This window comes from Hydra vulgaris, chromosome 10 (assembly GCF_038396675.1).
Source record: "Hydra vulgaris chromosome 10, alternate assembly HydraT2T_AEP".
Classification (NCBI taxonomy): domain Eukaryota; kingdom Metazoa; phylum Cnidaria; class Hydrozoa; order Anthoathecata; family Hydridae; genus Hydra; species Hydra vulgaris.
The window spans coordinates 14,022,320-14,094,408 of NC_088929.1; the positions used below are offsets into that span (position 1 = coordinate 14,022,320).

Genomic DNA, 72,089 nt, shown 5'->3' on the forward strand with positions numbered 1-72,089 from the left:
CCAGACCCTCAAGTAAGGAAGAGGAGGGGGGCAATTCTATAGTTTTTTTGATTCGGTGGATCCTGGCCGTCCAAGAAGGAAGAAAATTCCATAATATAGGAATGCGCCAAGAAAAATTCATTGCAAATTCCTATTCAAACTTTTGAGTTCTTTTGATTGACAAAGAAAATTTCACTATTCTGTCATCAATTTCACTATTCTGTATTATTGTCAATCAAAACAACTCGAAAACTTAAATAGGAATTTTCAATGAATTTTTCTTGGCGCATTCCTATATTATAGAATAGTATTATAGATTACTTTATTGATTTTATGTTAAATAGAAATGAGTTACTGCTCTTATTCGTTATACAGTTTTTCAAAATTTTCACCAATATAAAAAAACGTTTGTCTGCGACACAAATTTTAGCTATAAAACATTTATAATGTAAATGAGACAGGTCTCACAACTTTGCATAAACCAGAGAAATTATTTGCTGGTAAAAGAAACAAACATGGTGTAAGGATAACTTTGCCAGTAAGAGGAATTTTGGTAGCAGTTTTTTTTAGCAGTTAATGCAATAGGAAACTCAATCCTTGGTGTTCTACCTGGATGTGTTGGAGGTTGCAAATCCGTCAAGTTGGATGAATGTTGCAACGTTTTTAGAATGGATGAAATTTTGTTTTTCAAAATGCGAAATGTTCTGCAGCTAACATAGTACTTTTACTTTTTGACAACCACGAGAGCCATGTTTCAATTGTGTGTTTAGATTTAGCAAAAAAAATGCATAACTTATCTGTCCTTTACACCCCCTTGTAGTCACAAGCTGCAGCCAATGGACCGGTTAGTTTTGGAGCCATTAAAATGTTTATAAAATGCAATCTGTAATGATTAGTTTGTAACTGATTTAAGACCAATGACAATATATACAATATACCTGCAGTTGCAAGTAAAGCAAATAAAGTAATCTATTCAGCAAATTTCCTGTGGCAGGAATTAAGCCTTTTAATTCTTACATACTTGCTAATAATGTGTTTTTGACTCCATCTGCAAGAAACCATCCAGAACCAATCACTGCTAACTCAGATCCAGATTTCATTGATTCACTTGTATTATTGTACCTTTAATCATATATTGACAAACCTGTCGATAGGTTCAGTTTTTAGTGTATTGCATATTCAGCTTTTAAAAATAACTGACCCTGGGAGTCAACTATCCAGTGTTTTTACTAACATCTCTTACCAATAAAGTCAAGAAATAGTTGAGGCATTTTCCAAATACTGGATTAAAAAAATCTGTTGAAGGATTTAAGTGTAAACATATACGATTACTCACAGACTCCTATTTGTGATGTAAGTATCACAAGTTACTATGTAAGCTTCATGAAATAAAAAAAAAATTTCAACCAATTAAGAAAAAATTTTGGGAAACTTTATGTCAAAAACTTTATGTCAAAAAAAGAATTTTATGGCAAGAAAAAGAAAACTCCATGTTGAAAGTGATAAAAGTAAAAAAAAAATATTTTAAGCTGTAATAAATACATTATGTAGACAAAAGTTAAAATAGCAGCAACTTATTATTTTAATTTATGAAATTACTTAAGAAGTAATTTCATAAATTAAATTTCGTAAATAATATTTTTGTTTCGTTGGTTTTGCTTTTTTTGTTGCATTATTTTTTTTGTTTCATGGTAATGCATCTACACTAATGGAGTTTTAAAGATGCACTTTGTTAGATGATTGCCTACAAAATTTAATTTAATTATACTTGAACAGTATCTTTCATAAATCATTAGATGTTTTTAAATTATTGACATGAAAATAAAAGAACGGAGATGCAGAAGTAGATATTAAAAATATTGACAATGACAATGAAGAAAAATATTTATAAAACCTATACTTTTTGTTTTTCCGTGGCATGTGCTTTCATGACAATAAATAATTTTAGTTAATTTGGAGTAGATAAATTAATTTGAAATATTATCCAAGAACACTTATCTAAAATTAAATTAACTTAATTAACTCTTTTACTTATTTGAAAAAAAATCTGAACCTTTATCTTTAATCAATTTGATAGCCTTCTATCAATTTAATTGCATCTTATCAATTTGAATGATAGCTCTATATATTTGAATAAAGCTCTAAGTAGAAACATTATTTTACAGCGTTTCCATCGTACCTTCCGATACCCATGTTTTAAAGAAAAATAACAGAAAATTTAGAACTCTTGCAAATAATATTTAAACCAGGGATGCGGAGTCCCAAAAGGACTCCGGCTTTATACCTCTACTTTTTCCAAGTCTGTAGTGTCTAGAAGCTCTAAACATGTTTGTTGACTTATGATCTGCTATAAGAAAAAAATTCATGAGATTTAATGACTTGAAACTTATTGTTTTTAAGCTTAAAGTCCCGGAGTCCTTGCCGCCATTATACCTACGGACTCCGGGTTCAAAAAATGATTGTTCCTCTAACCTAAAAGTCTTAATTTTTTTCCTGTCAGCAGTCCATAAACTTATTTATATTTTTAGAGCTCCTGGATACCAAAAACTAGGATGAAGTAATCTTTCTGTAACTTTCAAATCCGGAGTCCTTTTTCGGACTCCGCATCCCTGTATTAAACCCCAATTACTGTTAATTAAGAGATTTTCAAATGTTATCAGAGCCGTTTATGACTTTTTGTTAATTTATTTTTTAATTTACAATTTAGTTTATAAATTTCCTTCCGTGATGAAACAGATTTTTTCAGCCGGGTCTGATATTTGAATATCAGACCCGGCTGAAAAAATCTGTTTCATTATATTGTACAATTTTTATTGTACAATTTTTAATATTCAAATAAATTTCTTTTCCTTAAACAACTTTCTTCAATTCAATATATATATATATATATATATATATATATATATATATATATATATATATATATATATATATATATATATATATATATATATATATATATATATATATATATATATATATATATATATATATATATATATATATATATATACATTTCTGCCGTCCTTACTATCTTCTTCTTTTCCTTATTTATCGTTTCGGCTACCTTCTCAATCATTTTCAGGTTCAGCAGGTATAGAGCATCTGCCATGAACTAATATAAATCCGGTTTACTCTGAAATTTTTACTATTAGTTTTAAGATACATATTATTTGTTGATAACAAATTAAAACTAATAAAAGAGAGTATCTTAAAAAGCTCGAAGTGGATAGAAATATCTTCCAAAAATTAAAAAATCTCCCATTTCGTGTATTAAGCACCTTAGAGTACAAGAAGGATTCAACCTGGAGCTCACTCTAATCAAACCTGATGATCAACTCCATGTTGTCCGCCTAAATGCTTGACCAGGCTTTCTGTAATTTTACATATATTGCTCTACTACGCCCTTTATTTTCTTACCAATAATAACCTCAATAAAATGAGTGATAAGAAGTGTAATTCCAGCATGTATCACCTGCAGAAAAACAAGAGCAAGGAAATGTTGATGGTATTTATAAGGATGGTATTAACTCTATAAATACACCAGAGTCTAACTAAATATTAGCCCTGAGGATCTAAATTTTTATATAAATAATAAACAGCTAGATATTTCTATTCTAAATGAATGCAATTTAATTTAGTTTACTCAAAAAAAATACTACTAACTTTAGATTTAATTTTGATTTTTTATTTACGTTGGCTTTTACGGTAAAATCAGAATATTAAAGTAATTCAATGAAAACTAAAGCTTATGACTCAAAACTAAGGTTTCCTTTAAATCTTATGCAAAAGAGCCAGCATCAGATTTAAAGCTAAAGTTCACTTAAAACTCTCTTTTCATTTGTCTTTTCTCTACTTTTTTAATTTTCATTCTTGGTAAATCTACCAATGCTGAAACCCCATGTAATAATTATTGCAGAGCTTCAAAATCTCATCCGTTTTAAAGAAATAGAACATTTAAAGTTTGTTAATTTCTTAGGTATTGGTTACTTTTTATTTATTTACGTTTAAATTTTATTATTTGTTTGTTTGTTGATTTATCTGCTCGTTTATTTACAATTGAAAGTTACATTATTTGTTACCTAACGGGAGCTGCAGAAATAATGACCTAAACCAGCCTTGTTCCACGCATCCATAACAATAGAATTAACACATCTATGGTTAAGATCTTTACAAGATTCGCTCAAAAACCTTTGCCTGGACACCTCTGAGAACTAGCTAAAACAAGTTTAGCAGCTTTAAACTTTAACAACGAGGGAAATTTTATTAACTATATATATCTGAGCACATTTCTAATGCTGGGGAGCTGGCTCGTAGGCAGCTGGTTAAATGGATACTTGAGAAGAAAAAGTAGTCTTATGGTATAGGTCAGTATCTTTCTCTTTTTTTCCTTTATTTGTGTCTTTCTTTTAAAGACAACTTATATTAGTTTCAATAAATTAAACGATATATATAAATTTATTTTTTTATTGTGAGTACAACCCATATTAGAAATATTATGAAATATTAAGTTATATAACTTACATTTATTTATTTAATCATTCAACAAATGACAACTATATGATGTAATTTTAAAAACGTAAAGTATGATTAAACTCTTCGTAATTAAATTTTCATTTTTACTTAAATAAAAACTTTTTTAATTGACCAAAGACAACTTTCTTTTTTTAATCGACCAAAAGACAGTTCGGATTTTATTTATAAACAAGTATATGATGAGCATATTGTTGAGCCTTATTGTAAACCACGTGTGTTCTTGAGCACAATTATATTAATATTGGAACTCTTGAAGGTGCTTAATGCATGAAAACTATTTAACTAAAGTATTGTGTTGCAAAAACAAAATTAATATGTATCAGAGAAGAAGAAAGTTTTTTTCTTCCTTACAAGGCTTACGAGAACTAACTCGTATTAAGCTTAAGCATTTTTTGAGCCTTTTAAAATTTTTTGCATAAGCATACCAAAGCTTGTTTCATAGTTTTCATATGCTTTTTCAAAAAATAAACACGTACCAAACTAACAATAATTGTATTCAACATTGGAATTATCATCATCATGTCAACATATCATCATAGGAATTATCAACATAGGAATTATCAATAAGTTGATTAAAAAACAAAATCATGAGAAAAACGTTACTTACAAATTAATCAAATGTAGACCTCATGGAGACATAAAAAAAAGGAAAATCTTAAGAGGTATTCTGAATTAAAAAATTATGTCTCTAGTACACTCTGTTGTATCACATTATAACTTATTTTACAATAGTTATACAATACACATCTTCAAAATATGTTTAATCATAGTAAACCTTGTAATATGAACATTGTTTGAACATATTGTATGTATGCACCATTTTGCTTATTCACATTATTCGCACCATTTTGCTTATTCACACCGAGTTGGATTTCAGACAAAAAAAGTATTTTAATCAAAATTTCTACTTCCGCCGGGTTTTTTTTCAGTTCTTAAAAAATAATTAATCAGCTACACATGAAAAATTACAATGCTCATCATTTTTATGCTTAGGATTAAATTAGTTTATAAATATTTTTAACAATTAAGCTATAACTAAATGAAAAAGTAGCAATAAAATGAGCACATTTAACATTTGTTTGTGCATCATCTTTAGTTGTTAATCTTGCAATAAACACCTATAAAGAACAAGTTATCTTCTTATCAACTATTTTCAGTTTAAACTTTACTTTATTTAGTAAAATATTGCAAATATTATATTTACATCTGTAAATAAATGAATAATATTAAAAAAAGGCACATAAAAACTGTATCCCGCTATCATATAGTAATTTAAGACATCAACGACATTTGACTCATTATTAAATCTTATTTACACGAAGACTTCTTATAAATCTTTTTTAATATAACTCTTCCCAATGGGTATGCGTTGTCCTGATGACGTCCGTAAGAAGCCTAACGGACGTCCCCTGAACGTACGCACTGGGTTATTTTTTGTAATCCGTATTTTCAAAACAGATTATAAGTTTCTTGGCATTCTTGTCTCTTTATCAAAGCAACCTATTTATATACATCTATATGATTTTCATCTATTCTTAAGGTCTAATTCTAAATCATTTTAAATAAAGCTTAATAAATATTGATTTTAAGTTTTAAATTCTTATCTTTTCTTGTACACATTTATCAGTGTTTTTAGAAAAAATAACAACAAGCTTTAAACAAGTTTTTAAACAGTTTATCTTTAAACAAGCGTTAAACAAGTTTTTAAACAGTTTATTTTCAGTGAATGCAAGAACATTTTTTATTCCAGTGAGAAACTGCATATTGGGGTACTTTCAACTTTTCCCTGATGTGCAATCCTTCTTTTATCTTTTTATTCCAAAATTCATTTTCTTTTTTTTTTTTGTTAAAGTTAAGGTGTTCATGAATGCAGGAGAGCAGTCACGAAAACGTTTCAAAAGAATGTATTAATAGTCTTAAAAGTAATAAAAGTGCAGGGATTGATAAAATTAGTGTAAATATTGTTAAGTCAGTTTTCGATATTATTGAATCGTCATTATTTCATATTATTGACCTTTCATTAAAACTAGGTGTTGTGCCAAAAAAACTTAAAGTTGCCATAATCACTCCAGTTTTTAAATCTGGTGACGAAACTAATATTTCCAACTACAGACCTATTTCCGTCTTACCTTGCTTCTCAAAATTATTGGAACTAATTTTGTACAACAGACTTAATCACTATTTGATGTTAAAAAGTTTGTTGTACAGTAAACAATTTGGGTTCAAAAAAGATAATTCAACTAACCATGCGGTAATCGAACAGATTAATCATGTATCAGATGCATTCAATAATGACTATTTTGCCTTAGGAGTTTTTATTAATCTGTCAAAAGTTTTTGACACTGTTAACCATAAAATACTTATTAAAAAACTGGAACTCTATGAAGTAAGAAATAAAAACTTACTTTGGTTTGAATGTTACCTGGCGAACAGGTCACAATGTATTATTTATAAAATAATTGAAAAAGAAAAACACATTACATGTGGTGTGCCCCAAGGTTCAATCTTAGGACCATTATTATTTTTATTGTATATAAATGATTTGTTATCAAATATTTTAAATGTTGTATTGTTTGCAGACGACTCCAATCTTTTTTATTCCAACAAAAACATTAAAGTTCTCTTGAATATATTTAATAAAGAGCTATTAAAAATAAACGAGTGGTTAACAAGTAATAGGCTTTCGTTAAATATAGAAAAAACTAAATTTATTTTATTCTCCAAACCTAGTAAAGGTGATGATGTTTCTCTAAAATTACCTAATCTTTTAATTAATAAAACATTTATTAAAAGGAAACCAATTGTTAATTTTTTTAGGAGTAATACTAGATGAAAATTTGTCATGAAAAGCACATATAAAATACATATAAAATCTCAATAAATATTTCCATATTATATAAAACTAATATGGTTTAGTTCAACTTACTTAACACCACTTCCTTGAAAAAAATATGCTTTTCATTTATTCATAATTTTATCTTTTATTGTAATATTGTATGAGGTAGTACTAATTATAGTAAATTAATTTTTATAGTAAACAAAAACACGCATGCAGGATTGTATTTGGTGCACACTGAACTTTTCATTGCGAACCTCTTTTAAGGAAGTTTGGTGCCCTAAGTATCTATAAACTTAATATACACCAAGTTCTATAATTCATGTTTAAAATAAAACATGGGCTTTCTCCTATTGTATTTCAGTCTTACTTTAGTGAAATCTCGCACAAGTATCCTACTAAATTTTCAATTAACAACTTTATTGTACCAAAAACCAATTTAAAACTAAGTTCTTACCAAATCTAACACCGCAGACCGTTTCTATGGAAACACTTTTCAAAATTTATTATAAAAAAAAATAATATTCAATACATCTCTTTGGAACAATTCAGGAAAGAATCTAAGAGTCTTTTATTACAAAATGACTTTGATTTAAAATATCTCTTTTAAAATAAATACATAAATAAAATAAATTATCTAAAAAAATAGTTATTGACACTACTTCTCTTTCGTTGCAGTTTTATTTTTATTTTATTTTTATTTTTTTTTGTTAAAATACTTTAATACTTTTATGTTGTTGTTAATCTTTGATATATTGCGTTATATTTCAACACTAATATTTATATTATATTAATATTTATATTGTAACTAACATGTGTAAAATTCTTATTATGTATATAGCGACTTTTCTTTTTTGTATACAAATTGACGATTTTTTCAATATAAATAGGGCTCGATGATAAGACTTCTGCTTGCTCCAGCTCTTATTTATTAACACCATTTATTTCATTGTAAATTTTAATATACGGCAAATAATAATAATAAAAAAAAAAAAAGCACAAAAAAAAAAATGACATATCTTGATATGTGGGAAAGCTCTTTACTAAAAAATTCTTGCTTGGTTGTCTATTATTTTTCTGTACTTTTACGTAGTTTAAATGGCTTTGCTGTTTTTATTTTTTCACTGCTATTATCGATTGATGATAATTTCTCACTCTATGGTTCTCTAGTCTCAGTTAAACAATAAAAAAACAAAAATGCAAGTCAAAGAAAAGTCTTGTTACTTTTTATGCTTTATTAAAAGTTAGATATATACAAATAAAAATAAAGATAAATAAACAAGTTTTAGAGGGTGAAAGAAAATTGCAGAAGACATTAAAAAACTTTCATTTTTTCGCAATGCTCCAGCTATGGAAGTTTTGGAAGATACTAGAAAACTCTTGAAGAGACTAAAATATTCTGGAGGGGTTAAGAACATCTCAAAAATATATATATAATGTAAATAAATATAAACTATAGCTGCGTTGAGATGAAAGTTAAGGTTGCCGAAGTAAAAAATGCTTCACACATATTACCTTTGGTAGCAATTGTTAAACTTTCATTTTATGTATGTAATGAAGACCCTTCCCCCTCCCCTCCTCCTCCTCCTACTGCAAGTACTTGTTTCAGTATTATGTCAACAATATACTTGTTTGAGGCAAAAATGAATGTTAAAAATCGGTTATAAACTTATACTTACGATAAGTAACTTCAAAATCTAAGTGCATATAGAATTTCGTTATTGATTTATTTCAGTGGAAACAAGGAATAACAACACAATAAAGCTAAAATTTTGTTCAGAAATCTAAAGTTATATTAAAAATTTGCGGAAAAAAATTTTAGTCATTTGGGTCCCAGCAAACTTTATAATTGGGCGCATTACGAGACACATTAAAAAAATTATTTGTTGCTTATTAATTATTGCTGCTTTTATAATTGTTATTATTTTTTTAGAGTAGTTTATTAATTTTAAATATTTGAAATAAAATTTATTAATTTATTAATAATAGTTTGAAAAAATTTATTAGTTTATTAATACTAGTTTGAAAAAATTTATTAATTAATAATAACAATTAAAAAAACAACAAAAACTTCAAATTTATAAAAACAACGACTACTTCAAAAAATAATTAGGGGTGATTTGCCTAAATTGGAACAGCGCCTTAATTAAAACACTTGCTTTTATCTTGGAAGTAAAACACCTCATGTCTTTATTTTTCATTTTTGTAGCAAAACATCTTATTTTCAACGTTTTGAAAGTTATTCCTAAAAAAAATGCACATTCTCCATCAATTTAAAGATTTCTTGCGTCGTTTTTTTCAGGTGATCTAATTTTATGTTCACACTAAATAATACTTTAAATAAAATGGTTGCAAATCCGGATAGATTTCAATTTTTTTTAAGTCGGCTTCAAAAATTGTGAAGGTCGACTTTTAATGGCTGGAATTGTTAAGATCTTTGTTTCCTCTATGGTTAAACTTCTCGGGGTTACAATTGATAAGGATTTGAAGTTTCATGATTATATTAAAAGTTTGTTTGGAAAAGCAAATAAGAAATCTTTCACGAATAAAAAGCTTTTTATCATGAACTACTTTCTCTCTTATTCAATGCTTTTACATTGTCAGTTTTTTCGTAATGTCTTTTGATTTGTTTTTCTCAAGATATAATAATAATCTAATTAATAAAATTCATTAAAAAAGACTTTTCATTTTTCATAAGGCTATATCTCTCATTAGATGAAACTCTAAATTAAAAAATAAACCAAGTTTTTAAATGGTACACATACACAAATATGTATATATATATATATATATATATATATATATATATATATATATATATATATATATATATATATATATATATATATATATATATATATATATATATATATATATATATATATATATATATATATATATATATATATATATATATATATATATGTATATATATATATATATATATATATATATATATATATATATATATATATATATATATATATATATATATATATATGTATGTATGTATATTTGTGTGTGCGCGTGTAAAATAAAAATAAAAATTGAATAAAAGAGAGAATTTAAAAAAAAAAATCTTTTTTTTTGTAGGCAGTAAAATAATTGTTAAGGCAGTTTAATTTCTTTTTTATTTTTATCAGATGTATTTTTCAGTTATTAACATGGCTTGATGATAAGACCTTGTCTTCTACCAGCTCCGGTCTAAATTTTTATGCGTTATATTTTGATGTTGTAAAAAACATTGTAAAAGCTTATTTTAAGTTACGAAATAAATAAATCTATAAATAATTATTATCAAAAATCCCTCCCGTATAGATTTCGCTGCAGTAAAAAATAATACTCCCACTTATAGTCTCTAAACATAAGTAAAAATAATAATAAACAATAAAAAATAACTTAAACAGAGCAACCTCGATATAGAACTCTCTAGAAAATGAAACTAAAAATGTCAATAAACAGTTTATAGATGTTCAAAAAAAAGAATTTTAGAATGGCATGGAAAATCTTGTATTTGTAAAGTTTGTCAAAAATTATTTTTTTTACTTTTATTTTTCATTTTTACGTCAAAAAAAATTAATTTTTTGTATTTATTGTCATTTATTTTATTTATTTTATTAATTTCCAAAATTGCAATATGCGTTTACATGCATACAAATTTACAATTATAATTTGAGTTAAACTTTTTATGTAACTTTTTATATATAAATCTCGATATGAATGTTTGTGTGCATTCTCTGATACAGTTTAATGTGTTGGTTTTAATTTGTTTATATGCTATATTATTAGTTTATATAATATAGGTTATATTAGTTTATATACTTTATAAAACTATTGTAAACATTCAACTGAAAATAAAGTTTTTAAATTTTAAATTATAAACACAATATAGATTGGTCCGAGGGTTAAACACAATATAGATTGCTCTGGGGGTTAAACTATACTGCTGATTTTATTATATGCAATAATTAACAATATAAACATATCTTAAAAATTGCTGCAAGCATGATTTTGTAGTGACATAACAAAATAGTCCAAAGTTTCCGTGATCGAGACATGGAGTTTTCCGTGATCGAGACATGGAGTTTTCCGTGATCGAGACATGGAATTTTCTTTACTTAATCAGCAATAAATTCAAAATATTAAAGAGTTATTTCAGGTGCAGTTTTAGAATAAATAGATACAATCATAAACATCAAAAATAATACTTACTTAGTGATTTTTAATTAAAAAAGTAAAGTTTAAAATAGTTTAAGCTTTTGTACAATTCATTATTTGTAGAATTTTATTTTGCACCGACAATTTTTAACCTATTTAAGTTTTGAATGAATTGTTTAAATTGTCGCTATACACAGCAAAATCGGGAATCCTTTGATCATTTTTTTCTTAAAACTAAAAATTTATTTCTTATTTTAAGATATTAATTGCGGAGTAGGAATTTTTTTTTCTTAAAACGAAAAATATATTTCTTGTTTTAAGAAAAAATCGCGGAGTAGGAAATTTTTGTACTGAAACAAGGAATATATTTCTTGTTTTAAGAAAAAAATTGCAGGGTAGGAAATTTTTTTTCTTGAAACAAGAAATATTTTTCTTGTTTTAAGAAATAAATTATGGGGTAGGAAACTTGTTTTTTAAAACAAGAAATATGTTTCTCTCCAAGCAACAATTGCAGATGAAAGAGCCAAAAATAATATAGGTGCTCAAAAAATAAACGAGATTATGGCTGTTGACATTAAATGTCTACAATTATAATCTCGTTTATTTTTTGAGCAGCTTTAGTATTTTTTGTTTCCGACAAATTTTTTTGAAAACGGAAATTAAGGTGGATAACAGTGTCTTATTAATCAGAAGACTGGGAAATTTAACCTAAAAATTTGTTTAGTCATTACACTTTTATGAATCACTGACAAAGTAAGGACTTTAAAAAACGCATGGGGTGGACTCCTACGAAAACCTGCCTTATACCTTAAGAAAAAAAACTTAAATGGAATTGATTCTTAAGAATACCTACATGATTGACTCATGAGAATAACTAATTATAGCTACATGGTTTTTTAACTCGAACACTACATTTAAGGAGCAATTAAGCGAGTGAAAGTCAGTATCAAATGAAGAACCCGCATTTTTTCAGAACCAAACATATATTGACTTTTGCTTTATGTTGCGCAACAATCACAGAATTATATTCCTTGTTAGTAGTGTGTTACTTAATGATACTACCCAGCGGGCATTTGGTTCTAAAAAGACGTCTTTTGAACATTCAAAAGACGCTCAAAACGACTTTTGAACGATAAGGAAATATATTTTCACAAGTGACCAGGCTTGTTATAGTAGTGAACTCTATATAAAGGTTATTACATAACTCTATAATTGACTTTGGGTTTTGGCTTGAGCAGATAGTCTAATTGATGCACTTTCGCGGTGCTCTGTGACAAGACCGTTAGGACTTCTTGGGGCACCTAAAAAATAAAAAAAAAATAAAAAAATGATTAAATTTTTTTTTTTTTATAAAAGTCATAAAAAAAACTCTTTTGAAAAAAAAAATTAATCAAATAGACTGTCTTTTTAAAGCCAAAACTCTTAGGCGATGTATGCATACTCCGCTACGTCTATCCTTACTTAATTCAGTCGAAGTTCTCCGCTGCGCGAATAGTTATTAAACATTTTTAAATATCTTTTTGTGAAAAATTTATTTTGTATAATTTCATATAGTATAAGTCTAAACATATTTTTGAAAGTTAGATCTGGTAACTAAGTGGTAACTAAGATCTAATGATTAGGTAGAATATAATTTATATTTTATGATATTTCCTCTGGGCATCAAATTTGCGTAATTTCAATAATATTACTTATACATTTCCTCTGGGCATCTGTCTAAATTTGCGTAGTTTCAATAATATTACTTATACTATTCTGCTTTTTTGCTTATGCTGTGTTTGTTTCAGTGTAGTTGTGCATTAAAGTTGTTGCATTTTTTTAAATAATAATTATATTTTTAAAGTGTTCAGGAAATAGTTCCAAGAATAGTTTTAATTACAGGTGCCAATTGTATAGGCAGTTAAAAACTATTTCTTTCAACAATTTATAAATTAATGAAAATATATCTAAAACATTTATTCTATTCGTGTGAGAAACCACTGACTTCTATCAAAAGTTTAGTTGGGACCAAGCAATTATATAATGATTTTGCAAATATAAGTGTATATAATATACTTATATAAAAGTTCATTATATACTATATTATATATACAAGCTCATTATATATATATATATATATATATATATATATATATATATATATATATATATATATATATATATATATGTATATATATATATATATATATATATATATATATATATATATATATATATATATATATATATATATATATATATATAAAGATATAGATATATTATTATTACTATAATGACATAGATGTTTGTATATAATATATTCAATTGCCATCTTGGAATAGCCGTTTTCTATATACTATATTATTGCTATTTAATATTTAATATTTTAGTTATTTAATTTTAAAAAATAAAATTTTTTTAAATAAATTGCACAAACCAATTTTTAATTGCTTATGCTTGTATTATTTTAATTATCTTTACTGGCATCATTCTAAAAAATTTTATTTTAAGACTAGTTTTACGTAATTTAAAATTATGTTTTTTTTTTTTGTTTTTTTTGTTTTTTTGTTTTACTAATGAGTCCTTTAATGACAAGAATAATTTGCTCCTATCGTAATGTACAAAATTATTTAGTTTTTGAAAGACATTATGAAATCTTTATAAATTGACAAAATATATTACTTGTATAACATATTTGTCAACGTATTAAAAATATATTTATATAAGATATACTTTAAATGTTAGTCAATAAACTCGCTAATCCAATTAACAAAAGATCAGCCAATCAGCCGATAAATTAGCAAATAAAACAATAAAGCATCCATTCAATTTATCAATAAATTAGCCAACCAGTATAAATCTAATCAGTTTATAAAAATCTATAAACTTAAAAGATTACCAACAAATGTTTTAAATAAAAAATTATACTTAAATCACTCTTAAACGATACAAATTTATTTTTAAATAATAAAAGCAACTTTAATTAAACTAACTTCGCTGTCTTTTTTTGCAAACTGTCAGGTCTCCATCCATTAACAACAAAGTTTAATAGTTTTTTTGATTCTAAACTAGATATTTTTATGGCATGATCGTTTTGCAAAGATAATAAAGTATCTTTGTCGAGAATGTTAAGTAACAGTTCACCGTTAACCTGATTCAAACGCAAAAAGTCACCGAGATCGGCAAGGTTTATTGTTTTTAAGTGAGTATAAACATCGTTTTCTGACCATATTTTTGGATTTAAGCTAATTCTTCGTGATATTTCACTGGGTTCTAAGTTTTCGCATTGCGGTCTCCATCCCTTAACGTAATTTATTAACTTTTTTGCTTGAAATAAAGAGAGTTTTAACTCGCTTACTAGTTCATCTTGGTCTAAACAGAGTAACAGTTCGCCATTAATTTGATTTTTACGAAATGTATCTTTAAATTCAGAAAGTTTTAAAGTATCTAAAACAAACATTACACCTTCTTCGCTTAGGCTTCGAATCTCTTCCATGCTGGCAACGCGTGTCGTAGTCAGAGGGGAACTTTCTATTGGGGCATTAATTTCATGTGTATTTTTCAGTATAAAATGTTTTTCAGAACTATGTTCAACTTCAGATACTTTGCTATTGTTATTTTGATCATCGCCATCTGATGACCAAAGGTATGCTGCAGTTGGAACATTTTTAGTCTGTGATTTAATGCTCCATTGAGAAATGTTGTCCGAGTCACATCTGTCCTGATTATTATAGTTAGATTTATTGTAAGAGTTTTGTTGTTTTCTGGCACGTACACAGATTCCAGAATCACTACTGCTTTTTCTAGAATGTCGATTTATTGACGGCGTTCTACTCATGTGGTGATTTGTAGAAAGTGCGTCCATGCATTCAATAATATGTTGAAATGAGCCATTAATGCTTCCGCTTCCTGTAGATGTAACGTCAACTGAATAATCTCCTGTACTGGAGCTACCATCTTCACTTGTCATTGATGAGGATCTGTTATCAAAATCTATACTGTTACTCCTTTGAGAAGCGGTTTGTTTAACAGGATTTTTATCGCGAAACCTTGACATTGAACGTCTTAACTTGTTAAATCCAAATTTAGCTTTGACTAGTTTTTCAAAATCTTTACTAAGTTCAGTTCCTTTGTTTCGTTTTCCAGATGTATCAGATACGGCTTTTTGAGTTTGCCCTGTTATTTGCGCAGGGCAACTTCTATAAGTCTTTATGCTGATTGTACTATTTTGCCTACGTGTTCTCGGTGTGTACTTGGCTTCATCACTAACTTGATTTTTTATAGTAAATAAAGAATATGGATCATTTTCATCGTAATCAAACTTTGTTAAATTAATTTTATTCTTGGATGCATAAGCACGCATTTCATTTACACCTGTTGACACCTGAACGGTAACAGGAAGTTCTGCAGAAAAAGTCATGGCATACCTAACACCATCAATAACTGATGTAGCGTAAACGGAGCTATATATATTTTTTTCATCAAGTTTTAATGGACCAAGATGAGGACCGTAGCTGCAATTTTTATCTGAAACAGGAGTGAACTGAATTTCAATAGGTAAACCGTATTCTTTGATAACTTCAGATAACAAAAAACTTTTTGAGGACGCATCTTTTGAAATACACTCTGTAAACAATCCTTTTAAAGAAGATGGCAATATAAAAGATTTTGCATCATCCTCCGCACTACATAAAAGACCAATCAAATCTTCAGAATCTGAAAAAACTTTATTTTTAGTTTCAATCAATGAATTAGAAGCAATATGCGTTCCGTCGGGTAGTGTTATATCTTGATGAGTTTTTAATAAAGGTGGAATTTTTTCTTTTTTACATATATCACCGATGCATGTGTATGGAGTACGTTCGCCAAGTGAAATTAGTTTTACTTCGTATGGGCAATTTAAAGGAATATTTACACACTTTCCGTTTTCGTCTTTTCCAAAAACTTTGACAATTTGTTTTTTACCGTGTAGTATTAAAATTTGTCCGCTAGCTAAAGCATCGTCTTCATCAACCATATAACCTTGAATTACGCGAACAACTTGGGGTAAAACAAAATTCGGATTATCTATTACAAACTTTAATTTATATTCTGTTTTTTTCCAAGTAAACTCATCCTCGTTATTTCCCATATTAGTTTACTAAAAATTGCTATGAAATACTAAAAATAAGAGGAAAAAACCTGATTAATAAATACAAATCAATAATCATAAGTTATTCAAAAACACTAAATATTTTTAACTTTACTGAAAATTTGATCTCTTTAACAATCTAAGTATCTATGTATACATTGCCAAAAAAAATAGCAACCTGAATAACCAATTTCAAATCCGCATTAAGACCCTTTGTTCAGGTTTTGATTTAGCAAAAACATAGTTAACAATTTAATGAGATATAGCCGGGGAAAAATTAATTATGCAACAAATAAATTTGTGTTTAAATATATAACTGATAATATATTGACAAATATTATATATTGAATTATTAATAATCTTTATAAATTAAATAGTTGAAACAAACAAACAAAAAATCGCAAACATTACAAATAAAATACAAATAAAAAATACAAATAATCTACAAATAAAAAATACAAACAGTTTGAAAACTCAGCTCTAAGAAATCTTTTAAAAAACTTTCTGTAACATTTTTTCCTTTTAAAAAAATTTTATCGTTCAAAATATTGTTTCCGATTCGGTTCGACATTTTGAGTCCATTATATTCTATGGTAAACATTAAAAGATGCGCTTTTTTGTCAACTTCTTACTTAATCAAACATTTAAAACACAGCTTATTTTGTTTGTGTGCTTTAGAGGTTTGCACTATTGTACCAAAGCCTAACATCTCCAGTCATATTATTTGACATTTGTGATTTAATATATTTTTACGATAAGGAGTTTTCATTCTATTATCACCACAGATAAAAACATCTTTCAAAAAAGTAATTAACCAATGACAACTAAGTACAGCTTTATTAATACCATTATAATTATTATTTCATCAACGCATGCAAATGAAAAATGTAATCTTAATACCAAATAATTAACCCTACTGTGCGTCTAATCTATTCTGACAATTTAAACGTACTCTTCGTGTACCATTGCTTTGTCGATTGTTTTAACTTAAACATGTTTGTACGTACGATTGTGTCGTCGATTTTGTCAAGTTTACCGTATTAGCAAACTTTGCATTGTTTATCTCGTAATAGTATTCGTATGTAGTGAGAAACATTTAAACTCGTTTTTAGTTTTTTGAAACGGGAACCAACTAGTATTTTTGGTCATTATACATTTAGTTCCATACGGTGCCATCTTTTGCTTTCAAACAAAATTAATAAAAAGAATTTACGGAAGATTTTTTCTTTATATAACAGAAACAACAGGCATTTTGTTCTATTACGCTTTTCAAATTAAAAACGATTTTCTTTTTAATCTTTTCAAAAGCAAACCATTCACCGAATATCCTTTACATTAAATATATTTTTTAAAAATTTTAAGGTGTTTAAATCACTAGTACTCTAAAATAAGAACTAACAATTTCAGTCATAAAAACATGAGCACTTTTATTAAGATGTATCAAACCCGCAGACTCATAAGTACAACAAACAGTTTAAGTTTTTTTAAAGTTCTATTTGATTAATTTTTAAAAGCTAAATAAAAAAATTACTGTATTTAGCAAATATTTGCAATTCCAGTACTTTATTAAAACTGCAAAAGACCGCATTTACTATGGTTACGTAATGCAGAAAAAAGTTGTTTTTATTTATTTAATGCTATAAGCAATAATTGGTCACCTCCTACTGTTCTTTCATATATTTAAATTAACGGTGATAAAAATTATATGGTTTAAACAGTAACTTGCCTTCAAAAAACTTATTTTAGCATGTTTAATTAATGTCATGTCATGCATATATTATTAATTATAACCTTTCTAATTATTAATATAGTATATATGTATATATATATATATATATATATATATATATATATATATATATATATATATATATACATATATATATATATATATATATATATATATATATATATATATATATATATATATATATATATATATATATATATATATATATATACATGTATATATATATATATATATATATATATATATATATATATATATATATATATATATATATATATTTGTTTGTGTATATATATATACTTTTTGTGTATGTATATATATATATATTTGTTTGTGTATATATATATATATATATATATATATATATATATATATATATATATATATATATATATATATATATATATATATATATATAAATTTAAAATGGTGCTTTGATGATAAGTATTTAAAATAGTTAATAAAATAATTAAATTTGTAGTTTGATTATGTTACAGTTTCGAATTTTAGCATTTATTTTAATTGAATTTATCTCAACTTTTTGTATTTTATATATAATACTTATTGATTTTTTTAAATTTTATTTACATAACCGAAATTCCTAACCAATCAAGTTCTCCGTTTTCACACGTTTCTTCAATGAAAACAATATCATGAAAAAAAATAGATTACTGAGCTGCTCGCACTTTTTAAAAAATGTTTCCACGAAAAAATATTTACCTTGAAGTAATCGCGATGACATTTAGTACAATGCAGATAATAAACTTGTCGTTAAACACATAAAATAGGAGATGTTATCATAATTAAAAAAATTCTATTTTAGATATCGATTATGTAAGATTATATACACATAGCGATGATTAAGCTTGACATCATACAATTATATTGGTGTTCGGATGATACATCGATTCCTTGCTCGGAAGATACATTGATTCCTAAATTGGTACACTTAAACTGTCATGTTACAAAATACGTTTTGCAATTTATAAAACAACAGTAAATAATAGCATATTTAAAACAAAAATTTAAATAATGGTAAATTTAATTTATTTAATTATGAAAGACATATGAAGAAACTTTTTCAAAAAATAACAGTTGAAGCAACAATAAAGTTACATTGCGTTATAACAATGCCATTATAAATAATAATGCTATTATCAATAACAATTATTAGGCGAAAAAAGAATCTCCTAATGACAATGACAATACCAAAATTGTCGGTAGAATTGTTTATATTGTGTTAAGGCATTCGACGCCGCTTTTTTATTCAAACTGCAAACATATATTATATTACTCAAATTTTCACATGTTAACACAAATTAAAATGAAGAATTTTTTTCCTTCTTTCTACGATAGTCTAAGCTTGAGATGGTTGTGTGATAATCCTTATTTTTTATTTAGATCTTTCGTTTAATCAGATCATACATAATCTTTTTCCATCTTACAGAGCAGCAAGCTGTGGAGATCTGCAGCAATGTTTTATGTCATTTACACTTTGACGCATTGCTGTTTATATTATATCATACTATATTGTATTGTATATTCATACTAATATATTTATATATATATATATATATATATATATATATATATATATATATATGCATATATATATGCATATATATATATGCATAAATATATATTTATATATATATATATATATATATATATATATATATATATATATATATATATATATATATATATATATATATATTTGTATATATATATATTTGTATATACATTAATTAGTATTATTAACTGAGCTGTATTGCAATATTTGTAGATTGTTTAATGTCTAATAACAAGATATTTGCATCTTTTCCTCATGTTTACATGATATTATTTGATCATAGTTTTATGAGTACAAAATTTAGAAAAATATTATAATTTAATTAAAAGTTTATTTAATTTCAAGAAGATCGACATAAATATTATCAGATTTGGATGCTTTTTGAGACTTGGTTTATTTTTTTAAGCTCAACAATAGTCTAGTAATATAAATAAATTTGTCGGTTTATAAAAAAAGGAATTCCCCTTCAATTGAACAAATTTCCCAAGGGAGTGGAAAGGGAAATTGAGCTTGAGTTAATTTTTTTTTTTACTTTTAAATTATCATGGATTAACTTTTCGTGATTTTTTGTTGCTTTCAATGAATAGAATAGATACAAACAATTAAGATATAAATAATCAAGATACAAGCAATCAAGATACAAACAATCAACATATAACTAATTGATCGTAACCTAATTAATTTCCTCAATTAAGCACGCTAAATACTTTTGCTGGTGAAATAACATCTTAGTGTAAATTTTTATAAAATTTTTAAAGCTATTTCAATAATAATAAAATAAATACGCACAAAAAAAGATTAACAAAACCCAATAAAATTATAACAACATGTATTATCGAGTTGGTATTCAATACAGAGAGCTAGAAAACGCATTTATTTGTTATATTGAAAACAATCTTTTTTTTTTTTTTTTAATTTGCCTGTAATTTTGGATAATGCATAATCGTATTGCTTTTGCTCTTGATTTCATAGAACGTTCTTCAATTTTTTGCATACAATGAATGATTTTTTTGAACCAACAAATGAAAGAAATCGATATTTATAAATTGTAAGAAAATTAATGAAAATACATTTTGCTGCATGTCAAGTTTATAATAATTTCCTATTTGCATACGGAAGCTAAAACCTACAGTCTGCGAGGTGGTTGGAAATCCGTTCACTCTAACGCACAGTTAGCTAGAAAAGGATAAAAAAAAATTAAAAAAGTGATCATGAGTAACTTACAAGAAAAGTTGCCAAATAATGATGTCAGTCCGCGTCATCTAACACGTCACCATGCTTTTTCGAATTTGTTGCTAGATGAGATTTTTTTTTTCTTTTACAAATAATTTTTAATCAACGTTAAATTAAACGCTAAATTATTTTCAAATCGTTTTTTATTGATGTTTTTCTAAAAGTGTTTATATTATTACGTAGTGTTAATTTGTTTACAATATTGTAAGTACATTAAATAAACTACTAGAGCGCCAACTGCATATATTTCAATCATAACCCATTATTGTAAAACAAGATTACACTTAAAAAAGTTTATCAAAAATCTTCAAATACAAACTTTTCCTTGAACTTTGAAAAAACCACCAAATTAACCAAAGTTAAACTAATTTACAAGAGTTAATTTTATTTAAAACTTTGTATCAACGAGGTTTGCAGAACATCGATGCCACTTAGCAAATTAGAACTGTCATTGCCCACAGTCAAGCCGAAGGTGTTTTCTTTTTCCTCGTCAAATTTTTTGCATCTGCTATAATTTCTTAATCTAAATGTTTGATGTTGTTGATTAATGTATAAAGATCAATGGAGCTTGTGTTTTGGCAAAAGAGTTTGTATTGAGATTATATTGAAGCTTGTTTCATAGTCAATGTAGCTTTTATCGTGCTTGTATCAAATTTGTTTTCAATAAATTTCAGGGTTACAATGTTTAAATCAATATTTTCATTACCATCACCTAATTGTTGATTAAGATTTACGGGTTTTTACTACCTTATTCGTTTTAGGTGTGTCATTGTTTTAAAAGACAAACAAAGTTATGGGTTGATTCATGAGTAAGGTAATCAAAACTGTATTTTGAAAGAAAAAGATAAACTTATTATATAGTCTAACCTTTCTATAATCTTGCCGAGTAAGCTATACATTTTTCCTTCCAAGTAACTGAATAGTAAGGTACTTTTGTAGATAACTCTATAAATAACTCTTAACGAGTGTATAAATGATAAAGTGTCTTTATCGAGTACCCTATGTATATACAATAAGTAATAACCTAAATTTATTTATTTATTTATTTTTTTTATTATTTTTTTTTTTAAGTGCCCCAAGAAGTCCTTACGGTCTTGTCACAGAACACCGCGGAAGTGCATTTAATCCTCTTTCCGTACCGTGACGCGAAAATTTGTCCAGAGCTCGTTTCGAGCCTCGATCTCCTGCTTATAAAGCAAGCGCTCTAACCACTGCGCCACGGCCGCACGAACATATTATTAAAAAAACAATTCAGCAATTTTAAGGAGGTGTGTGACACCCCCCGAAAAGTAGCCGATTTTCAAGTCATAGTCGGTTTTTTCAGAAATTTAATTGGCATTTGACACATTTCAGTTGGCAGATTTTTGGTTTTGACTTTCTTTTTCTATTTTTATTTTAGGAATTTTTAAAATTTTTGAATTTTTGAAATTTTTGAATTTTTGAAACTTTTCACACCCCCCCTTCCCCTCCGTCTCATTTTATTCCTAAAATAATATATTGTTATACCCATGGCGATACTTACTACGTATTAACTATCGCCATAATTATACCTTTTTTAATATGTAACTTCTTGTAATTTACAAAAATTCAAGTAAATTTTTTAAAATTTAAATTTAAGAGTTCTTTACATTAAGTTTATTAAAAATTTATTGTTTTGTTACATAAGTTTCTTAAACTAAAAATATAAAATCTAGGGAAGGCGGTTTACCTGGAAAATATATATACAAAATAAGGTCTAAAATAGATTCTGTAACAAATTTTTTTTGACATAATGGCATCAGACGCTAAGTGTTTTTTTTATTAAACATCAAAACATATATTAACCCTGTTTAAAAGTTTGAAAAATAGCTTTCTCTACATTACATTATCATTGTTTAACACTACATTACAACATTATACCACCGGTAGTATACCTTAAAAATGGGTCTGATGTACCTTAAATTTTAAATTTTTTTTTCACAGATTACTTTTATGTTATAGATTTTATATATTTAGATTATTTGATATTAAACAGATTTGAGAAATAAATATGGGTGAAAAACTACTTTAACAAAATGGAGGCGCTTGTTTGAATATTGGAAAACCATTTTAATAATAATCTGATTTATGAGTGTCAATGTCCTATGAGTTTTTCTGGCAAAAACTGTGATATTGATATGCATTTATGCGACAAGCAATCACCTTGTCAAAATGGTGGCACTTGTTTGAAATTAAAAAAGCATTTTAACAATGATCAGGTTTATAATTGCAGATGTCTTTTAGGATTTTATTAGAAAAACTATGAAACTGAGATAAATGGTCAAAATGGATTTCAAGAAACAGAAGAGTCCTTGCCACGAAGTACTCGAGAACAGTGCATGTCCCATTACATGCCTCATACAAAGGTTACTTCTTGTATGATCCTAAAGGATAAAGGAGAATTTTTAAGCTTTTTGCAGCCACGTGTCTTTCATCCCCACATTTAAAACATCGAAAGATATTCTTTTGCAGTCAGGTTTTTTTGCCATTAAACATTTTTTCGCAATATAATTCAACCATCTGCAGTTGTAACACACTGACAGAACTTTTTTAGCTTGATTTCAAAACACAGCACCAACACCATCATCTACGTAAACACGGTTTCAAAACAGCTCTTACTTTGGGTAACATAACATTAATACAATCCATAACGGCTTGAAACTTTCTAAATTCAATTCGTATTTACAAATTTATATAAAATTTTGTGTGGATAAAATGTTACCGTTGTTACCCTATTATATTTTAGCAGCTGGATTGTTGATATATGGCTCTTATGGTTGTCAAGTAAAAGAATGTAAGGATTTTATTAAATATGGTTTACAAAATGTTTCATAAACTTCAAAAACAAGTTTTTATTCTATCATTCTAATGGGTTTGCTTCTCCGATTTTACCTCTGAGGTCCCTTTTAACATAAAATTCTTAAAGTTTTTACGAGAGAAAATCAACATTAAAGGCATGCAACCAGTGTGTATCTTTGTGGTACTACCTAGGTACACAACATTAATTACCTCCGAGGTACACCACTAGTAAATATTTTTCAAAATGGTCATCACGTACTTCTAGATTAAGTGAGCCAGTTTCAAACATGTGTAATTGTTGCTGGAAACATGAATCAAAAATTGTGATTACCAGCTTGAAAATGAAGTTAATACTTACGCTGCTATGAAAAATAAGATGTTCTAAATAAGGATTTTTTTATTATAAGAATTTTTTGTTTTCACTGCAATAATACGTATGTTGAGCAGCGGTAGAACGAATTTTCAGTAGCCTCTAGTGACTGCCGTGGTGTAGTGATTAGAGTTCTAGCTTTAGATCCGTGGTTCAAAATCTGCACTGGCCATATATGAATCATTGGTAAGAAAAGAGACGCAAATTTCCTGGTTAAATCCTATTCTGCAGTGCTCTGAGATAAGACCGTTAGGACTTCTTGGACTACCTAAATAGCTAATAACTAATAAAAAAATATATTCAACCAGGGTTTTAGTTTAAATTTATCGCTCAAGATGGCGGCGCAATTGATGTCTTAGACCTCTAAGATTAGTAAAGTCTAAAATTGATGTGACTCTAAGTTACAATTAGTTCAAAAGTACCATTACACCATAGTTACACCATAGGTACACCATTCTCCCTTAATAAAAAAATATTCATAAATTAGTTATATATTTGCTTGTATATTTTTATATTTTTGCATTTTTTTATTAGGTCTACAAAATTGTATAAGTAATTAGACATTTACCACACACCAAAATGACAAATGTTTACAAACATCTTTTGTTTACGGGATTGGTTAAAGATGTCCATCGTAATTGCTCCGAGGAATCTATTTTTATTTATATGTTTTTAGTGGATTACACAATTTTTTAAAGACAAAATCACCTTATTTGTTGGTTTTTTAATTACTAATGGAATTTATTGAGATATTTTTTTATTAATTTGATAAAAAAGAAAAAAAGAAAAAAACTATAACTATGAAATTTTTTTAGTGAGAAATTAATAGTTGTTAGAGAAACGAAATATCAAAGCGTTGCAACGATAATATTTCTGATCAGCAACTTTGATAGCATCATTGCAAACACTCACAGGCATTTTTTTTTTTGTTTATTTATTTATTTTTTCTTATTTTGCTATTTTATTAATAGTTTGTAACATCTGATAATTGAAACCTGTGAAACTCTGAATTATGTTTTAAATGTCAACAGTATAAATAACAATCTCAATTAAGTTTCACTTTTGATTCACTTATATAAGAAGAGGATTCAGTGCAAATACTTTGATAAACAAATATTTTAATAAACAGTTATTTCATATAAAACGTAATGAAGTTTTCATAAGTAGTCGTAGCTGGCCTTGGTAGTCGCACTGTTATAAAATTTACCTATTATTCCAAATATTTTGGTATTTTTGTCACTGCGTAAAATATACATAAATATAAATTTATTATTCATAAATATGATTATTTATTATTTATTTAATTTATTTAGTCATTAAAAAAATGAATACAATATCGTTTTATGTAAATAAAATTTACATGACCGGGTCTAAAAGAAGACAATATTTGCCTTATCACTACGCCCCGACGTGCTTTAATCAGCAAGCGTGTACAATCATTAAAATGTAAACATAAAATTACTTTGTACCATATGAAAAAAAATACAAGTTTTACAAGTATGTTAAGATCAGTAACTAATCTATAATCAAAAGAAAATCCTAAAAAAAAGATTGAAAAATAAAATAATAATAATTACACCTAAAAATTAAAAGTAAGTTAATAGGAGAATTTAAGAAAAATTTAAGTTAAAGACCAGTTAATAAGATAGTTATTAAAAAAGAAATAAAAAATTAAAAAAAAAAAAAAAAAAAGGAAGACGAAAAAAAGAATCTTAAAAAGAATATAATTCATTTGTAATAGTAAAGGCAGATTTCCACGAGACGAAAAAAATTGCGCAAAGCGAATTTTTTCGTCAATAAGCATGCGCAGATAAAACATTTCTGGTAATTTTGACAAAAATGTTTTATCTGCGCATGCTTATTGACAATAATGTTTTATCTGCGCAGGCTTATCGACGAAAAAATTCGCTTCGCGCAATTTTTTTCGTCTCGTGGAAATCTGCCTTAACACAAGCTGCTGTAACGACTATTGTCGCGGAGCATAAAGTTTAAAATTTATACTTTAACAGCCGTTAACAAATATTTATCTAGTCTAGCTTTAAAAGAATTTACTGTCATTGCAGAAACCACTTTTTCAGGTAAAGTATTCTAATGAGGTATCACTCTGTTCGTTTACATTCATTAACATCGTTAAGAAGTTTTTGTTTGAGTTTTTGTTTGAATAGAGAAAGTGAAAAACAATTTTTCAGCTGGTTATTTAATAAAGTGTTCCATAATTTAGGACCTCTGATGGCAATAAAAATTTAGTAACAAAATAGTGCATTTTAGGTTGCTCAAAATTGTAATTTGAAAATCTTGTAGGGTACTCGTGGTTAATTTTATTGAAAAGTGTATTAAATATTATAGGAGTTACTTTAATATGAAATTTGTACATAAATAGAAGAATTTGATAAAGATTCAACGGAAAAACATTATTTATGTGATGATTTTTAAATTGTTCTTTAAAATGTGTAAAACGACCTGCACCTGAAATAATTCTGACAGCGTGTTTTTGTCTACTAAGCAATTTTTTAACTTTACTTACATTAGAGCTGCACCATGCAATATTTGCATAGTTTATATAACAATGTATGAGGGAGAAATATAAGATTTTTAAACAGTTTTGATTTAATAATTGCTTAGCTTTGCATAGAATGCCAATATTTTTTGAAATTTTATCTTCTAACGTTCTTATTTGTTCTCTCCATGTCAAGTTTTCGTCAAGTATTACTCCTAAAAACTTTAATGATGACTCTCTGATCATTTTAGAGTTACCAATATAAAGATCATGGAATATTTTCTTTATCGTGAATTCGATGAAAAAAAGTATACTAAGTTTTATTTAAATTTAATGACAATTTGTTTGCCTTAAACCATTCCGCTAGATTTAAAAATTACTTATTTACTATTTTAAATAAAAGGTTGACATCTCCATTAGAATAAAATAAATTCGTATCATCTGCAAAAAAAACTGAATTTAAAATGTTTGAAAACTTATGGAAGTCATTTACATAAATAAGGAATAACAGTGGACCCAGAAATGAGCCTTGGGGAACACCGCAAGTTATAGTGAAGCAATCAGTTTTTCCTTCTTCGTGTGCTATGTATTGTGTGCTAGATATTGATGATGCGCTTAGATATAAATGTACATTGGTTTTAAACAATTATTAAATATACATCACAATGTAAGCCCAAATCGTATTACTGATGCTTAAAACATTTTGAATAAATAAATAATAATAAAAACGAAAAATCGCTTTTATATTAAAATACAATAGCTAAGCTATAAATTGTGTTTATACTATATTTAATTTTATTTATGTATACTATCTCATCTGATATTAATAGTTTATTCAGATTATATTTTCATCCCATTTTATCAATTTTTCTACATTTTCAAATTTAATCCAAGCAATACATTGTTTAAAATATACTAATTCAAGTTTAATCCAGACGATACATTACTTAAAAACATACTTCTAGGTGTTTTATTATGATGTTTTATTTATGTTACGTTCAGAATTGATTACCAATCTACTTTCATTTTAGATGACTACTTATGTTCTCCATGGATGGATTTTGCCGAAAATAATTCAGTCAGTAAATTAAAAGACATAAGGTTTTTGTTAAATATTACTGTGCATTATTATTAACTATTAATTTTCATTTTATGACCAAAATCTTCACAAATTAACTAAAAAAGTATTGAAAAATATATTATATTGATCAATCAGCTATTTAGTGGAAATTTTATACTTGCAATTTGTTTGTTGCAAACATTTAATGATAACTAAATTGCTCGGTGTTCCGTAACAAGATTATTAGATTTTCTTCGAAAACGTTAGCAACCAGAAGAAGAAAAATTTTAGTTTAGTCTTTTAATAATAAGTGATAATTAAAACCAAACCTCTACTGGGAGAGCTTACCGATTGCAAGTGCAAATCTTGTAAAAAGTTTGGTATTTTCAAAACAAATGTTCAGTATTTTTACGCACATATTTTGGTGTTGTTAACGCATAAAACTTTCAAAAAAAAGTGAAATGAATAGTTAAAATAAACCAATAGTTGACTGTGAATGACACCACACCCAAAGACATTTTTAAGAACTAAACAAGTCTATAAGTACTGTTTACAATGAAACTAAGCGTTTTTAAATGACTGGTCGTGATAAGAGGAAGCTTGGCAGTGGTTTAAAGAGGTCAGTTTAAACTCCTTAATTACTACTTTTACTTTGTCAGTTTAAACTCCTTAATTAATACTTACTACTCTTAAGTAATCTAGTAAAGTGAGGAGGAAAATGGCTTAAGAGCTCTCAATGAGTGAGCATACTAGAAACGTGGTCAGAAAGGATCTTAAGGCAAAATCAAGAGTCAGGAATAAGAAACACCTACTTTTCCCAAGTATCAAAGAAAAATGATTTGAAAGATTAAAGAAACTTCAGGGTCTCCTGAAGATAAGATCAATGACCATCCTCTGAATAAATGTTTACTGTTTTTTCTGTTTTAAACAGGATACCTAACTGTTTTATTAGTCATCAACCATTCTAATCAGTCCCAGAGCATGTAAAGTATACAAATATAATGGTTTCCTTGTTTAGAAAGTTGACACAATCACTTCAAGGATGCTGAGGCACTCAGACATCACAAGAATAAGTAGGTGATCCGCACACTCAAGACCCTCCTGAATTTCATCAGTGAGTTGTGGAATGGCTGTTAGCATATATCTGCATTATCATTTGTACAGGCCTCGTGGACATTAGATGGGAGGCCTACAATCTCTATAATTATCATTGTGAAAGTGTACAGAGTAGAAATAAAAAACATTGCTAAACGCAAGATTATTAGCAATGTTTTAAGATGCATGTCTTCCATCTGCACTTCCACAATACACCAGCAGCTTCTTCAGGGTCTAGTTCTATGAAATATTGTGAAACGTAAGGCCAAGGTATGGATCAAAGTTCCTAAACAAGTAAACAAATTTCTTTAAATATAGTTTAAATTATGGCTAATTTGTATTTTTAATGTTACTTTATCAATTCTATTTTATTATTAACGAGCCATTTGATGTTATTATTTGATGCTAGTGCCCTCTATGGAAAAGTATTGATAAAATCTCATTACTAATGAAGTAATCAAGTTTTCTAAAAATAACTTACTTTGATGACCACAAACCAGTTATGAAAGCGACTACAGCAGCATTGACTTTTAGATCTGTTACAATCTTGTTGGTTACTGCCTCCTTGACCAATTGACAAAGAAGAGAAAACTTTGATCTAACTATAGTTTTAGGTGACTTTAGGTGGAGCTTTGGATTCAACTATTTGACAAAGTCTGAAAATGCTCCCTCATTGATATTATTGAAGGCAAGATTAAAGTTCGCTAAATACTTCATCAAAGCCAAATCAAATTTCAGATGATCTGATGACGTGACATTGTGCTTGATAATTTGCTGCAAGAATGGTAGTGTGGTTTGGACAAATGAGTCCATTCCACCTGTATTGACAGACCTCTGAAAAAAATTCTTTCTTATTTGTTTTTCGTGTGGGTAAACGGCATCTATATAGAATGATACCAAATGATATCATAAGTTTGTATAAATTTAGAAAAAATAATGTTGGATATAACCAATGAATCAATAACATCAATTTCAGAAATAAAGAGCGCTAAATTTGAGTGCTTAGGTTGGTCTCTTTTCTTATGAGAAATCCTCTTCTCCACTTTATTGTAAAGTTCATCTAGCTTCTAAGTATCATTCAGTCTTTTTTGATCTCAAATAAATTACTGTTCTGGCCGTATGGATGAAAGGATCTGATGTGAGTCCTCAGAGAGCGGGTACTGGAGCTTGGTGTAGACATAATCTTTGCACAAAGTGATCCTGTTCCGCCGGCACTTGACAAATGACCTAGGGATGACTTTTGTCCGCCATGTTGAGACCTTAACTTTTAAACTAAGTTCATAATTCTTAGGTTTTTTAAGAATGCGTCTTTTTCAAACAAGACATAGCGGTTTCATTTTATTTTCAGATTTTATAGATTTCCATAACTTAACAAAAAATAATTCCCTTTAGACAATAAAAAGCAGTTGGAAAATTTGTTCTTTTTACAAGAGCATTTTGTACAAAATTAGCGTTTTGTGTAATTATCTTTGGACGAGTGCTAACGTTTACAACACTACAATTCCCTCGAGCGTCTCCTCTAGAAAGAGTTCTTATTTGAATGCTTATAAAAACCATACCGTAGATTTTCCGAATTCCGAACAGTCCCTAATTCCGAACAGCTTTAGTTACTTATTTTTTACTTTTACATTTTATTTTAGTTACTTATTTTTACATCTTTTATTTTTGTGGGATTTTTAAAAGGAAAACTGATATGAAAAAATATTTTTTTAATATATATTGATACCATGAAATTTTTTAATTGCAAGTAAAACACTTTTTAAAACCCTAAAAAACTAACAGTATAAAACTGGCTTTAAAAAAAGCAAATCAAACTGTTTGATGTAGAATTTGATGGCGATTATTTTAAAACCAGTACTTTTTTGCGTAATTTAAAACGTTTCCCAAATTCCGAACAGATTTTGGAATGCATTATATTTTTTGCAAAAGTTTTTACTTGCTAACAGTTAACAACAATATTAAACAATAGTATCTTAGCAACATTAAATTAAAAACTAATAAACGCTTTTAACTTTTTTTAATGAATTTCTAAACGACTTTTTATCTTAACGTTTGTTGATGAAAGTAATGCCGAAAGTTAAAAAAAAATGAAGATCGCGATAAAAAAATTAAACGTTGTATTAAGGCTATCAGTAAGAAGATATTATAATCAGAAGCCACTTTGCGCTACAACATTTCTAAAACAGCTATTTTTTGCAGATTAAAAGAAATAAATGGAGCTGCTGGTGTTGGTAGGCCTAGAGCAATAAGCTAAGTAACAAAGAGGCTTATAGTTAAACTTGTACAGTTTATGAGTGACATTGGGTTCAGCTTAAAAAGAAATGATATTTTAACTGTGGTTGAAAACTATTTAAAGGAATCTAACAAACTCATTTATTCAAGCCCGTAAACCTAATCAAAAGTGGTACAATAGTTTCATGAGAAAATATGCGAAAAACATCTGTGAAAGAAAGGCGACTAATATGTAAGAGCGGTGTCTTCGCAAACAACAATTATTGATGAATGGTTTAACCAAGTTGACGCTGTTTATCGAGAGCATAATTTAAATGGAAAGCTGTTTCATGTGTTCAACTGTGATGAAAGTGGATTGAAATTCGATCAAAGTAAAGGCAACATTGTTTGTCGAAAAGAAATAAAAAAACATCTTGCCCCAACAAATTTAAAGCAAATGACTACAATTTTAACTCGTTGCTTTACGATCTTTGTAAAAGACATTTACAAAGGTCAAAATTCGATGAAAGCTTAGGTTCAAGGTAGTGCTTCTGATGTTTATTATTTTACCAGCAAATCAGGATGGATTGAAATTGAAAATTTTATAGAATAGTTTTGTTCAAATTTTTTAGTTCACGCAATCAAACTTCAAGGATCTAAAATTCTATTTTTAGACAGCCATGCATCTCATATCAATTTTGAACTAAAAAGATTATCTAAATCAAACAATATAATTTTATTCCGATTGCTAGCTCACACAAGTTATGTTTTTCAACTACTAGATGCAGAAGTTTTCAAAACATTAAAGGCGGAATGAAAGCGAATTATAGAAGTTTACTTGATTAGAAATTCTAACCAAGTAAACTTCTATAATTTAATAACTTCTAAGGTTTAAGTAACCAGCCGTTTCCAGCCACGCAAAAAAACCTTATTGCAAATAAAGGCTTTAAAATGGAAAATGTACGTAGTGGTTTTGAAAATACAGATATATTTCCACTCAATCGTTCAAAAATAACTCCAAGTAAAACTGTAATCGGCGCTATTTTTCAAGATGTAACAAACGACAAAATTGAGAACTGTTTTTCTGGAAAGTCACAAGTTTTACTCGATAAGACTAATAAAATAACTTCAAAAAACTCTATGAATAGACTTTCAACAAAAGAAGTATTGCTCAAAAACTACACCTTTTCAAGATGTAGTTGAGAACTTGAAATTTGTAATTAAGAAAAGTAAGATATAATTGAGAAGATAAAAGTTGTAAAATCAATAAGATATAAAAAGTCATAAAAAAGGCATTTGAGGTTTAGGCGGTAACTGGAAAAATCCTATTGGGTGTCAATTAAAACTTTCTTTTATTTTATTTTGTGAAAAGTTTAGTTGAGATTTTAGATGAATAATAAATAAAACACAAATAGTTTATTTACATAAAAATATAAAATTTAAATATAATTAAATCAACGTCATTAAAAATCATTGCAATATTTAGTTAAGCACCAACTTGGACGTCTCCCATATTTGAAATTGTCGCGTAATGCGTGGTCGTTGCGCGTGTTCAATCGCTTCCCATTATTTTATTTTTTGCCGCAGAAACAATTCTTTCTAAATACTGCATTCGTTGTTCCATAATCATAGCACCTAATACAGGTGGAATGCGAATCACATTTTTAACGTTAATTTTTACCAGGTAGTTTCCACTTGGTTTAACAATGGACTGTAGGGTTCAAATCGTAACAACTGAGCCGGTGATTTTCAAACACCCTTTCCAAACAAGCATGACATGGAGAATTGTCTGTTACGACGACCAAATCCTCTAAACGATTCTCGGATGTAACTAACTGGTTAAACATAACCAACATCCACTCATTACAAGAATCTTCTTTAAATGATCCTCTGCAAGTTTCCATCATAACGGCATTTGTTGTTGATATAGCTGCAATCAAATGTATGAATCAGGCATTTTAATTATTGCTCTTATGACCTGTTTGGCACTCCCTTGCATTGTTCTTCAAAAAAGGTTAAAATTTGTTTCATCCAACCGAACTATCTGATGACCATTTGTGATTTGTTCGTTGATGTTCCTTCAGCTCTTTTTTATTTGTTTTCATTACTGTTTCTTGTAGAAAGCACCTTCGAAAAAATTTTCCTTTGAAGTAATTGACGGTTGTTGTGCTGACGCTAATATTAAATTGTCTTAATATTTTTATTTTGGTAAACTATCATATTATTTAAGTTTTGATCATCAGTCAATTTTTTTGGTTTAAAATCACATCTTCAGATAAAAATTAAATTTCTGCTGCGAACCCACTTGAAGGCTAACTTACATTTGACCCCTAAATTTTGCGCCAGAGTCACCCATTCGTTATTTTGCTTTAAATATTTAGCAATTTCTTTCAACTTGTTTGGTTGTATGTATTTCATGCCGACAAATTGGGCAAGTTGGTTCTGGTTATTCCAGAAGCAAATGTAAGCTAATTTGGTGAAATAAATGCTGAAACAGATTCAATTTAATAGCAAACTTTCGGCTCATAATTTAATGACAAATAACTCAACGATCTTTCAATTCCATTATTATTGCTGGTGCATACAAATACCTAATTTGATATTATTAACTTTGATTATTCAAATTCATGTTCCAGAAAACCTTTTGTAATGACCTATAAGCTTACATTGTGAATTCGCAATTACAAATTATGTATTCTGGGTATTGTGATTTATCTTCCTCCGGCTAATTGCCATATAGAGGCCACATACCCGGGCCAGCAAAGACATGCTCAGCTCACTAAAGAGCATCATCACCCGCTGATTAATGAGGGAGCATTTGCTAAGGCTGCAACCAATCTCATACTAGTAACTGAGATTTCTGCTGGTTAACAGTGGTTAACTGACAGAAACAGACAGTGACAGTGAAGGTTTTTTTTAAATTGATAACAAAAATTAAGACAGGATCTAATAAATAGATAATGCACACTCTGTTCCAATACAATTTTATGCCCTTACATTAACATATAAATTTAACTTTAAATTTTAAAAATCTTTCTACTTAACTCTAAGCTAGAGGTCTACGCTAGTATAAATTATATACTATTTTAAATTGAATGCTACTTTTTGGGATTTGATGCGTACGCTCGGAATTAAAAAAACGTGTTCCTAATTCCGAACAAAAATTGGAATTCGATTAAATTTGCACACGGAGCTGCAGTCCATGTTCAAATTTAATCGAATTCCAAATTCAGTTAAATTTTTTTCATTCAAATTCGAAATAAAAAAGGGCTTGTCGACGTTCTCACAACAGCGTCAACATGAAGGCTGCCATCAAAAAGGAAAGGAACTTGATGCCCAAGGACTACATCCAGACCAAATGTTATAGGTACAGAACTCAACTTGAAACTGTTATTGATGCTTTGGGAGAACATATTAAATATAGATGTGATTGATGTCTATTTTAACACTTTTTAGTGAACAATTGTGTACACCACCAATTGTGTACACCAACAATTGGTACACCACCTTAAGGTGGTACACCACTAAAAATTTTGTAATTTTATAACATTTATAAATTTAACATTTTATAACTTACCCAGTAAGCATAGAGTTGCTCAGAATAGGTTAATTTTCAGTCAAAATTGGTTGAAAAATAGATTTTTAGAATAATAATAACAAATAGAATTTTCGACCAAAAATTGACGGTTTATTTAGATTTACATTTCAGGTTTTTTAATTTTTACTACGATTACAATATTGACTAAAATAAATCAATATTGTAAACAATACATTTAAAGGGCTGAAACGTTTGCCAATCTTTACATAAAGAAAAAAAGTTTGAATATTTTGATGGTTTTGTTAGATAAGTTTAATAACATTTAATTTTGAAAAAAGGAAAATTCTTAATTCTTTCCCCTAAGTTTTAAACAACAATGCAAAACATAAGCTAAGTAAGACAAAGAAACAACCTCTTATTATAATATTATTAAAAATAGGACCAATTCAAAACGCTTAATACATTTTTAAATAGACTACATTTAAACGCTTTATATACCTTTAAGATTGTTTCCTCTACTGATATCATAGATTTATATTTTTAAATCATTATCCTTCTTTCATTTACTCGTTTACATATTTTTTCTAATTAACATTGATCTTGGCATGAAAAATTAATTATAAACGCATGATGTTTGAACATGAAATTTAAAGCTGCATTTATTTTATTTATCCAAATACTTAAGTAATCTAAATATAGAAAGCAATAATCTAATTTAATAAATTATGCAGATTAATTTAATAAATTATGCAGATTACTTTAAATCTTTGCAAGTTTTAAGAGCAGAAACACAGCTATTAACAGATTGCTAAGCACAAGATTGAATAATGTTAAACTTGATCTACCAAACGTTTGATGATTGGTTAGCAAAGCGTATTGAAACTTTATTAACGCAAACAGTCTGGAAACTAGTATGGGATATGCCTTGAGAAAAAAGATTAATAAATATAAATGTTAGCATAATATTGTTGTGAAATAAATAGATGAAAGCTTTTGTAAACTCAAAATAGCTAACTTAAGTATTTTGTTAATTATATGAAAACTTTACAGCAATAGTGGATTTCATTTAACTGCGATCGTTTGTCTTGATTAATTAGAAAAAAATAAATGTTTTTTGACTTTCATAAAAACATCAGGTTTTAAAACTTTAAAAAGTTGTTTGTTCTTAAACCTAAAATTAAAGATATTCAATTTCTTAAAGATATTCGTTTTGAGCACAGCCTGGAGTTGAAACAGTGATTTGAAGGCATTTCCTTTAACCACAACCTGGAGATGAAACAGTGATTTGAAGGCATTTCCTTTTAGGCTAAGCATTCAATTACTATGGCTTACAAAAATTTTAAACTTTACGTAAAACATTAAAATAGAATTAATAAAACATGAAAATGCAGGATTATTATATATTTAGGTTAGCATAAACTTCATTCATACTAAAGAAATTATATTTCAAAGTATAAATTAACTAAAATTTTCAATACTTAATTTTGAATTTAATTTAGAAGCGGTTTTTTTTTTTTGAATTTATTTATATTATATATATATAAATATATATATATATATATATATATATATATATATATATATATATATATATATATATATATATATATATATATATATATATATATATATATATTTATATATATATTATATATATATATATATATATATATATATATATATATATATATATATATATATATATTTAAGGACAAATGTTTGAGGAAAAAAACGAATGACGCAGCCACACAACTATGAGGTTTATAGATGAATGACGCAGCCACGCAAGTATGAGGTTTATAGATGTAGAGAATTGAATCAGAAGTAAAAAATGGCATAAATTAAATCATAAAATTAAAAGTAAAACCAAATCAGTTTCCAATCTTAATTTATATTCTTTAAACAGAAGATTTTTTAAATGATAGTTTTGCTTGATGACCAATTTTTTAGACTAGTTTTTTAATCTTAACTTCTTTTAAAATCGTATGATTTTACATTGTAAATGGAATTACCATTCATTTAAAAGAAAACTAAAAGATATATTTTTTCCATAGATGTTATAGGTTGATATTTTAAAATTTTTATCTTTCCTTTATTTACTCTTTTATCTATTTTGTCTAATTAAACTTGATCTTGGTATGGAAAATTAAATATAAACGCATGAATTTAAAACTGCATTTATTTTATTTACCTAAATACTTATATAATCTAAATATATCACAATAAAGGCATCTTTAGCTGGTGCTAACTTTGCCATGGAGTGTATATATGGTTTCCATTGAGAAAGTAGTAGTAAACAAAAATCCGAAAAGACATAAATTAGAGAACTCAGTTAAAGTGTTTTTCTTAGCAATAATTCAATAATTTTAAAAATCAATTTCAAAAATCATATGGTTTCATGCGGTCTATTTTCTAGATAGACCGCATGAAATCACCTTATTGAAAAGACTATCATACAAGACTTTATTTAAAGCCTTCAATATGTCGAGAGCATTATCCTTTGCTCCACCGCTTTAATCCAATGTATGACAAAAATATTCTCTTATAATGGTTAACAAGTCATCTTAGTCAACAACATAGAACGAAAGGATCTATAATTTCTATATAATTTGTCAGAGAGTTTGCTAGGCTCAAGATGAAATATTAGAAGAGGAATATTAAAAATTCAAAGACATTGTTAATAACAATTAAAGTTTAAAGTAGCACGATACGAGAAAGATAACGATACGAGACTGCGCCATCTTAAACTATAGTCCACTTATTTTCGAGACGTTATGTTACAAGGTAAATACAAATTTTCGCTTTTTTTTCCCAAATTAATTTAACTAAATTTTTTATTCTACCTGAACAATATCTAATTTTTAACGTATATGGCCATGATAGGGCCTTTAATTTAACAATAAAATCAACCCTTTTTTGATTATAATGCATTTTATTGTACCAGACTATAACGAAATAAAATGGGGTAGTCGCTGCTGCTGATACTACACTAACGAAATCCATTGTCTCAGTACCTATCGATATCTCGGCTGCTGTTAACCTTGCAGTGCTTCCTGCTGTCTCCACTACTACCAACATTTCAATCTCTGCTGCTGTTGCAAGCACTGGCAACGTTGCAGCTAAATCTGTTTCTGCTTTAGCTTATAATGCTAAATCTTATTTTTACAAGACTTTAACAAGCGATAGTAATTATGGGTATTCACTTGAAGAATCATAGTGCATACCCATTTTGGCTGTTTTTCGATGCCATTTATCGCCTGTTCCAGGATAGACACCATTAAAACATGTCAAACCCCATTTTCTCTTTAGCAAGGGGGAAAATGAGGTATTTGTGTGTTTATTTATTTTTGAATTTCAATAAATTAATGAACTGACATTCTAGGGTGTTCGTGATTTTTTACAGTATTGCAAATGTTGCTTTCATTTTAAGTAAATTTGTATTTATTTAGGTTATTTTTGTTAATATAAAAGAGCTTTTTACCTAAGTAACCCATTTTAACTCAGTTTTCTTTATGTAACGGGTGATCACTAAGTTTGGCACAAACAAAACTTCATATAGCTTTATTATTACACACTCTCCATTCACAATGTAAATTACCCAAAATAAATCTCTCTTTACCCAGAACTTTTATTTTAGATCTATCAAATACATTGTAATATTGTCAATTAAATCGATTAAAAAATTTCCATATCTTATTAGTTCATCAAGCTTTCCCCCTTACTAATAAATCATGGTTTTACCTAAAAAGTCTAATGTTTTATTCAGATAGTTGTGTAAAAAGGGTCATAGCCTGGCTGATCAGCGTAGCTCAACGTAAAGTACAATTCATTATTAGTTTCTTTTACTTGCTTGATCCAATGATATATACTACGTTTTTAGGCTTGATGTTCAGTAAAATTTCATTTGTTTCCATTTCAGGATTCTAAAGAATGAAGTTGCACAATTCATCCTTTTTAGCATCGTACTTTTCCATTTTTTTTTTTTTTTTTTTTTTTTTGTGCAGATTAATATAATTTAGTCTTTCTTCTTAAAGAATATCAATGAATAGTACATTTAAAAAAAATCATTGTACCAAAAAATGCGTTGATAGGAGGAGGGGGTAAGAATATTTTGCAAATTTTATAAACCTAATATTAGTTTTCAGTTATTCTTAAAAGAAAACCACATGCATCCATTTTCAATAAAGTATTATATCAACTATAAACATATTTCTTTTGCTATAGCTGTTACATCTATTTCCGCGGTGTTTAATTTATAAAATTGAAAAAGTAGAAGATGATTCAATCGCTTCTGAGTCGAGGTCGCCCGACTATATTACTTCATCATTCTTAGATGAGAGAAAGATCTCTCGGCTGTGCAGGTTGTCAATGGTATTGCTAAGTAAATCTTAAGAAGTTAATATTTCAGAAAACATTATTGAGACTCCTTTACAGTCGTTTAACATATCAATTATAGTTGTGATTGATGTTACCTGTTTAATGTTCATTTTATATATAATATTTTAAGTTTTCTTTATGAATTAAAGGTCGGCGAGGCGTAGAAGCATGAGGTGAGCTGCAACTATATTTCTTAACTCCTTCATTAACACAAGATTAAAAAAATGATTTAAAACGTGTTTCTGATCTCTTAGATGATATATGATTTTTTAATAACATTACCCGGGTCAGCAAAAAAAAATTTCTGGTACCGTGCAAACAATTTGTTTTGTGTAGCATTTCTCATTTTGATTTCAAATTTGCAACTCAATTTTCACCACGATGTCAAGTTGTAAAGATATTTGGGTTCAAATCTCTAGCATTTGGGGGAAAATTCCTAATATTGTCAACAACAAAAAATTATTCAAAAGTATTTCAACCTGGGTCTCAAAAGAAGCGTATTTTCATAGAGATTTTAAAAATGTCATTTGTTTGTAATAAATAAAAACCTTTTGTGTTATTGCTGAAAAACATTTTGTTACAATTTTTTTTAAAGTCTTTATAAATTTTTTTTCAATAAATTTTAAGATGTGCGTAACAATGTATAAAAATCGCTTAATTGACATCATCTTGAAATAGTTTAGCAACACCACTTATATGGCTGTGTATCTTGTAACCTACGTAACCTATGTATTTTTAGAAACTGATCGAACACATATAAAAATTTGATCAACGCCGAAATTGTCTCAAGTTTAATTGCATAATACAGAAAAAAAATTCTCGATTTAATAGCACTAATTACATTTCTTAGCACATAATTTGCCATTAGTTCTATCACCTCGTTAACAATATCATGAGACATGTACTTACTGTTTGACAGCCAACTCGATAGAGGTGGATAATCTTTACTCCTCATTAGAAGAAACTGATTAAGATTGCCTTCAATTTCATCATTTCGTCGAACAGCTAAGCCTTGTTGAGTAACACATTTTAACGTAGAGATTACTGGAATTAAGCACTCCTAATGCTCATCACATTGCTTATCATGCATTTCACTTAACATTTGATGCATGGCTTTTAAACCTGCTGCACGTCGTGTAAATAATTTTTCTTGTGCCTCCTTATGAAATAATGATAGGTCGTGTTTTCTCAGTCTTTCTACAGCCTTTTTCCAATTGTCATAACCAATTGTCAAAAAATTTTGTTCACCGCATTTTGAAAAAGATACCAGATTTTTCTTGACAGCACCAATGCAAATATAGCAAAATACTTTCTTTTTTGAATGACATTGATGAATCCAAGGGTAATCTATAACCCATTTTTCATTGAAAAATCTAAGTTGTTTGCCATAAATTTTTTTGGTTGCTTCAATATCGGCAGGATTTGTTTCTGTTTTTTTGGCATTCCACTCACAACAGGAACAAGCAGGAAAAGATTTTTCAATGTCGTTTCCTTCTTGAATATATTTCTTCCATTGGTGAAGCTGGACTTGAAGAATGCTTTTCATATACAACGTAAGAAATCAGTGTTCGTTGTTTTTCATGAGACGGTTCCGTCATGACTCTTCGTAGTTGTAAGAAAATACTAGTCGCAATTTAGGAATTGTAAAATATGTAAAATGTGCTTATGTATATTTTCTTTGTGAATAGTAAAACATTGTTCAAAGGAAACACATTTAGTTATTATTTCAAATACAAAACGCTAATTGCTCCCTAGAAGCTTGTAAAACGTGATTCGAAGCAAATACGTCAAGTTAGTATTTCAAATACAAAATATTAATTGACCTCTAGTGGCTTGAAGTTGTGTTTTAAAAAAGATAAAAACTTTTAAAATAGTAATTTTACAGACTCTAAAAGTGTGGGAGAGGGAGGGGGGCTATAATACCAAAATCCCCCACACTTTTAAAAGTGAGGGGGCTAAAGCCCCTAAAGCCTCCACTGTTCCGCCACCCCTGCACATTACTGTTGTGCATTATTGTATGCTACATTTAGCCACTATCAAAATAATTCAAAAATACTAATCCAAAGAATGAAGTTTTTTAATTTATTTTTTAAGACAGGAAAAGTAATTGGCTAATTAAAATTAGTTAAAATAGCTTTATTTTAGAAAAGAAGGTGCGCGATGACATGCTGATTAAGTTTTACAATTTAGATCCTTGAAAAATTATTTTTTCTAAGGAGTAATTTTTTATAGGTTTCAAAATAACATTGACATAAATAATATTTATGTCAACGTTATTACAAATCATTTTTTCACATATAAAGGAAACATAAAACATTATATACATTTGAGGAGCCGCAAAACGCGGCAAATGATTCGAATAAATTAATTTTGCAAAACGCAGCAAATAATTCGAGTAAATTAATTTTGAGAAAACAGCGAAAAACCCAGCTATACTCATAGCTGCGCATCAAAAGAAATTGATTTTTCTTTTTTCCATTTTCAGAACAAATAAACTTTTAATTGGTATCGTATTTAAATAAATGATTGATTTCGCTAAAGTGGAAATGGAATAAAATTTAAAATTTTAATTTTTGCAACCAAGCTTTATAGAAGGGCTAACTATTTAGTTTGTATACTAATGGAAATGAGAGTATCAATATACATTGAATACTCTCATTTCCATAAAAATATTAAACTATGTGGAAACTGATGTGCAAAATTAATTAAACTTATATTGTGTTTCAAGAAACGTTAAAAGCGTTGTAACTTTTTATTTTTTTATTTTTTATTTTTATTGAATAACTGTTAAAATGAGATCTGGAGCTCAAACTTTTTTTATTTAAATGAATTTTAGTTTTACATAATATATATTTTCTTCAATCTAAAGTTTATTTGCTACTTTTAAACCAAACGATAATTTTTTTGCAGTCATTCAAAAGTCAAAAAAAGTTGATAAATATTATTATTTGAATATTTTGGTATCATCAGCAAACATGATGCTTAACAAGTGGACAACTTTTTTTGATGTTTGAGCTTAGCAACTTAGAAACATGAAGAAAACTCCATATTTAAGTATGTTCATATATATAGGAAATGAGGATGCAATGCAAAAAATTGCGCTGATTGTTGACTGGGAACAGCAAAAACCCTGAAACGTTACCTCCTCCTCCCAGCCCCAAATAGAAGGGCCATGAGTCAAACTTGTTTTTTTTTTTTTAATCTTAAATTTAATTTATATTCATCGACAAATTTTAAATTTGGTTCAATAATCTCTTGTTGTTATAAACCTTATAAAGTTTACAGCCCCCTAAATTTGAGGGGGTGTAAACTTTATAAATTCATAAAAGACGAACAACAAAAGATTATTGAATCAAATTTGAAATTCATCGATGAATATAAATTAAGTTTAAGATTAAAAAAAATAATAATAAATTTGACTCATTGCCCTCCCATTTGGAGCTTCTAACGTTTTAGGGTTTTTGTTGCCTCCAGTCTCCAATTAGCGCAATTTTTTGCATAGCATCCTCATTCCTCATACATATGAAAATACTTAAATATTGATTTTTTTTCATGTTTCAAATTTGCTTAGCTCAAGCATCAAAAAAGGTTGTCTACGGCCTTGCTTAATAAATGATATTAAAGTCGTCATTTAAACAAATTGCTTTTAGATTGATAAAAATGAAACCATTTTAAAACTCTTGCTTGTTCTGTGATGTGTAAATTTATGGATTAAATAAATTTGATCTACAATATCAAATGCTTTGGGTTGATCAATGAAAATATCTAATGTAAAATAAAATTTTTAAAGAACCGGAGACTTTGCTTACAAGCTGTTGTTCAGTTGATTTTTGTATAATACGTTATTATAATTGAAACAATCATACATTCTGTTTGAAAATGTTGGTAGGACGGAGAAGGGGGCGGTTATTATTAATATTAGTTTTGTTACCTTAAAAAATTTGAAAAATTTTGCAATTTTAAATTGTTCCGGAAAAACTTCTTGATTAGTCTATACTTTAAATAAATTACTTTTAATAGAAACTTGAAAACTTTATATAGATAATCTTTTAAATGTTAGGAACACTCTATTAGTATGTTGCCATTACTCTCATCAGTTCTTATTATTTTTTTTTATTTTTTCTAAATTTGAAAATTTTTTCAAACTATTAAAGCATATTTTAATAAATTAATTCAGTTAATTATTAAAAAATGGTTAAATATCGCTTTGGTGCAAGGAATTATATTAACAATTTTAGATTAATTACGATGAAGAATTTTAATAAAGAATTTTGATAAAGAATTTTGATAAAGAATTTTGATAAAGAATTTTGATAAAGAATTTTGATAAAGAATTTTGATAAAGAATTTTGATAAAGAATTTTGATAAAGAATTTTGATAAATTAGGAGCGATAATACCAGCTAACTAGTAATTGATCTAATAAAATTATTGGTGTCATTTTATTATTATTTTAATTGTGATAATTATTATTGCTATTATTATATTTTTATTACTATTATTAGCTAGTAATTTAGGCGCTCTAATAAGTTCTGACAGTGTTATCATAGAGCACCACAGAATTGCTAACCAGAAATTTCCTGCTTCTTTCTTTACAATTGGTGTATATATAGCCAGAATCGTCTTCAAATTATGGATCTCCAGCTCTGCAGCCAGAACTATATGTATATATATATATATATATATATATATATATATATATATATATATATATATATATATATATATATATATATATATATATATATATATATATATATATATATATATATATATATATATATATATATATATATATATATATGCTCTATGATAACACTGTCAGAACTTATTAGAGCGCCTAAATTACTAGCTAATAATAGTAATAAAAATACAATAATAGCAATAATAATTATCACAATTAAAATAATAATAAAATGACGCCAATAATTTTATTAGATCAATTACTAGTTAGCTGGTATTATCGCTCCTAATTTATCAAAATTCTTTATCAAAATTCTTTATCAAAATTCTTCATCGTAATTAATCTAAAACTTATATATTTTAATTTTTGTTATTTAGGTGCCATAAGAAGACCTAACGGTCTTGTCACAGAGCACTCCGGAAGTGCATTTAACCAGGAAGTTTACGCCTCCTTCCTTACCGTGACGCAAAAATAAGTTCAGAGCTCGTTTCGAACCCAGATCTTCTGCTTCTAAAGCAAGCGCTATAACCACTGCGCCACGGCCGCACGTGTAACACGTGTAACAACGTTGAGGCAAACGTTTAGATTTGGTCGATTATTTTTATAGCACAAAATGCAAAATAACGTTTACAACGTTACCTTCATTAAACGTCAAGATTTAAATATATTTTTGACATCTATGATGGGGTTATGAAACATTAATAAAACGTTTAAATTAAGCCTTTTTAAGCAAATAATAAACGATTTTAATTGGTTCTATTTTTATTAGACATGTTTTATTTGTTCTTTTATGCTCAAAAAACTTTTAGTCGTGTTATATTTGCAGCTTTTAGTCTTATTAAGTCTTACTATATTGCGCTATTTGCTATTGTATTTTGTTCTCCTTCTATGGCCTCTATATGGTTAATTGCCATATAGAGGCCACATACTAAGGCCTGCGAAGTTCCGCTCACGAAAGAACATCATGATCCGCCCCGACGAACCAAGAGTAAGTGAGTTTAAGAAGAACGAAGTATATTGAACAGATCCCAGAAGAATTCAAGTTAGAAAAATAGCTTAAAATAGGCTGACGATTTTGCACTGGATGTTAGAATGTGCATTTTATACAATTAGTTGGTTACATCTAATTAATGTATTTGTATTGTATTGCATTGTAGTTTAATATCTGAAAATTGTTAAAATTGATTTCAATTTGGTTTTAGTATCTTATAGTAAAAAGTATCGCAAGCAAGTAGAAACAATCTGTTTTTGGAAATTAAAAAAATTCAAACTTTTTTTATTTACAAATTATGATGTGTAAACCATTTAAAGAAAATCATCAAAACTATTCAAAATTTATGTATATAATTTTATGTAAAACTTGGCGTACCTTTTAATCCTGAATAAGTATTTAAAACATTGAACCGACACTTATTAAAAACGTATAGTAAAAGATTAGAAATTAGCAAATATTTCAAAAATTTGACCAACGTATGTTAAAAGACCTGAAGTGTAGATCAAAATCAACTGTCGATTTTTGGTCAATAATTGATCACTAAAAGTTTAATTCATTTTTGAACCAATAACGACTTTTTAATCCATTTTTTGAGAATATCAATTTTGACTAAATATTGATCTATTCCGGACGACTCTGTGTTTACTGATGATTTACATCTATGCATTGACTCAAAAGAAAAACAAGAAATATTTAATAATACTTTAAATGCACAAAACCAAAGAAAAGAACTTAACTTTTTAAATATTTGTATAACAAATACCATAAAAGGGTTTTATGAGTTTCAAGTAAAGACGCTATAACAAATGTTCAAATAAAACCGAACTCTAACATCAACCCAAACATTATCAGTGGCGTCTTTAAAGAATCTTTATGTTGGGCAAAAAGGATCTGCTCTGAAAAACATTTCACACAAGAAATTGAATTCCTGATTTAAAGACTTAAGTCTTTGGCTATTTTAATAGGATGAGGGAGGTAGGGGGGGATAGGGGTTAAAAAAATGTAATACGTCAACAATTAGATAAACAACCGTTCATTAAGCTACCTCGGATACCCATTTTTGTTCAGAAACTTCAAAGATAATTTAGAAAACAAAATCTGTCATAAGAGCCCATAAGTCTTTATGATTTCTCCATTAGGTATGACAAAAAAAAATGCTCCTTTTATTTGCAAAAAGGCCCCTAAATTTACAAATGGACGCCCCTCCTCAATTGGGGGTGCGGGAAGTCTAGCTACGGCCCTGTATATATATAATTTCAAAAAGTAAACTAATTTTTTTATATTATTTACGTTTTCTAATAATTTGTACGATGTTTTTCTTTTTTTTGTTTTTCTCTTCTGTTTTCTTTTTTTTTTTTTTTCTTTTTTCTTTTGTTTACTTTAAAAAGAATCACGTTGTTACATCATTTTTTGTTTTTAAATTTTATATCTTTTAATTATTATATTTTTTTCTTTTATCATATATCTTAGTTTTGTTTCCTTTTTTCCGTTAAATAAACACCTCTGGTATTTTCTAAAACATGTATTACTTTTGATTGGTTAAAATTGGCTACTTTTGATGGGCTAAAACTAAAAATAAAGTAAAAAATTTTTTGCTTCATTAATCTCAAATGATTTTCTAGTTCGTTATTCTGGAATAATTGTTTAGTCCTAAGTATTTTTTCCAGAATACAATACCAGAAAAATTAAGGATTTTTTTGAGTATAATGAAGCAAAAATTCCAAGAATTTTCAAAAAGTTATGTAAAAACCAAAATTTGGGGACCTTTTTTTACAAAATTTTTGCATTTTAGTCATTTTACCCTCAACTAAAGCTTGATCAACATGAACATCTTGATCAACATGAACAACTTGATCAACATGAACAACTTGATCAACATGAACAACTTGATCAACATGAACAACTTGATCAACATGAACAACTTGATAACATAAACAACTTGATCAACATGAACAACTTGATCAACATGAACAACTTGATCAACATGAACAACTTGATCAACATGAACAACTTGATCAACATGAACAACTTGATCAACATGAACAACTTGATAACATGAACAACTTGATCAACATGAACAACTTGATCAACATGAACAACTTGATCAACATGAACAACTTGATCAACATGAACAACTTGATCAACATGAACAACTTGATTAACATGAACAACTTGATCAACATGAACAACTTAATCAATATGAACAACTTAATCAACATGAACAACTTGATCAACATGAACAACTTGATCAACATGAACATCTTGATCAACATGAACAACTTAATCAACACGAACAACTTAATCAACATGAACAACTTGCAATTTTAAGGACTTTCTAGTTTTTACTTTTCTAATTATTTTGGCAATTGAATTATTGTACGGATACTTGGTGTAGGATCTGAAGACCCAGATTCCAAAGTAACAGACTTAAAATCATCAGGATTTTCAACTTTTGTGCGATTTGAAATTTCATTTGTAGCAAAAGTTTTTGCGCGATGATATTAGTGTTATTTAGATAGATTCCTGTAGGTTTAAATATGACATTTACTGATGTAGCGGTACACAGCCATGGTTCTGTAAATAATAGTGGAAATTGCAATTTTGACAGTAGTCGTCAATAAAAAATTTTTCTGAAATTGTCAATGACATGATTTCAGTTTGTTGAGCAGCAAAACTTTACCCACTATAGAATTGGGGCTGAGGCAGATTTAAACCTATCAAGTCCTGCAAGTTGCTAGGTAAAAAAATGAATATAAATATTGGTATTATGACAACTACCACCAGCCTAATATTAGACTGGCGATCATTATGCTTATGCTAGAAAATGCTTTTTAATAAAAGTTTACAGTGAAAATTTTGTGAAAAATTTTACAGTGAAGTTTTGCAACCTCTGCTTTTATTTTATAAAAATTACTAATGTAAGTTATACTTTACAGGATAGGAGAAAATTGGGTAAGTTAATTTGTTCCTAGCTATTAAAAGTTGCAATCTGATTCGTTTAACCCTTTATTGTTCACTGTTGCCATATGGCAACAAAAACTTTGAATTGATTTTAATTGATTCCAGTTCCATAAATTATCAGTTTAGTGATATTTTTACATAAATCCAACTTTGTTTTTCTTATTCTAGTCAATGTTGTGGTTGTTGCGCTAATTGAAATTGGGGTAAATTTACCATATTTTTGGGTTACTTTTGTAAGCAAAAAGTGCATGCAACTTTTTGTCCTACTAAACTGATAATTAACTGAAATTCTTCTCTCCTTTTATTTTTTTATTTAATACAAGTGTATAGTTGTTTTAAATGTGTTAAAATTAGGCTCTGTGTATAAAGCTGAATTGGGGTATAACTGGGGCAAATAAAATTGTTGCCGTACGGCAACATTAAACAATAACGGCAGTATTTTTTAATCATTTTTGTTTTTAATGTCTTATTTCAAAGTATTTATTTTATTACATACTTTTACTAGCTAAGTTAAATCATTACTTATATTTGAGAAAAATAAGAATCGCTGCAGATATTGTTTGACTGGTTACAGTCGTGTATACTGCACCAAGTGCAAATTATGTTTATGTTTGACAGGCGGGAAAAACTGTTTTCAAGAATTTCATAAAAAAGAATGTTAAGCACAGAGTTTTTAAGATCAAAGGATGTCATTGTTAAAACTTAGATTAGATTCTCTTTTTATTTAACATAAGCTAAATAGGTTAAATAAACTTCTTTGATTTTCCCATAGTCAATCTGACCTCTTCCCCCCACCCCTCCCCGGAAACTCTTTGCTGAGTTAAATATATTTCTCGAGTTAGTAATTACTTTATGATTGAAAATATCATGTAATCTAAACAACTTTTATTTAATAAGTTCTATATATAGTTTGCTAACATATTTAAACATAATGGCATGAAAGCAGTCTTTTTAAAATTTTTTGTCTATTACCTTTATCGTTCAATGTTGCCAAACGGCAACAATTAAAATTTAGGTGTTACTGTACTTGAAAAAAAAATTTTTTTTTTTTTTTCATATCTTTATAATATTCATTTAAAAAAACTATTTAAATAATTTTTTTAATAGTTTTTTCAATATTCGAACAATAAAGGGTTAAAAACAAAATCTGCAGTGTAAACTCTACTTTGCAGTATCTGCAGCAGTTATTTAATTGGTTGCAAATGTACTCCGTTGTATCAATATTTAACAAAAGTATTCTTAAAAATGTATTCGTTTTTTAAATGATGATAAGTAAAATACAATATAAAGTGCTGCTGATATTTAACGTCAAAGCAATACTTGTAACTTAATTAAAAATGTTTTAAAAAGGTTTGAAACTGTTTTGTTAATTAAAAACAAAGCTTTTAGTGTGTTTTTATTCGAAAGTAAGCGTAATCTTTTCTTTTTTTAATATTATTTATGTTTATTGAAAACAGGCCAAAATTAATCGAGTCAGGATAGTCTGATTTTTTTTTCTTCTAATTTTTACAATATTTAAGGATCAAATTAGTAAAATTGCTAAAAACAAACTGATAGAAAATTAGCTTTAAAAAATGTTACTTTTCAACCCGCCTCTCTCCTCCTTGGACGTGATTACATCATTTACAACATGGCGTATAGCGCTTTTTTTTGACGGGGTAAACTAAAAATTTGCGTCCGATATTTTTTTATACCAGAGTTTAACTTCTCATAGTTAATTACCTTTACCACAGCTAGAGAACCTCGTTTGTCTCAATTAAGGATAAATTTAACCTCATGACCAAAGCAGACAGTAGTAGATATATTTAAATGTTCACACACATGGGATTTTTCTCACTTTCAAGATGCTCAGTTAACTTAATTGTAAAATGATATCTCCAATATAACTATACTGAAAAGATTTTCTTTTCGTAATGGCATTACAGCCAGCGCAAGAAAGCTGGGAATGTGAATCTTTGAAGCAAAAACTGTTTTGTAGTTTATAGGGTGGCGCATAAGTGACGTTATAATTTATTTAATAAATTACTTTTCTTTTCTGTTTTTTTTTTTTTTTTTATCGTTGATATTTATTTAAATGTGGGTTTACTTTAAAAATTTGTTCACATTTTAGAGACAATATCTTTTAAAAGATGTCTATTGATTACTTCTAGAAGTAATCAATAAACATCATTTAAAAGAGAACTTTCTCTAACAAGCTTTTACAGCAGCATTTTGCATAACATTTTTTATGCCTAAGGCACTTGAATAGTTCTTGGTTTACTGACATACTTTTAACACATTCAGGCGTCTCCTCCTCTACCTTTTATTCCCCCTCCTCCCCCTTTTTAAAAAAATAAAAGTCAGTAGCTGTTAAAAACACAAATATCTGTTCAAATTAAATCAATAAGAGACTTGTAAAATCTATTTGCAGGAAATAGCAATTGCAAACAATCTTTAGCTCAATCTATAAACGATCTTTAATATGATTTATAACACATAGAAAATACTTTTCACTTTGCAATATTCATTCTAGCATATCACATATTGCTTTTTTTATTAAAACATTGTTTTTGACGTCAAAGTTTCTTTACAAACAATGTTTTATGAAACAAAACTTACATCGATTAAAAATTTTCGGTTTATTTTGTTATTTCTAAAAAAGACGATAAAAGTTATAACGCACTAAAGGATTTCAGTTATTAGCGGCGCCTCTGGGTGCGATTCACAACACTTTCGTAAGTCCAAAATTTGCGTAAAGTTTGCGTAAGTTTTGCTTAAGTTCAAAGTTACGCTAAGTGGTATTCACAAACCTTGCGTAAACAAAAACTTACGAAATTTCTAAGTTTTTACTTAAGTTATTACTTACGCAAGTTATTACTATTACTTTACTTAAGTTATTCATCAAGTCTAAAAAACGGTATTCACAACATTTTCCTAAAAAGTGCTCAGCAAACTTTACGCAAGAAAAGTTACGTCTGCTATTTTCTGACTTAGGTTTGGCGTAACTTTGAATCATCTAAAAATATTTAAAAATGGCGTTTTTATCATTATAAAAGATTTCAGATTTTGTTTGTTATTACAATAAAATATAATTTTATCATAATTTTATACTGCTATACATTAAGTTATTTATTTAAATAATACAGCTATATTTTTTTTAACAACAACAACAATAGCAGTATATTTACCAAAAATTTAGATGTACTACATAAACTTGTTTTATAAAACTTGTTTTCACCTTGAATTTAAGGTTGAAAAAATATACACACAATCTATATAATGGATGATTCACTCTCTCATAGCCTAGCTAAAACAAGGAGAGCGACCATAGTACGGATATATATTATATAGCTTTGTAGTATACCAATAACTTATTAAATAAGTTAACTTAATAACTAGTTATTGTCATACATGAAAACTATATGATGTATCCATACTATATTAACTTATGGTTGTATCTATACTATACTATCTATACTATATTATAAAAAAATATATACAATAATATTATTGAAGTATATACTTTAACTTGCATAACTAGCATAAAGAGAGAGAGAGTCTCTCTCTCACTTTATAAATTAAAAAATATATATTTTCTCTCTCTGTGTGAGAGAGAAAATATTTGTGCTAATATAGATACAATATTCACAGAAATATGTAATCCATTCATTAGTTTTTCAAATATCTATTTTTTTTTATTTATAAATGAGAACAAGACTATTTCGAAATACAATAATGCAAAAATTATCTCTGAGTAATCAGGCTATTGAAGTAAAAAAGTATTATAACCTAAATATTAAACTTACTTTAAATAATGATGCTATGTTTTTTGATAGTTTTAATTATTCAAAGGTATTAAAGGTATAACAATATTAAGATTATTTTGAATAACTATGCTCTGTTTTTAATTATTTCAATTATCAGGAGATATTATTAATATCTATGGATAATTTAAATTATTAAAAAAAAGAGCATTGTTTTTTAAAGCCTAATTTTTTAGTAAATAATATTGTTATTTGCAAATAATAAACATATTCTGTAATAGTTTAAATCGTTTTGGTAGATCTTTTTTTTTTGTATATCTAAATGAAATCTCATTGTTGTAGTTTGTTATTGCAAAGAGCAGAAATTCCATAAAAAGTTCCTTTATCCACCAGTTAGTTCAAATGGATTAATAGTGCTTTTCACAATTCAGTTGAATTATTATCTGTTGCTGTTGAAAATAGTATTACAACTCTTGAGATGACAGCATATTGTTCACACTGGTTGTAGCTATTAGATTGTACTGTATTTGGTGTCTTGAAAACCTACTACAAAACTTGTTGTGATTTAATCAATACTTGCTTTGTCAACGAGTCAAACTTTTTTATACTGCATGTACCTGATTCACAGAATTAACTTTACGCTATCCATCAAATATAAAAATTATGTTTTTATTCGTGCAAATATGGTACCATAAATTCTCAATCTGAAATATCACTGAAAAAAAATTTACAAAAAAACAACTTGGTTTTAATTCAAACTCAACTTTTATTAATTAATACAATTGAAACATTTTCCATAACATATTATGAAAAATACAATGTATTTTTCATAGTATGTTATGGAAAAGTTGTTGAACTTTTGCTTATGTTTTCAAAATGTTCCTTATATTTCTGACAATAGAAATTTTGTTTATAAATAGTTTCAAATATACTAGAATGCAAATAAATGTATTTCTTGAATTAATTGAAGCAATTTCTTTATTTTAAATTAAACTGTCATTCCCTATTGCAAATAAAGGTGTTTTTGATTCAAGTCAATTATATGATAAAACAAGACCACTAAAAAGAAATTTTAACAATTATCATGATGTTTTCTTATAACTTAGGGTATGAGAAGTAAGAATGAAAACAAGAAGTTAAAAAAAAACACTTTAGTTTACACTTCCATTATTTTATGAATGTGAAATTTTATGCTAAACTAAAGTATTTTGTTTTAACTTCCTGAAGCAACGCAAGACAAGTTGCATGATCTGATCAGGGGTGAACCCATACCTTTTTTAGTATTATAGGACCGCTATGGGCGCCAAAAAAGTGCCTCAAAATATTAATTTCATGTTGTTTTTCTTTTTCTTTTTATATTAAAAATAGAAAAAAAGGTTCTTTCAAATGCTAGTTTTCTGTATATTTTAGCTAGTTTATTTAGTTATTAATGTTTACAAACAAGGTTCGCTGCAGGCTTGGAGTTAGGGTTAAATAAAACTAATGGGCATTCACTGATGGCATCATACAGGAAGCCGAATAATTATCTTATATAAGCCCAGGATAATAGAATTTATATTACCCATTTGGATTTGAATAAATATGCCCGAATTTTTTCTTAATGAGTGCTTGTAATGTTTATATTTAAAATAATAGATGTGTAGCACTTTGTTAATAATCGATATCTCATTTAAAAAACTAACCGACTCCTATTTGTTCCATTTTTAGTCCAATTATTAATTATTTTGATTATTTTGCTAATAGATTGAAAGAATGTTTATGCTATATATGCTATTACTTTTAAAAGTAATTGCACGTATATGCTATATGGGGCTATTCAAATACAACGAAACACTTTTTTGCTGTTTTTAGATTCTTTGTATGTGTAACATTTTAAGCAATCTCTCCCCACCCTATTTGTGACGTGACATTATTTTTAAACAAAAATATCTTTAAGTTTGTACTTTTATGCTAAAGGTTTACTATTCCGCTGTGATTAGAATTTAAATTTTAAAAATTTTGTCATGTCACACTGTGGCTAAACACCCCCTCTCCCATGTGATATTTGGTGACATTTTCAAACACCTCCACCCCATATGTTTCACACCTCCACACCTCGACACATGGTTTTGCTACATTTTTAAATATAGCAGCAACAACAAAAATAATAATAGTTGTAAGTAAATTTAAGCCCTGTCTTTAAAAAAGAAATATTTACTGTTTGGTCACACTGCCCTGTGTGTCTTAATAAAAAAAAATTAGTAATACTAACTAATTCCTTTATACAAATAGTTATAAAATATTTGCCTTAAATTTTGGGTAAGTTTTTGCGTTAGTTTTTGCCTAAGTTTTGCGTAACTCATGCGCAACCTTAACTTTACGCAAATGCTGCGAAAAAGATGTGAATACCAAATAGTTTTTCGTAACTTTTACTCAGCTACGCAAGAGTTACGCAAAAGTTGTGAATCAGCACCCTGATCTATAACAATAAGTTTAACGTCCGTCTATATTTATATCCTTGGTGCAACTGAAATTTGGTGTAGCTCTGATGAGGTAAAATCTAACATTACTCTCCATCAATCATGTTTTAATTTTGTACCTTTCTTATCCAAAACTTATAAACGGAGTGGAGGCGTACTTTTTTACGTAATTGAAGGGTAATTGAAGGGATGCGATTTTAAATATGGCCTGACAAGTGTATTTCTGTTATAAAGTTTTAACTATTGAAACTTAAACCAAAAAGCTAAATATATTTACAAGTTGCTCCTATCGCCCACCATCTGGGGAAATAAAAAGTGTTTAGTCCTATTTAATTACCAACGTTATAATAAAAAATACAGTTGAAGCGAAATTAAACTACGCAATTGGAGACAAATTTAAACGCATTCAAACGTTACGTAAATTGCATGATTAAAGGTTTTACAATGATTTATTTGAAATGGTGCAATTCCGTTAATAAATAAACCAACGAAAGTAACTGTAACGTCAGTTTCCTTAAAAGACAATATTATGACAACAGATACTTTAATGAATCCCTAGAAAAGGGTTTAATTAAAAGTGACGTTTAGATAATTTTATTCTATTTTCTCAATAAATATTGACATTGAATTAGTACCGAAACAAAAACAGGATTTCGGAAAACGCTGCTTCAGTGAAGCAAATCTAACATAAAATAAAAGGCTATCGTTCTACCCTTAAAAAAATGATTTTTTTTAACTCCGAAACAAATGGAATTTATAACTAGTTCTGTAAAACATTTGAAATGTATGACGCAAACCTTGTTAATTGCAAAATAAATATGATTAAAAAAATGTTGTCACCACTGAGTATTCAAGAAAACCTTTCAAAATTTAACAAAACACTCTATATTAACTATTTCAGGTCAACAGACTGATATAAGGCGATTTATAAAAATTACGCAGTGCATTTTGAAAATCAAAGAAAAAACTTTTTAACAATACCGCGCAAACTTACTAGAGAAGTTTAAACATAACTCAAAGAAGTTTAAACACAACTCAAAGTTTTAACTTACCCGAAGTATATAAACCAATGATAATTTTTTAAACAATTTTGACAAGATTGATAAATAATTTTTGTATAACTGCTCATACAAACTTCAATTTAAACTAACACAATAAATGATTTAACTTTTCGTGTACATTATGAAATAAATATTTGAAATATATTATCTGTAATATATGAAATAACTTTGAAGATTCTTTAATAAAGTTTGAATAAACTTATAAGGTGCTAAAAATCAATAAATCGATAGGTCCGGATGAAATAAATGGTAATATTATAATTGGTTCTCACGAAATCATAAAAAGCTCTTCCAGGTCTTAACTTTTCAATAAAACAAATAATATATCCTGTTATTTCTTATTATTATTGAATGTTTCAACTCAAGTAGCAAAAGTTATAAATTAAATTAGCAAATATAATTGATTATCGACCAATTCTGTACTCTCTGCTTTCTCAAAGGTTTATAAAAAAACTATTTACAACAGAATACATAATCTTCTTTCAATAAATATTTATTGTCAAATAATATTGTGGTTTTCTTTTTATTGAAAATAAAATAATTACACTGAACACCTCATTTGGCTCGAAATATTTCAATTTTAATTGAAAAATCACAATTTACTTATAAGATTTTAAATGACAATCAAAAGCCTTTGATACAATAAATCATAAAGTTCGTTTAACAAAAGTACTTAAAAATTAAGGTAACAGTAGTAATTTTCTAAAACAATTTAAATGAAAAAAATTTTTTTTTTCTTTTAAATTGAAAAAAGAAAGTCTAGTTCATTTTTTTCTTTGAAAAAAATGAACTAGACTTTCTTATATCAAACGGTATGCCTATAATATACATAAACTATGTTCAAATAAAAAAAAGGTTATTGATTTCCTTATTATTTTCACTGATGAAAATCTCATATGGAAAAATCAAATCAAAACCTTGTGCAGTAAACTTCTACAAAATATTGGAATATTATACAAACCAATAAATTTTGCACATAAGCGTTCATTAACTTTATTAATTAAATTTAATGTTAAAATTAACTTTAAATTAATTTCAACATTAAATTTTGCCCTTAAAAGTTCATTAACTTATTTTATCAAGTTTATTACTCGTTTATCCATTGCCATATAAATCATGCAAAGATAGCATAAAGTTGGGCTAAGAAATGGAAATTAGGCCCTTTTTGTTGACAATAGAACCATCTGTCTGATGAGCTGCAAAGATCTTGATGCTTATGTTTCTTTTATATAAAATGAATGAATGAATGTTCTTAATTTCTATCCACTAAATAGTTTAATTGTATTTAGCGTTACGTATAAAATAAATTCAGATATCTTTTCAAAACATATATACAATGACGCCCAAAAAAAAACAAATATAGTTAAAGAAATGATAATCTTATTCATCGACATTTTTGTTGTTGTGGTTTTCAAGGTGCTCCTAGAAGTCCTTACGGTCTTATCACAGAGCACTGCGTAAGATCATTTAACTAGAACGTTTCTTCTTTACCAATTTCGTTTATTGGGCTAGAACCAACGTCGAACATCTTATGTCGGATAACAACGTCGGACCTCTTGGTTTTGAGCCAGAACTCTAACCACTGCGCCACGACTTGCATATTTAATAACAGTCTTCTCCAAGATGTTGCATAATAAGTTACAAAATCTTAATTTGACTCTAATATTGTATGGTAAAAATATCTTTTTCTAACATCAATTTTTATATACTTTTTATATTACTTTTAGGGGCTGTTTATATGGAAAGCAAGCTGGGTCGTTTGCTGAGCTAGTCTGTTTATTGAGATCTTATTTTGCGTTTATATGAACAAACGAGCAAACCCGGACGGTGAGATTTAGCTGTTTTTTTCCGAGATAATGGGTAGAGTAATTTCTCATATAAATTTCGTATTTAAAATAACGCATGCGTTATTTTACATTTTTTTAATCTAAAAACTCCAGTGTGTTATCGTGTATTATATCCCCAGCTGCCAACTTCCGCATACTTATAACTTTATTCGTTTTTCTTTTATAATTTAGAATATTTCAATTTTATTATTTGTGGTTATAATTATATTGCTCACAACTCTCAATCAAAATGGACGATTTTATTCATAAAACAAAAAGAAAAAATCTTTAAATGGGATCATATTATGGTAGAAAACCTTATAATTTGTACAATCAGCCATAAAGCAAGAATAATTTGTAAAAACCTCGACTTTGATGCCGAATTAGTTGGTTTATATAGAGAAGTTTGCTTTTCTAGGACAGAACTCTATAATAAAAATAAAGAACTGTATTTTGGGCCTGTTGCCGTTGATACTACAAATAAAAAGGATTTCTTTTAATTTTTCATGAAGCTAAACAATTTCATAATTGATTAAAAGAATTCTGACAATAATTTTCAAAAGCAAATTTATGTGGAAGTGGTAAAATTGTATTTGAGTTTTATGATCAGATCATTTTCCTGTGGGGTGGTTTAGCCAATATTGAACCACTTAGATATGGTGTAAAAGGGTATGATTTTATTGAAACCGAGTTAACTCATTTATCTATTAATCATTTTAATTGCCGCCCAGTGTGAGCAAATACTGTTTAAAGAAGTTAGAGACAATAAAAAAAGAAGAAGCTGAAGACGGTATTCAATTTAGAAAAGAAATGGCAGAAGCAATGTGAGACATTGATCAACAAAATATTTTACAGAAAGTATTAAAAATGTAAGTAAATCGAAGACTTACCCGGCAAACAGCATAAGCCGTTTTATTGATCTTTTAGCACACGCTATAATACAAAATCATTAACAATCATTAAGCCAAAATCAGTTCTATCAACATCCACCAAACGTATATCCACAAATGCAACTTAGTCCTTTGGTATTACCAACAAACAGTTGTCTAGAAAAAAATATGAAAGTATTGAGAAAAATAAAAACAAATATTTTCAGCAACAACCATGAAAACTATAATGTTTAAAATGTGTGTCTATTATATATATATATATATATATATATATATATATATATATATATATATATATATATATATATATATATATATATATATATATATATATATATATACGCATACGCAATACGCAATCAACAAGAGCAGACGTGTGAACGGAAGAAGTTTAATATAGAAAAATAAAAAATAATAGTTTTTTATTTTATTAGTTATTATAATTAAAATTAAAATAAAAAAGAAGACTGAATAAAAATATCACATTATCAAGATAACATAATAATATGAATTTAGAAAGTATTGAGAAATTTGTTGCAGATTTACTTGAAAAACAAAGCAATGCAAACTTAGATGAAACCAAAAAACTTTTGAAAAAACAAGAGAAAAGCTTTGCGTCTTTAACAGCTGCGAACTTGAAAATGTTCACTGAGAGACTTGACAAGTACGAAAAAGAAAACATAAAGAACCTAATAAAAATAAATAAATTCGAAAATGATTTATAACAAACAAATAAAAAAGTCGTCTCCTTAGAAAATGATTTACTTGAAATGAAAAAATTTATTCAAACCAATGACGATATTGCTTCAGAAAAATTTGAACTTGTGAAATCAAAAACAAAAGAGATAAGCTCAAGGCTAAAAGACAACAGCGAGATATTAAAACTAAAAAGTAAGCTTAGAGAAATAGAAGATAGATCCAGAAGAAACAATCTGAGAGTTGATGGTTTAAAGGAAAGCAAAAATGAAAGTTGGAGTGATAGTGAGGCTAAAGTGTTAAAATTATTTGAAGAAACTCTTAGGTTAAAAGATAAAAAAATAGAAAGGGCACATAGAACTGGTTCTAGAGACAATAAAAAAGTCAGATCCATAGTTTTGAAATTGCTCAATTATAAAGACAAGGAAAACATTCTAAAAAACTCTCGGAAATTGAAAGGGGAAAATATTTATATCAATTTTATACATTTATATCAATTTTAAATATTTATATCAATGAGGATTATTGCGCGGAGACGATGCTAATTAGAAAAGAATTACGGGCGGGCATGAAAAAAGCACGAGAAGCTGGAATGTTTGCGTATATTTCATACGACAAGTTGGTGGTTCGCGAATGGTCTCAAAAAGCAACGTAAATATTTTATATTTGTTTTAACGATACTTTATTTTTATTTTTTTTTAGTTTTTCAAATTTTAATTTAACTTTTAGAAATGGAGAATAATCTCTCTTCTAATATTAATGCTAAAAATATTGTTTTTAGCGATAATAACTCTGATAATCATACTGAAATAGTGAAGCAAAAACTTTTATTGATATTCTTCTCGAGTACAACCTTATCCCAACTATAAACAAAGCAACAAGAGTAACTAAAAAATCATCGACATTATTAGATAATATTATAACTAACAATTTTCATAATAGCCGTTTTAAAACTGGTATAATCAAGACTGATTTAACCGATCATTTTCCTATATTCCTTATTATTGAGAGCGTTACTCTAAATAATGCTACCCACAAATCAACAGTATTCATAAGACAAATCGATGAAAGTTCCATATGCCAATTTAAAAATCTATTAAATAATTACGTCGATTGGAATCTTGTACTGCAATCACACGATGTAAATAATGCTTATGATTTATTTCTAAACCAATTTTCTAAAATATATGATTAGGCATTTCTTTTAAAAGTGAAAGTAATAAACTCAAAGTCGGTTGTATCCCCATGGATGACCAAAGGCCTACTAAAATCATCAAGGAAAAAACAAAAATTGTATGATAAATATTTAAAAAATAAAACTTATAAAAATGAAACTAGTTACAAAAATTATAAAAGTTTTATTGAAAAAACTAAAAAACGATCAAAAGTAAGTTACTATGCTAAACTGCTTGAAAAAAACAAAGGAAACCCTTAAAAAACATGGAGTGTTATTAGAGACTTAATTGGGAAAAACAAAATTGAAAAAAATAACTTACCGCAAAAACTTATTATTGAGGGAAATATGATTTATCATAAAGAAGTTATTATTGAGAAATTAAACAATTTTTTTTTGATGTTGGCCCAAACCTAGCAGCGAAAATTCCAGTAGGTCAAAAAAAATTTGATTCATATCTTGCAACAACTGATTTAATTATGGAAGAACCGATTTTAACCAAAAGTGAACTACATACTGCTTTTAATAGTCTGAAAAAAAATAAAAGTGCAGGTATAGATCAAATTAATGTTAATGTAATTAAATCTGTTTTTGATATTATCGAACCCTCATTATTCCATATTTTTAATCTCTCCCTTAAATCAGGTCATATTCCAGATAAACTAAAAATTGCAAAAATAACACCTATTTTCAAATCTGGCGATGAGACCAATATTTCAAACTACAGACCAATCTAAGTCTTACCCTGCTTTTCTAAACTAATTGAACGCATTATGTACAACAGACTTTATAAATATCTATCTGAAAATAAGATTTTATATAAAAATCAATACGGTTTTAAAAAAAATCATTCTACTAACCATGCAATAATTGAATTGGTTAAGCATATATCAAATGGATTTAATAGTGATTGCTATACAATAGGGGTTTTTATTGATTTATCCAAAGCTTTCGACACAGTAAATCATGAAATTCTTTTGAAAAAATTAGAAAACTATGGTGTTAGAAATCAAAGTTTACTTTGGTTTAAATCATACTTAACTAACAGAAAGCAATTTGTACTTAAAGAAACAAAAGACTCAAAAACAACTTAATAACTTGTGGAGTACCCCAAGGTTCTATTTTGGGACCATTATTGTTCTTACTTTGTATAAATGACTTATATTTATCATCAAAAGTATTAAATACTATCTTATTTGCAGATGACACTAATTTGTTTTATTCTCACAAAGATATTACTGTTCTTTTTAAAATAATTAACGAAGAATTAGATAAGATCAACGAATGGTTTATAAGTAACCGACTATCATTAAATGTAGAGAAAACAAAATTTATCCTATTCCATAAACCTAGTAAAGCCGAGAATATTCCTCTTAAACTACCCAATCTTTTAATCAATAATAAAATAATTAAAAGGAAATTGACTACAAACTTTCTGGGAGTGCTCTTAGATGAAAAATTGTCATGGAAATTTCATATTAAATATATTAAAGGTAAGATCTCAAAAAATATTGCCATGTTATACCGAACAAAACCTTTTCTTAATAACGAGTCTTTAAAAAATTTATATTTTTCGTTTATACACAGTTATCTTTCATACTGTAACATTTCCTGGGGCAGCACTAATCACACTAAACTCAAAAAAATTTATAGTAAACAAAAACATGCTTGCAGGATAGTATTTGGGGCAAATAGAAAAACACATTGCGAACCTCTCTTACGTCAGCTCGGAGCTTTAAATATTTATAAGCTTAATATTCATCAAGTAATGTTATTTATGTTTAAAGCAAAACTTGGGTTTTCTCCAGTAACATTTCAATCCTACTTTAATGAAATCTCCCATAAATATCCAACCAAATTTTCAGTGAATAACTCAGTGGTTCCCAAAAACCTTCTTAAATTAAGTTCGTACCAAATTCAATATCGGGGACCTTTAGTTTGGAAAAAATTTCTTCCAACCTTTAGTAAAAAACAAAACTTCGTTTTAAACTGCACTTTGCAAAGTTTTAAGGATGATTTAAAACGGTATTTACTGAACATGGAATTCGATATATTAGATTTCAAATACCTTTTTTGAAAACAATTTAAAGGTTTGGACTGAATCGCTTGAAAATAAATTAAATCTTTATCATTTTCTTTAGCTTTTATTAAAATGGTTTCTAACCATTAGTATAAAATATAACGAAAATAAAATTGTCTTTTTCGTTCATATTTTTGATGATATTAAATAATCAGCCTAAATACTTATGTTTACATATATTGCTTTTTTTTTTTTTTTTTTTTTTATTTAAACAACGCATTTTTTTTTGTGTTTTTATAACTTTCATGATTTTCTGTCGTTTTTACTTTTTTATTTTTAAAATTATTCTCCTGGAAGATTGTTAGCAACAAATTATTTTATTGCTGAAGTATTTGATTTGTTTTTGTTTTTGTATTTATACTGTCTTTTTGTCTTTTATCATTTATTGGGCATGTAAATTTTTGTGTGACGGGGCTCGGTGATAAGACAACCTGTCTTCTTCTTGCTCCGGCCAGGATTTTTCTTTTATTGTAATTTCTTTTTTGTAATATTTATCAACGGCAAAATAAATAAATAATAAAAAAAAAAATAAAAAAAAAAAAATATATATATATATTTATATATACATACAATTAAGCGATGAAATGATTGACGATTTGATTTTTTAAGATAGTACTTTCAAAAATAAATTTAACTCATGTATATTCATGCATGTTCATATTACTTTTAGTTAATTTTTTTATTTATACTGTGTTATCATTTTAAGGTATTGTTTTATAATTTAAATTACTTAGGTTCATTTATAAATGAAATATTTTATTTATATTATTATATTAATCATTTTTAAGTGTTTGATGAATCCTTTAAACCATGTATGAGAGCATGTAATATTAATTAAAAATTCATTTTCAATAGGGGAGACTGGGGCTATTTGGCTGCTGGGGTAAGTTGACGAACTGCGTTTATCTTCAGAGCCTTTAATCAGAAAATGACAAAAATTACACAGAAACTTCCTTATTGACCATTTCATTCACTGTAGTTTTGTCAGAATTCGCGCATGCGCATGGGAGATATTAAGATTTATGGGTTTTTTTTTTTGACAAAAACGTAACTTTCAGAACGTCGCTTCTTTTTACTTTACAAAGAAAAAAGTTAGTCGTATGAAAAAAAATTATTGTGAAAGTTCCAGTCACAATTAATTTACTATATCCAGTCAGACTTTTTTTTCAAAGTTGTCGTTTTTCAGGATCTATAGACTGTTTAATTTTTAACAATATTGAAAAAATTTATTTTTACAAAAAAATTTAAAAAAATATTTTTTTTAGTTTTTTTTTTCTCAGATAAAAAGTGGGATACTGTTTTGGCTATTAAGCGGACTAACATCTGGTACCAGCTAAAAGCAGTATTAATTTTTGGGATAAAATTGTTGCGAAAATTATTAGTAAAAAAATTTCAACTAATTTTGCACTTAATGGTGCATTAATAATCATTTTTATAGTTTGCACCAACTTACCCGGCGGTGGGGTAAGTTGGCGCAATTTTTTTTTGTTTTTTTGAGGGCCCGGTAAGGCCTTAAGAATTTTTTTTTGTAAATGAATGCAAATTTTATAAGTTACCCTAATTCATACTCTTTAACACTACGCTTTAATATTTTTAAAAAAATGTACTGTTAGGGCTACAGAGCTCATAGAGTAAAAACCGAGCCAACTAGCCCCGGTCTCCCCTACCGGGATTTTAGGATTGAGAAACTTATCCCCAGGAGATAATAGAAAAAAACGCAATTGTAGAAAGTGAAGCATAAGAGATACTAACATTTCAATAATCTAAATTACTTAGGTTCATTAATAAATGAATTTAAGTAATTTAAATTAATTGAGCAGCCGTGGCGCAGTGGTAGCGCACTTGCCTTAGAAACGCAAGATTCGTGGTTCAAATCCCTCGTTTGGGCAAGTTATACAACATCGGTTGAGAAGGAGGCGTAAACTTCCTATATAATGCTCTTCCGCGGTGCTCAGTGAAAATACTTTTAGGACTTCTTGGGGCAACTAAAAAAAAAAGGAAAAAAAAAAAAAAAACTTTCACCCTTAGGTACGTTTATCACGGTTTTATCTCTCTAAAACTGTCATCTCATTCTTCTTCATCATCGGAATTCGCCAACTATCGTACCTCTTACTTCTACCTTAAAGCTGACTGGAACTCTTTCCGTGATTTTCTTTGTGATGGCCTTTGGGTAGATATCTTTCATCTTCCTGCTGACAAATGTGCTTCTTATATATCTTCTTAGATTCAGGCTGGCATGGAATCTTTTATTCCCTTTCGACAATTTCAAGTCAAGCCTTACTCTTCTTCTTGGTTTTATTCACATTGTGCTGTTGCAGTTTTCTTCTCGTTCTACAGCTGATTCAAACAGTAATAAACGATGAGTTTTATCGTACATTAGATAGAGGTTAAGGCTATCGCATTTGCTATTTCTAAAGCTTTTGATAAAATTTGGCATGCTGGTCTTTTTCATAAGCTTTCTTTTTACGGTGTATCAGGTAACATCTTTAAGATTATTGAATCCTTCCTTTCTAATTGTAGTATAAAGGTTGTCCTCAATGGACAGCACTCTTCTTCATATCCTGTAACTTCAGGGGTCCCTCAAGATTCTATCCTTAGCCCTATACTCTTTTTAATTTACATTAACGATCTTCCAGATATTCTCACATCAAAGGTGGCAATGTTCGCTGATGATACTACCATTTATTCTTGTTTTGATAAGAATCTCACACACTCTGATCACTTGAAGAGGGCATTTGAGCTTGAAAAGAATCTCACTTTTGCTACAGCATGGGGCTCACAGTGGCTGGTAAACTTTAATTCAAATAAAACCCAATTTTTTTCACCCAATCATTATAACAATAATTTAGATCTTCCTATATTAATGAACGGTAATGTACTCAACAAGTCACCTACCCTTTATCTTCTAGGATTAATCTTTACTTCTGATCTTTCTTGGAAATCATATATCAAATCGATTGCAAAATTAGCATCTGCTAAGGTTGCATCTCTTTATCGTGCTCAACACCTTTTTACTCTAGATTCTATTCTTTATCTCTATCAATCTCAAATTCGTATTTGTACTGTTATTACTGTTGCCATATCTGGGTCGGATCTTCTAATGGTGCCCTTTCTCTTTTAGACAAGCTGCAAAAACGCATTGAACACATAGTTGGACTTGCACTTGCAGCCAACCCCCAACCATTATCACATCATCGTAATGTTGCTTCTCTTTCTTTTTTCTAAAAATACTATAAATGGAACTATTCTAAAGAGCTAGCGTATCTTATGCCATCTACTAAAATTCATTCTCGAGTTACTTGCCATTCAATTAAGTCTCACCCTTTTTCTGTGACTGTTCCTAAATGTTCCAAAAACTCTTATTTGTCAAGTTTTTTTCCTCGAACATCAGTTCTATCTAATTTGCCTCCTTTATCTTGCTTTCCTGATTCATATAATTTGCAATCTTTTAAGTTGTCTGTCAATCGTTATCTTGCTCTATAAACTTCATCTTTTCTGATCCAGTAACTTCCAACTCTAATAGTGGTTGCTTGCAGCCTTGTTGGAAGCGAAGATGGTAAAAAAAAGCATCTATATATATTTTCAAAACAATAAATCTCTTGAGAATAAACGCCTATTATTGCAACAAATCAATATAAAAAGGTGGTGTCGGGTGCTAAGCTTTATTATTTCTAGTTTACTAAACCTAGTATCTTATCTCAGAAGTTTGGCCCTAGAGACTTTTGGAAAATCTTCAACAGCGACATTAACAAATGTAGGTTAAACATTCCATTTTTAATTCATGGAGTCTTATTACCTCTCCCAAGGATAAAGCTGAACTATTTGCAATGAACTTTTCTTCTAACTCGACTCTTGAATTTTATAGCCATACTATTCCTTCCTTTCCAGTTTAACAGGTTAAACCATTGTTAGACATTCAAATCACTCCAGCTTCCTTTGGTATAGTCGTATCTCAATTAAACTTTTTTAAGGGGCGTGGTCTGGACAACATTCCTGTCATTGTCTTACAAAAGTTTTCTCCAGAACTTTCTCAATTTTCTTTAAACTATTTAATAAGTGCTTGACTGAATCTTGTTTTCCTGCCTGCTGAAAAATGACATTTATGATTCCTATTTTTAGAAACTATGAAGAACATCCTAATCTCTCCAAATATCGTCCGATTAGTCTTCTTTTTATTATTAGCAAGGTCTTTGAGTTTTAAATTTACAAAATTCTAACATCCCATCTTGAGTCAAATAACTTACTGTCAGATAATCAATACGATTTTTGATCTTCTCGCTCTTTGGCTGAAGGCGGCGTAGACTAAGGCTATTATTTTTGACATATCCAAAGCTTTCAATAAAGTTTAGCATGCTGGTTTTTCCATAAGCTTGCTTTATATGGTGTGTCAAGGATAGTTTTTGAGATTATCAAATCTTTTTTTAAACTTTTTATTAAAGTCATCTTCGAAGGTCAACACTCTTCTTTATTTCCAGAAACATCTGTGGTACCTAAGGTTCTATCCTTGGTCCTGTTTTTTTTCTTGTCTATATCAATGGTCTTCCTGAAAAACTTACATCTAAAGTGGTTTTATTTGCTGATGACTCAACTTTAAGCTCCTGTCTTGACAAAAGTATTTTCTTTAAGATCGTTTAGAACAGATAGCCAACCTTGAATCTGATCTCACTTCTGTAACAGGTTACTGCATGCAGTGGCTTGTAAATTTTAATTGCAACAAGTCTCAGTTACTCACTGCAAATAACTATCGCAATACTGTTGAAATTCCTATATTAATGAATGGCAGCCCTCTTATTGAGTCTTTTTTTATGTCTTCTTGAACTATCGTTTTCTACTGACCTCTCATGGAAATCATACATACGATTGATTTTTAAATTTAAATCTGCTAAAGTTACTTCTTTTTATTCGTCCTTTTATAGAATATTGTTATCATATTTGGGCTGGTTCTCCTAATGATGTTCCTTCTCTTCTAGACAAGACAAAAACGTATTGTAAACGTAGTTAAACCTCCCAAGCTTGAGCCTCTCTCCCTTCATCTTAAAGTTGCATCTCTTTCTCTTTAACATAAATACATTATGGTCGCTGCTCAAAGGAGTTATCACCTCTAGCTCCATCAACCAAAACTCATTCTCACTTTACTTGTCATTCAGCAAAGTCTTACCTTTTTACTGTATCTGTCTCTGCATGCTCTAAAAACTTTTATTCGTCTAGTTTTTTTCCCCGCACTATATCCCTTTGTAACTCTTTCCCATCTTCGTTTTTTTTTACTCATACAACTTATCAAATTTTCTCCGACTCTATTCTTTTATTTTATATCAATTCCCAATTTAATAGTGGATGCCTGCAGCCTTGTTAGGAGTGAATCAGAATTTTTAAAAATTTCATTTTATAATGAAGTTTGCATATGCGAAAATTAATCTCTGTTATCGGATAGCGGTTTATGGCGATTACGTCACAATTTTGTGCGGTTGATTTAAATCCTGAAGTATTTGCCATATCGCAATTAAAACACAAAAATGTTTAGCAGGATTTTACAATATTACTGCTGTAGATATGAAAAGTTTCTTTATGTTGCAAGATTTTATTTTGAAGTATAAAAATAAAAAGTAATATGTTAGAATGCAGCAAAGGATATTAAAAAACTAATTTCTTGTTTAACTGCAATGTGACCTATCGTAATTCTCCCATTGTGTATTTGATTTGAGAGACTTTAGCAACAAGCAATTGCAACAGATTTCAATGGCACCTAATGATACGATTTTTCATGATTGTAAAAATATAAGCAATTTTACTACCATCCCCTTTAAATCAGCACAAAAGCTATTAGCTTGTATAAATAAGAAGTTGAAAAAGCCCAAAATGAGTTTCAAGCAACAATGCATAAAAATAAAAAAACGTACAAGGATAAGTAAACAGATATATGACTCAAACCAATGGTGTAGATCAGAAATGACCCTTTCAAGCCTTGTACAAATTCCAACCTTATGTATTTTTATGCTTATGTCAAATGAGAATGTTTTCCAATAAATTGCAGTAATTGAGGCCCCCAAAAATGCTTCAGACCATAAATGTGAGCACAATAATTTGTTAAATATTTTTTTACTACCTTATACTAAGTTTAAATACATCAACAGGTTTTAAATAACCATTTAATGTTCAAAAACTATGACTATGTATAATTTAAAATTCCCTTATTTTAGGGAGAATGGAAACGTTGCATGATAATTACTTTCGAGTATGAAAAAAGTTGTTAGATGAAATTTAAAGAGTATTGAAGAATTTAAATTTATTATAAGTTATTAAATTTAGTATAAAAATATTTTAACTCATTGTTTTTGCATTTGGGGTAGTTGGGGTGTTATTTTTGTGGTAATTTTGTTCCCAGGCTTAAAGCCTGAAGAAGCGTTTATAATTATAACTTTTTTATAATTTTGTACATTGTAAAGATTAAACTGCTGCAATTTTTTGCCAAGATTTCTCGTTTGACATAAACATACTTTTTTTTTATTTTTTTTTTTTAAATTTTTATTTTAGGTTCCCCAAGAAGTCCTAACGGTCTTGTCACAGAGCACCACGGAAGTGCATTTAACCAGGAAGTTCACGCCTCCTTCCTTACCGTGACGCAAAAATTTATCCGGAGCTCGTTTCGAACCTGGATCTCCTACTTATACAGCAAGCGCTCTAAACACTGCGCCACGGCCGCACATTTAACTAAAGACAACTTAAACTTTAAAATACAACTTAAGTTTGTATTTTGCATAAAACTTGGAAGTATTTTTAAAGCATCAAGAAATCTTGTCTACGCCACTTGCGCAAAAAAGACAGAGATAAAGAAAAATAGTATAATGAGTTTTTCCGCTTTGTTTTTGTTTTTTTATATTAAAAAAAAAATTTTTTATATAAAAAAAGTTTTTTTTTATAGCTTTTTATGCTCTGCTTTTTTTCTTTATTGGAAAAGATTAAACCATTGACACAAAACAATATTAAAGCTTTTATGCTTTGGGAAAAATGTATTTAGAGTAAGCACTAAATTAAAAAATGTGTCATTTTAGCTTATGATTTTTAGACATAGGAATGTTTTTTTTTTGAAAAATACGCCTCTACTTTCCTAATTTAAAAAGAAACTTAGGATGCACATGTCTCGTTGCCTTTAAATTTTGTTTGAAGTTCACAAAATCTTAATAATGACTTTTCAAGTGTTAAAAGGTTAAAAGTTTTCAATTATTTTTTTAAGAAAAACTTTAGTCTTCTTTCTTATCCTATATTACTACATAAAAAATAGAATGTGATTAAAAGATATAACTTTTGAGCCAACAGGACTTTTGTCTGATTTTCTCAGAAAATGGCTTTTAAGTTTATATCTTATATACAAATATATAATATATATATATATATATTTTGTTTTGTGTTTGTTTTTCAATGATTTCTACATGATTTAAAATACAAATGTTTAAGATACCAATGTTAAAGAGAATAATTACAATTGAAAAAGTTAAGAATAAATATAAAAAACGCGGTTATTTATATATATATATATATATTTATAATGCTTATAACTTGTTTCTCTGTCACAAAACATGTGTATGCATATTATTTTTAGTTAAGTAAATTATTTGCTTTATAAATTTCATATTTTCACAGGTGTAGCACTTTAATACAAATCACATTCTAATAATAGAGACACTTAAAAATTGTCTATCATTTAATACATAATAGACCATTTATGTTATGTCAGTTAGCCACAGAGCTGTTTTCTTTGATTTTTTTATTAAATTTTAGAAATTTTCCGAAATTTCAATTTAACAGAATCTCCCTGACCTTTTTGCAGGTATTTACATTTCAATTTTTTCCCCCGATCTGGCAAACTGTGCTTTTCAGGTGTTGTCAACAGTGGACACATACGACTTGCTAAGAAAAAAAAGTCAAAGTGTAATATTACAAATGTGTACTGCAAAAATGCTACAGTACCAAAGAAGAGAGTGATCTATCTTTGTTGAATAAAAATTTATTATTCTACTACAAACGCGGGGCAAGTTGGTCCAAGCTACGATGCATAACCTAAAAAAAAACAATAATAAAAGTATTGAAAATCCAAAACTTTTGATATTGCTTTGGTTTATGGTCTTAATAATTATTTTCAATAAAGAAAGTAAAGCAAAAAAAGCTCAACAAAAAAACTTTTTATCAAAAATTATTCATGAGAAAATGCTTCACTTATTTAAGGCAAAAACTTATTTAAAGCCTTAAGATACTGCTATCATCATTAAGATACTGTTAAGGATCTAGATTTTGGGTAAAATAAACATCGGGAATTGAAATGTGGTACAAGAGAAAAATAATTACACACGTCCTCATAATAGATAATTATTCCACTCTTTTCGTATCGATAATTGAAGTAAGGCATGCAAGCATTTAAACTGGTTGGAAATATTTATAAACATTGTGTCAAAAAACAATATAAGCAAATTATTTTTGAAGTTATATTAATCTTTAAAAATTAATAAATATTGTTTACATTAATTACACAGATTACATAAATATTAAGATTTAAAAAAAAGGAAGATCAATTAACATAAAAAAGCCTGTAAAAAATAAAACAAAAACAAAAAATTAAAAGCAATATAGACGATAAACAAAATGTTATTTTATGTAGACAATTTATGATAACTGAAGTCACTTGTCAAATTAAAAATCATATTTTACCATTACTAAATAATTTTATGTCTTAAAAATTATAAAAATCTAAACTAAGGTTAGAATGGCAACTAACTGAAACATAAAAATTGACTTTAACTTTTGTGTCAGTTTGTCATGTTATTTTAAAATAATAAAAACCGCCTTAAAAAGCTACGACACAGCATTTAAAAAGCTACGTCACAGGATTTAAAAAGCTACGACACAGGATTTAAAAAGCTACGTCACAGGATTTAAAAAGCTACGTCACAGGATTTAAATTAAAAAGCTACGACACAGTATTAAAAAAGCTACGTCACAGGATTTAAAGAAAATGGGCTAAAATAAGCAAATGCGAAAAAAAAGAACGTAACGAATTATTTGAACGACCCCCATTGAGGTTAAAAATAAAACATAAAAGTATTAAAACACAATATATATAATTAACTAATTGATATAAATATTAAAACAAAATAGCTAAAACTTTAACAACAACTTAAAACTATTTGAGTTGATAACTTTTTCTGATATTTATATGTTATATATAAATATAAAACTTCGTGAGAATACATTTACTTCAAAGATCACCATTACATCACCATTGAAAGTGAAATAAAGTCTGAAAGTTAAAAAACTTTTTGATTCTTTATTCCCAACGGTTGATCTTATTCGAAATTTCAACGGTCAATGGTCTGACGGTTCTTCAAGTATTTGAAAAAACTCTGAAAACTTGGCATTCATGAAGAACTAGGGTATACACCGATGGATTAAAAATGTCACGATACCGGATAGGTTCCCAAGAATTATACTGGATTTCAGCACAAAACGAAGTTTTTACATCATGTGATGTCCTAATTAAATACATGGACAGCCATGCCAAAAGAGTCGCCCAACAAAGGTTTACCTTTTAAATTAATTTCGCCATTTTTATAAAAGTAACAATGTCGGTTGTAGGGACAGATCTAGTGTGAGCTTTAACACGTAAGTTTCTATCGTCTGTTAAAAGCACTACTGAACGAATTACGATTCTTGAGTCTCCTGCTGATTCGGAAAATTCAAATTAATATCTTAAACGTATTCAAAGATATTTAATGTAAGAATTTTTTAATAACTATTTAAAAAGAGGGATATTTTTACCTTCACTTCGAGTTATGTTTTCTTTACAATATCTCACGCAGCATGATAATATGACATCGTCGTTGTTACCCTACGCAACAAAAAAATTAATATTTAGTTGTTATATATATATATATATATATATATATATATATATATATATATATATATATATATATATATATATATATATATATATATATATATCTTTAACAGATGTTTCACCATCATATATAGATATTATTTGTCTTCAACTGCATGTTTTACCATCAGTAGGTTCATCAGGAAACCTGATGAACCTACTGATGGTGAAATATCTGTTAAAGACAAATAAAAATTAGATAAGTGTTTTTACTGATTTATTATTGCTCAGTTCTTTAAGAACATTGAGCACTCTAATTGTAGAATACACTAACATAACTTGTATATGTATTTGTATGTGTATGTGTAACATAATTTGTATATGTATATGTTTATATATATATATATTGAAATATAGTAAGAGAAAACTGATATATATATATATATATATATATATATATATATATATATATATATATATATATATATATATGTATATCAATTCTTTTACTATA

General features: G+C 27.8%; 2 protein-coding genes across 4 annotated transcripts in view; both read right to left on the reverse strand.

Moving 5' to 3' along the window:
- Positions 1 to 14,308: 14,308 nt before the first annotated feature.
- On the reverse strand, positions 14,309 to 21,313 carry LOC105844767 (uncharacterized). The gene is made up of 3 exons (XM_065807304.1): positions 21,167 to 21,313; positions 19,090 to 19,304; positions 14,309 to 16,648 (listed from the first exon to the last, which is right to left on the reverse strand). Exon 3 carries the CDS (start codon positions 16,617 to 16,619, stop codon positions 14,472 to 14,474), a length of 2,148 nt encoding a protein of 715 aa, XP_065663376.1. The 5' UTR covers positions 16,620 to 16,648; positions 19,090 to 19,304; positions 21,167 to 21,313; the 3' UTR covers positions 14,309 to 14,471.
- Positions 21,314 to 70,901: 49,588 nt separating this feature from the next.
- LOC101239826 (telomerase-binding protein EST1A) overlaps positions 70,902 to 72,089 on the reverse strand; it is a 59,912-nt gene continuing 58,724 nt past the window's right edge. For 2 of the 3 annotated variants that reach the window (XM_065807305.1, XM_065807307.1), the window contains exons 21-22: positions 71,515 to 71,584; positions 70,902 to 71,418 (exon numbers count right to left, since the gene is read on the reverse strand). In XM_065807305.1, the coding sequence (XP_065663377.1) occupies positions 71,285 to 71,418; positions 71,515 to 71,584 (204 nt within the window). In that variant the 3' untranslated portion in view covers positions 70,902 to 71,284. The remainder of the gene's footprint in view (positions 71,419 to 71,514; positions 71,585 to 72,089) is intronic. The other variant, XM_065807306.1, reaches the window with a different exon arrangement.

Bases quoted from the DNA above. Each gene is read 5' to 3' on its own strand.
- LOC105844767 (XM_065807304.1), bottom strand. From the start codon at position 16,619: ATGGGAAATAACGAGGATGAGTTTACTTGGAAAAAAACAGAATATAAA.